The sequence below is a fragment of the Benincasa hispida genome, chromosome 4, assembly GCF_027475165.1.
Source record: "Benincasa hispida cultivar pf3 chromosome 4, pf3_genome.v1.1, whole genome shotgun sequence".
Taxonomy (NCBI): Eukaryota; Viridiplantae; Streptophyta; class Magnoliopsida; order Cucurbitales; family Cucurbitaceae; genus Benincasa; species Benincasa hispida.
The window spans coordinates 10,496,855-10,568,943 of NC_143481.1; the positions used below are offsets into that span (position 1 = coordinate 10,496,855).

The 72,089-nt window shown below is 31.5% G+C and overlaps 5 protein-coding genes and 1 pseudogene across 8 annotated transcripts in view; 3 read left to right on the forward strand and 3 right to left on the reverse strand.

The window, feature by feature from the left end:
• LOC120075616 (subtilisin-like protease SBT1.7 pseudogene) overlaps positions 1-1,658 on the reverse strand; it is a 2,884-nt pseudogene extending 1,226 nt beyond the window's left edge. The window contains exon 1 of the transcript XR_016529053.1: positions 1-1,658. This exon is cut by the window's left edge and continues 1,226 nt beyond it. The product of XR_016529053.1 is annotated as a subtilisin-like protease SBT1.7 pseudogene (transcript).
• A 12,897-nt stretch (positions 1,659-14,555) lies between these two features.
• Positions 14,556-19,563, reverse strand: LOC120075613 (casein kinase II subunit alpha-2-like). Its single transcript, XM_039029167.2, has 10 exons — positions 19,190-19,563; positions 18,115-18,244; positions 17,659-17,853; positions 16,940-17,097; positions 16,694-16,784; positions 16,469-16,534; positions 16,284-16,366; positions 15,705-15,768; positions 15,537-15,605; positions 14,556-14,865 (listed from the first exon to the last, which is right to left on the reverse strand). The coding sequence occupies exons 1-10, from the start codon at positions 19,273-19,275 to the stop codon at positions 14,806-14,808; spliced, it is 1,002 nt and encodes a 333-aa protein (XP_038885095.1). The 5' UTR covers positions 19,276-19,563; the 3' UTR covers positions 14,556-14,805.
• Positions 19,564-20,203: 640 nt separating this feature from the next.
• Positions 20,204-23,642, forward strand: LOC120075614 (protein SYM1-like). 3 transcript variants are annotated; one of them, XR_016529113.1, is made up of 5 exons: positions 20,204-20,685; positions 21,452-21,680; positions 22,751-22,875; positions 23,031-23,228; positions 23,362-23,642. XR_016529113.1 is itself a non-coding variant. In XM_039029168.2 (4 exons), exons 1-4 carry the CDS (start codon positions 20,368-20,370, stop codon positions 23,112-23,114), a joined length of 756 nt encoding a protein of 251 aa, XP_038885096.2. In that variant the 5' UTR covers positions 20,231-20,367; the 3' UTR covers positions 23,115-23,642. The 3 variants fall into 3 exon arrangements, 1 of the variants encoding a protein (XP_038885096.2); XR_016529114.1 differs by having other exon boundaries at positions 20,231-20,685; positions 23,463-23,642; XM_039029168.2 differs by having other exon boundaries at positions 20,231-20,685; positions 23,031-23,642.
• A 1,709-nt stretch (positions 23,643-25,351) lies between these two features.
• LOC120076396 (QWRF motif-containing protein 2-like) lies at positions 25,352-28,996 on the forward strand. The gene is made up of 6 exons (XM_039030213.2): positions 25,352-27,022; positions 27,380-27,499; positions 27,713-27,829; positions 27,917-28,006; positions 28,271-28,378; positions 28,467-28,996. Exons 1-6 carry the CDS (start codon positions 25,619-25,621, stop codon positions 28,521-28,523), a joined length of 1,896 nt encoding a protein of 631 aa, XP_038886141.1. The 5' UTR covers positions 25,352-25,618; the 3' UTR covers positions 28,524-28,996.
• A 354-nt stretch (positions 28,997-29,350) lies between these two features.
• Positions 29,351-30,545, reverse strand: LOC120076397 (zinc finger protein ZAT10-like). The gene has a single exon (XM_039030214.2). It carries the CDS (start codon positions 30,224-30,226, stop codon positions 29,522-29,524), a length of 705 nt encoding a protein of 234 aa, XP_038886142.1. The 5' UTR covers positions 30,227-30,545; the 3' UTR covers positions 29,351-29,521.
• A 26,558-nt stretch (positions 30,546-57,103) lies between these two features.
• Positions 57,104-60,632, forward strand: LOC120076675 (adenine phosphoribosyltransferase 3-like). The gene is made up of 7 exons (XM_039030569.2): positions 57,104-57,423; positions 57,722-57,829; positions 57,980-58,090; positions 58,192-58,284; positions 58,875-59,024; positions 59,971-60,029; positions 60,206-60,632. Exons 1-7 carry the CDS (start codon positions 57,225-57,227, stop codon positions 60,260-60,262), a joined length of 777 nt encoding a protein of 258 aa, XP_038886497.1. The 5' UTR covers positions 57,104-57,224; the 3' UTR covers positions 60,263-60,632.
• The last annotated feature ends 11,457 nt before the right edge of the window (positions 60,633-72,089 follow it).

A 72,089-nucleotide genomic window follows, 5' to 3' on the forward strand; every position in this document is an offset into this window, starting at 1 on the left:
CCATATGCTTCAGTGTTGGCTAGAATCATCCCTACACCACCGGCCTCTTTTACCACCAAACCTTTCTGAACTCGAGAGTTCCCTCCTCTGTCACAAACGACTATTTTTCCGGCCACCTTCGCCGGATTCAGAGTACTGCTTAAGCAAAGGCTGCCACTGGTTGAATTACTCGCATTGCCTGCATATACAATCGGTAGTAAAGAGTCCGGCAATGGCTTTCCACTGTAGAGCGATTCCCCTGTGATCTTCTTCCCATTTCCAAGAGTAACATATGCTGGGAAGTCTCTGTCGAGCGTCCCAGCGCCGACGGTGGTGATCCATGGCGCTACATTGGACAAGGTACCCGAGGATGGGCCACCATTTCCAGCAGAACATGACACAAAAACTCCCTGAGTTGCAGCAGAGAAGGCTCCAATGGCAACATTGTCTCTGTAGTAATCAGGGGAGGATCCACCAAGCGACAATGATAGAACATTGACACCATCTTCAACAGCCTTATCAATTGCAGCTAAAATGTCAGAGCTAAAACACCCTCCAAGCCAACATACCTTATATGTTGCAACCCGAGCTTCAGCTGCCATTCCTCTTGCAGTCCCTGCAGCAAAGCCAAAGAGGCTGGCACCCGTCACGGCAGATCCCGCAGCTGTTGTTGACGTGTGAGAACCGTGGCCATCATCGTCCCTCGGTGATTTCGACTCCTGGGAGTCATCAATTGCACCAAATGCTGCTTCATAGCCCTTGGAAAAGTACCTGGCTCCTATCAATTTCCTGTTACAACTAGATGAAGTGAAGTTTTTACCTACTTCACACTCCCCTTTCCAGCTTGCAGGTACTGGTCCAAGCCCTGCATCATTGAAGCTCTCCAGTTCAGGCCATACACCAGTGTCGAGAACTCCAATGATCACCTCGCTGACCTTCTCCGACGCCGGGAAGAAAGAAACACTCTTCCCAAGTCCAAGAAACTCAGGCGTTCGAGTGGTATGAAGCTCATACTTCACTTCAGGTATGACAGCAAGAATTCCTTCTTGCTTTTCTATTAACTTAGCCTCCTCCACAGTCAATCTTGTTGAGAACCCATGAACCACTGTGTTGTAGGAATAAAGCATTTGGGCTGAATTAGAAACTGATTTCAAAGAAGAATCATACCACTTGAAATGATCATCAAAGGCTTGTGGCATATTGGTTCTGTCCATATGAATTACGTATGTCTTCTTCTTCAACTGCCGATTGCTCTTTTGTGCTTCTGTAAATGAACATGAACAGAATGAAATCAAAAACAGAAGAAACCATTGTGAAAGTCTGCAAGTTTGCATCTTCATCTTCTTCTGAAACTCTTGTCTTCTGGAGGAGGAAATCCCTTGAGCTAAATAGTTTGTAGCTCAGCTCTGAATTCTGATTAGTGGGTCCATTCCAATCATGTCCACCTCCGTGTGGGAAAGAACATATCAATAATTCTAAGGTTTGTTGAATTGAACTTGCGTATATTTCCTTCCTTTCTACTTTTTTTTGTTTCATTTCAATGCCTTTTTCAAGAACAGTAACTTTTACAAATCATTCCTTCCACAATTTTCAAAGACAATATTAAAAATTAAAACTTTCCCATTTCCCATACACCCCCTTATATTCTCTATTCTAATTTGGCCTCAAGTCTTTGGTTTGTGTACAAATTTTCTTCAAACTAAATATGAAATTGAATGCCATTTAAAAGTATCAAGTATTGTTATAATTGAGTTCTTATTTAGCTTATAATGTGAATTATTCTCTTTTTTTTTTCTTATGTAATGCAATTATTCAACCAAAAGGGAAAGGTTTTGGACACACTAACCTATGTAGGAGGTTTTTTTTTTTTCTTTGATGAAAATAATTAAGGAGGATATTGATGCATGGATTGAATGAAATGCAACCTATTAGTCGGCTATTAAAAGAGAAAAGGTTAAATAGCAAATTTCATCTTTCCATATGTTAAAATTTAATCTCCATGATTTTAAAAGTTGGAATTTAGTGTTTGATAAAATCTTTATAAATAGTCTCCATCGTAATGTTATTTATGAATGCTTATCACACAATGGGGATCAAATTCTAATTATAAACCATATGAACTAAATTCTAATTTTATTTAAAATATGGAGATCAATTTTGTAATTTAATTAAAAGAAAAATTCAGAGATGCATCTTAAATTACACCTATCTTTATATATCTTAATAAATTATAAATCATAATATGAGGGCAAATTCTATTTAGGTTTTTTTTTCAAATATAGTAAAATAAACTAAAATATTTATATATTAAAATGTCAATATTTATCACTGATAGACATTGATAGGTTATTATCATCTATATTGTATATATTTTGTTATATTTGAAAATATTTTAAATAGTTTTATTGTTCAAAACAATTTTCCTTGTTTTTACTTTTTTGTGTGTGTGTGTGTGTGTGTTTGTGTTGAGAGTTAGATGCATGAAGATGAGTGATGCACACACCTATTGCTCATTAAAAAAAATAATTGAATGTAATATTTATGAGGTATAAGAATAGGTGAAATAATATTAGGGAAAAATACATTTAGGGTCTAATTCCTTTTTGGTCCATAGATTTCAAAATATGCATTTAGTCTTTATGTTCTGTCTCTAAGTTTCAAAATATTTTAATTTCACTCTTTGTTTCAGTTTAGTTCATATGTTTTAAGATTTACATTTTTAACTTCAATTATTCAGTAAATACTTATTTCTCGTCTTTGATATTAAATTATGTTAACAAATTAAAAGGAATTATAATTAATTAAGTTTTACTATTTTTATCACTTTTAAAATAAAATTTAAAATTTCATTCACAATTATTTTTAATTAATTAACAGAAATTGATAATAATGACCGAAAGTAAGTATTTAAAGAAAAATAGGATTTAAAAACATAAAATCTTGAGATTCAAGAATCAAATTCAAATCAAATTCAAATATTAAGAATAAAATAATAATATTTTGTTAGAGATTAAATTAAAATAAAATTTAAAATATAAAGACTAAAGGTGTAACATGGTGTGAAATGTTATTTGTGAGAGACCCCTCTACTTTTAGGGCAACAGAAGTCCACTTTGGGCAGAGTGATTGATGGCCATTGAAATATTTGGCCAAAATCTGTAATCAATTGTGGTGGGTGGGACACTCAATTTTGCCATTAGCTAATAAAGGTGTCTTCTTCCCCATTTTTAACCTTCTTTTTTCTTTTTTTCTTTTTCCTTTTCTTATTTGTGTAAAAATTCTGTTTTGTTTTTTTTTTTTTTTTTCTCTTGTTAAATACTATATTATCTAGGGTGAGTTGGAAAGTGTTGTTTAGATTGTAATTTATGGTGGCTTACCCTTACTTTTAGAATGTAATTTCAAAATTTTGGGTGCTTTTAACTGTATCAAAAATACTTTTTTTCTTTTTTAGTAAATAGCATTTTTTTTTCTCAATTTTAGGACGTCTAAAACAAGTGTTTTCTTTATCTTAATTGACGTTGAACTCACTTTCGAAAAACAAGCATAATTTTATGAAATTTTCATGAAATATGATAAAAAAAAATGGTTGTAATAAAATATCTAGATTAATGAAGAATAAGATAAGATACGAGAAAGGATGAAGAAGATGTGGTTAGAAATTAAATTAATTTGATTAATGATGAAACAATATGAAGCATTTGAAATTCATAAACTATATATTATTTGATTTATATGATATAATGGGGATAGGGGTTTGAGTGGTAGGCCAGCATTAATCACTATCTTGGCATAGACAACATATTGGCAATTTGATAGTCATGTTCTCCTCTCAATTCACGGCAATTTGGACTGAGCACCCATTTTCTTAAAAGCCCGAAAAAAAAACTTTTTTTTTTCTTTTTTTCTTTTTTTTTCTCTTAACGATGGTGATGCCTACAAGTGTGCGAACCTAGTCATTTAAAATCTTCACTCTTCATTTATTCATTAACTACCATTTTATTTTTTCAAATCATACCTATAAGATCGGTTGTGATAGTTTTATCAATAAAGCCTTATTGGTTAATCATTTGTTTTTTTTTTTTTTAAATTAATTCTATAAACTTGCTTCAACATCCAAATTTCTTCTTTTATTATCTATTTTTTATTAATGATTTAAAAAACAAAGTAAATTTTTAAAAAAATTAAAAACTTGTTTTTGTTTTTAGAATTTGGTTAAAAATTCAATTATTATACTTAAGAAAGATGTCAATCATTATAATAGAGAGGAAATAGACTTAATTTTTAAAAATTAAAAACAAAAAATGAAATGGTTACTAAACGGAACTTAATCTTTTTAAATTCGTTTTTTTCTTTGAATAATAGATATTATAGATATTAAGGATGGGTTTGATTTAACTTTTCAATAGGTTAATTTTGAGGGGATAATCATTTTGAAAAAAGTTGAAATGTTTGTCAACCACTCAAAATAGTTTTTTGTTTCAAAATGAGTTTATGAAATAAAAATACACAAGCACACGCGCACGCACACCCACCCACACGCACGCACATGAAAAATAACATATAAAAATAATATAAATTATATTAGTTTTAAAAAAAATTCAAATTGATAAAACCAAATATGTTATATAAGTTCAAATTATATCAAATTAATTATAAATTAATATATAGTCCTAAGGGCATTTTTGGAACATTATGTAAATTTATGATATTCCCGAGTATAAATCCTACAAAACAAACACAGTTCTCAAAATATTTCTAGGTATCTGTAAAAATATTCCTACGAAACAAACATGGTAATTTAAAGATGTCGAACATTTATAATTTCTAATATCTATAATTTCAGACATCTAAACTTCTAGTTATCTACATTAAAAAACAAACAGCCCCTAATAGTCATCTATTTCACATCCGCAATGTTGTTGCGGCTACCACCATCCTCCACTTGCCACCATTGTCAACGGCCAACTTTAGCCACCACCACCTGCAACATCTGACGACCATTATTTTAAATTATTAGTTCATAGTATTCTACAATCGTCTTTATAGTAATTTAATATTAATAAAAAAAATATTTTTGGTATATAACAAATCAAACAAATTTGTATATAAAAAACACTTTTGAGATAGAGTTTTCAAATACAATAATATTTTTATTTTAAATAATTTTTATCATAAGTATTTATATGAAAATGGTTATTTTGAAAAAATATATTTTTTTTTTCAAGTCAATTCAAATAGTACCAAATATTCAATGAATATATGTGTTTGAATATGTATACGAAATTAAGGATTAATATCTTAGAGCTAAACGTCATTTGTGTTTGTTTATAAGCTTTGCTCGAGGAAAAAAGTTAAATTAGTAGATTCAATTTAAAAAAATGTATATATTCGATAATTAATACAATTGATAATAAAGTAAGACATTTAAATTAGTTTATGTATTAATTTGACTTAGTTTATGCATTATGAATGTAACTAATGATGATTTTTTCTCTCTCTCTCTCCCATTCATTTCCTATGAAAGAAAAATTGTCTCATACTCAAGAATAATAATATCTCATAGTTCATGGAATATTTTTATCTTGAGCAAATATCAATTTTAACCCTAAATTTTAGGTTTTGTATCGATTTAAACCCTGAATTTTGAAAATTGTCTCAACTTAAATCCCAAACTAATAATCATATCAATTTAAATTCTGAACTTTTAAAAGTATATCAATTTAAATCTTGAATTTTCATAATTGTACCAATTTAAACCCTCCATTATGTTTTATTTGGATACACTTATGAAATTTCAAGATTTAAATTAATATATTTATGAAAGTTTAGGGTTTAATTAATATACTTATGAAATTTCAAAGTTTAAATTGATTTACTTATAAAAATCCAGGGTTTAAATTGATACAGTTATTAGTTTGAGATTTAAATTGATGTAAATCTGAAAGTTTAGAATTTAAATTGATAAGACTCACAAAATTTAAAGTTTAAATCGATAAAATTCTTAATTTATGATTTAAATTGATACAATCGAATATAAATTGATATTTACTATTTTATTTTTAAACAATAATTATCTAGGTTCAAACACGCAAATCATCAATTAAATAAATATGATTTTTTTTTTTGTATAATTCCAAAACTCTATCTTCAAATATGTGAAAATAAAAATAAATAAAAAATAAATAAATAAAGCGTTTGGATTGGAAAATTTTAATGTCAAAAGTTTACCTCGGTTCGATAATAATCTTTTTAAGTTTTATGTTTTTGAAGTTTATACTTGTTTTTTTTTATTATTATGTACTATACTATTTTATTTTTAAAAGAAAAAATACTTAAACTTTTGTTTTTTTTTTTTTCTTTTTCCTTTTCCTTCTAATATTGTATTTCAAAGATAAAGAATAGAGATTTCAACATACCATTTTAAAGAAGGTTACTAAGTTATGTTTTTTCTTTCCCTTTCTGCTGAAATAAATTAAAATAATGTACAATAATTTTTTTTTTTTTTAAAAAAAAGGCTATGATGTGGCCTTTCTGTCCAAAATAATAATAATAATAATGCTAAGATTGTCGTTATTCAACCTACTATTACATTACGTAATCAAAGTAAGAGTTTGTGATAAAGTTTATATAAAATCTGCAAGTGGCTTTTCATTTTTTATATATTATATATAAACCAAGTGGACATGTTAGAAGCAAGATTAAAAAGTCGATGTCCACATCCATCTCTAATTTCAATTTTAAAGATATATCAATAAAATATTGATATTTTTGTAAGTTACCAAATTTATAAAATTTATTTAGATTAATACTTAAGTTGTTTTTACTATAGAACTAAGTTACGGATATTTTTATTATTAGTCATATTTATATTAGACTAAATTGATTTTTTTGTATTTTATAGGCATCTATAAAAGATATTTGAGATATCTATAAATATTTAATATCGAAATTGGACCCTTCATGTTATAGATATATATCACAGAGGAGAAATAATCTCACTATATTATATAAAATATTTTGTGAACAGTTTTTTAGCAAACATTTTTGTTGGCAACGATTCCTCCGGCGGAGAGAAGACTATAACTAATGGGCGGCTAGAACGGTAGTTGTTAGAAACAAAACTTGCAAAACGAACAAACGATGAAAGTAGGCTAAGTTGCGGATCTCGCATTCTTTAAAATGTTTCGCGGCTCTATCCTTTGTGCAAGTAGTTCAAAATAAGGTCACACGTGTCCCATGATAAAACAACCTAGAAAACTTCTATCTTGATCGGAACTACACCGGAACGGATCAAAATTATGACACTCCTCTCAAAAATTGATTATGCTCGGAAACGATAAGGGTAGGCAATAGAAGAAAGAAGAGAACTAATAATTGTTGTGTCTCCTTTCTGAAATACTGAAGGGCATTTAGAGGTCTTGAGAGTGTGCAAGAGAAGGGAAACATGCACGCGTCTGCACAGAGTGGGAATTGAGGAACGTGATGGACGATTGCGGCAAAAATGGGATGACGAGGACGGCGATAAGTTCGAAAAAGAATCATTTTTTCAATTTTTTAAAAATATGAATAAATAAAATAAAAGAACAAATTTATTATTGTTAATAAAAAATAATCTCACACTCACTTCATCCGCACGTGTGAGATGTCTATTATATTTACATTTGTCTATTTTCTCATTCCTTCTAAAACATGTTATTCCTTGGGTCGAAAGCTACAACACAAATATGGATATATGATGAGGTTTTCCAATTAATAAAAAAATAATTAAGATGAGATTTCTTTTTTTTTTCATTTTAATTAAAATTTCACTAACAATTTTCTTTTATAAATTCAATGATTTTAAAAATTACGTTACATAGGGGAAAATGATAATGAAAAAAAGAAGAAAAATCATTACTATTGAGGTTATAATTGAGAAAAATAATTGTGGTAAATTGGTAACGTGAGAATGGAGAAACGATGCGGCATAAATAAATAATAATAAATGTATAGATATATAATAAAAATTATAAAGAAAGAATGGGAAAATTACAGCGGGAAATTAGCTGGAAGTGGGTCCCACGTAGCTTTTGGTGATTCCGAGTTTGTTGCTTTATTGGACAGAATATCCCCAGCTTTCAATTCCACACCTTGAAATCACAGCTTCAACCCTCACAATTAAACCATTTTGGATTTTCATGCTTTTATATATTTCCTCGTATTATATTTTATGTTTTCAAATTTACTTACATTAATTTCGATATATTTGTCGTTTTGAGTTCTATTTTAAAAAATTACTTTTAAATTATGTGATCGAAACTGTACATTCTAATTTTTTTTTAATATTTTCAATATATATAGATTTTAAATTCAAATTTTCAAAATGTATAATTATTTTAAACATGATTAAAAAATAATAAAAATTAAACTATTTCAGGTTTTAAATTCAATAATATGTAATATATTATATGATATTACAAAATAATTATTATACAAAAATTTTACATAAAAAAGTTCAAAAAATAATTAGTAATTGTTTATATTCAACCTAATTTTTAGTATTTAATGAGTAACTAAATATATTTTTAATCACATTTTGAATTTTTGTTTAAATTGAAATTTAATTTTTTGATGTGTTACTAAACGCATATCTCATATGTTTTTATTGAATACCTTGTTTTTTTAATTTCTATTTTCAGATTGCTCTTATATTTTTCATTCATATGTTTTGGTTTTGGTTTTTGTAGATACATTTTTAGTTTTAAATTTTTCAATTAATATTTTAAATTTTAAAATATTACAATTTTATCTTTGAGATCTGGATTTTGTTCCAAATTGATATCTAAATTTTAAGATTTACACTTTTAATTTTATTTTTACTAATGGCACATTTTCAATATTTTACGTTAATGTCTATTGACTGATTTAAAATAATTATATAATGAAAATTTTAAATTTTAATTAAGTTGATAAACACAATTTTTCTTGGTATTCTTATTCTAATTTTTAAGAATGTTTTCATGAATTATGCTAAAATTTCAAAACTAATAAAAATATATTTGAAAGAATTTAGTAACAATCCAAATGTTTAATTATAATCATAAAAGATGAAAACATAGAAAAGTTCTAAAAAAATAATAATAATACAATTTTAAAAAATTAATTCATATTTGTAATACTTTGGTTTTTTATTTTAAAAATTAAGTTTATTTCATCAACATTTCTTACAATGATTTGCATCTTTCTTAAGTACAATGATTGAATTTTTAGTCAAATTCCAAAAATAATAACAATTTTTTAAAAACTATTTTTTTTTCAAAAATTGGTTTGGTTTTTTAAATCATTAGTGAAAAATAGATAATAAATGAAGAAATTTAGAAATAAAAGTAGTGTTTATAGATTTAATTTTAAAAAATAAAAATAAAAAATAAAATGATTAACTAATAATGTTTAAATATAAAAAATTCTATGATTATCAAATGGAGTGTATGTAATAGTACGTAATAGGTTTTTGGAACATTGATCAATGTATCTAGAAGTACTTTTTTTATTGAAAAGGAAAAAAGAAAAGAAAATAAAAGAAATCTGACGTTGATTATTTAATTTTTATAAAAGAAAAAAATTGGCACGTATATGTAAGATTTCTATTAAATATCAAGTTTGAGAACTATCAGATATATTAAATATCACGTCAATTATTACATCATAATTGTTAGTACTAAAAAATTCAAATTCTTTTAATTAATAATTTAAAACTTGAAACTTCACCTCGTGACAGAAATTATTATTAAATTTTATACTTAGGTTCTTTGCCGATGATGATGGTTCATCAAAATCAACAACAATTATTAATATTTTTAATGTGAAAGCAAATGCAAAAGTGACTTTTAAATTTCAAAGTTAATAATTAAATACCACCTCATTTTTTTTAAAAAAAATTGGTATTTCTCTCTACATATTCAAAATTCTCAATTCTCATCCCATTTGCATTGAGTGGATTTTCAAAATGAGAAAAATAAGATTTTTTTTTTCACATTAATAGCAAAATTTAATTATAGTTGTGATGGATATAATTATCAATATCTATCACAAATAAACGATGATAGAAGTCTATTAACGTTTGTCAGTTATAGAAATTGATAGAAATCTATCATTGATATTATCAATGTACATGTCTATCATTTATAGAAGTCTATCGGTGTTTTTTTTTTCTATTTCTATAAATAATTAGACATTTTTTCTATTTGCAAAAATTTTCTTTTTTACATTTTTAGTCATTTATTTGTTATCAGTCTCTTCTCTTTTCTGGCCCATTTTGAAATATAAAAAAATGAATAAAAATATTTTCAAATATAGTAAATTTTACTGTCCATTCTCAATAAATCTTGATGGACTATTATCTATATCATGATAGATATAGATCTATCGCATATAAACTGTGATATTTTTACTGTTATTTATAAATATTTTTAGCAATTTTATCATTTAAAATAATTTATCTCTTTTTGACTTATAATATGTTTTTAAGCTCACAATTTCCTCTTCTTTTATTTAAATTCATTTTAGTTTCTGAAACGAAATTATATTTCCTTTTAATGGTAGATTTACAAGGTTTTTTTCACGCAATCCTTCTACTGTTTCTCCTGTTTTAATTATAAATTGAATCAAACCATAACCCTTGAAATTGGAATAAATATTTTATACATTTAAACAACTATATTACGATATTTACCACAATAATTATAATTTTAGAATTTTATTAATTTAGGAGTGCAGCCATGGAAAAAAAATTGTAGTTATATGGAAAATATAAAATAGGTGAAGGGAGTTTTTATTTAGAAATAGATACTTAATTAAGTATAAATAGTGATGAAAAATGACAAAATGTAAATAAAAAGGGTGGGAAAGAAAGAAAAATGGTGTGTGTCTCATAAATTTCTGTAATCCAATTAAATGGAAGGACGAGACAGATGAAAAAAAAAAAGGTTTCGTTTCAAAATTAATTTAGATTCTTCATAAACTGATAAAACAATATGCGCCTGGTCCACCACTTTTCATCATTTTTCAAAATATTGTTCTCATAATTTTTTAAAGAAAATATTGATTATATATATATATATTGTTTTTGTATTATTGTATTATTTAGTCAATGCAGTAGTGTAAAACGAATTTTAGGGCTGGAAAGTAGATTCTTTGCCTTTTCCTGTTTATAATTATTTAATTTTGCTAACCATTTAGGCCATCCTTTATAACGTTTTGGATTCTATTTTGTAACTATTTCGATCCTGTTTGATAACAATTTATTATTATTTTTTTTTGAAAACTAAGTCTATATCATCTCAATTTCTTGTAATAATTTGCATATTTCTTTAACTACAATGGTTGTGTTCTTAACCAAATTCCAAAAACAAAAACAAGTTTTTGAAAGTTACTTTTTTTAGTTTTCAAAAGTTGGCTAAATTAGGGGTATAAGTAATGTCTATAAGCTTAATTTTAAAAAACAAAATGATTACCAAATAGAATCTTCATTTTTTGTTTATAACTTTTGAAAATTAAGCTTATTACATTCATATTTCTTACATTGATTTGCATAAGTACAACGATTGAATTCTTAGTCAAATTCAAAAAACAAAAACATTTTTTTGGAAGATACTTTTTTAAGCTTGGTTTGGTAACCATTTTTTTTTTTGTTTTTTAAATTAAACTTGTATCATCTACATTTCTTATCATGATTTGCATCTTTCCTAAGTACAATGATTAAATTCTTAATCAAATTCCAAAAATAAAAACAACTTTTTGAAAGCTACGTTTTTTAGTTCTAAAAATCTGGCTTGGATTTTTAAACCATGGGTGAAAGGTAGATAACAAATGAAAAATTTTGGAGGTGGAAGTAGTATCTATAGGCTTAATTTTAAAAAATAAAAACAAAAAACTAAATGGTTACCCAACAGAACCTTAGTTTTTAAATTTTTATTTTTTATTTTTAAAAATAAGCATATAGACACTACTTTTATCTCTAAAATTTTTTCTTTTGTTATCCACTAATGGTTTGAATAACCTAACCAAAATTTTAAAACTAAAAAAAAGTAGTTTTTGAATTTGGCTAAGAATTTAACCATTGTACTTAAGAAATATGCAAATCATGGTAAAGAATAGGAAGAAATAGATTTAAATTTCAAAAACCAAAAACCAAAAATAAAATAGTTATCAAATGAGATCTTGATTTTTAGTTTTTAATTTTTTAAAATTAGATCATTAAAAGAACTTTTACATCATGTATTTTTAATTATTAGTTACCCTCTCAAATATTTTTGTCACTATTTTTTAATTTCAACTAAGAATTCAAATATTAAATATTAAATAGAATGAAGATTTGTACTTATATGTTTTACTAGTAACTAGTTAATTAAATTATGTCTAAGTTGTCGACACCCATATGTTATTTTATTTGTGAAATTGAATTACAAATTATAGTCTATCTCAATTAGTTTTGCGGTAATTAGTATACATGAGTCAAACTGAACATAGCTCAATTGATATTTGAGTATATTAGAAATCATGAGATTCGTAATTCGAATCCTCTACCTCCAATCATATTAGAAAAAAAATTAATACGCATGACACACATTTAGTAAAGGATAATGCAATCAATTCATTTCTTAAAAAATAATAATAAATGTTTTATTTAGTCCTACTTGAGTAGATAAGACATGATTTTTTTTAGAATAATGATTAGATACTGTTAATATTGTACTATATCATGCATTTTTTTTTTATAAGAGAGTAAAAAATAATCATAATCACTTCTTATGAAAAAAAAAATGTCATACGACAAATTTTCATTTAGATAACTTATCGGCAATATCTAAGTTCTTTTATTTTCTTTTAACTTAAAATAAAATTAAGATTCTAGTCAAGAGGCAAGTGATTGGGTTACAAAAGAATGAGGGTAACAAATGTCAAATTCTAGTTATAAATTTGAAATTAAATAATTTGAAGATGTAATTTAAAACTAAGATAAAAGTATTATAATCTCCACAATACTTTAATGATATAAAAGAGATATAAAGAAATGTTGGATCAATAAATAATGGGCATGGATGAGACTCCTGGTCTTGTTTTTGTGTAATAATGAAAATGACAAGAGAGTTTAGAGGGCTTAAAGAGTTTGCTCAAATGTCACAGTCCCAAATGAAATAATTCAATAACAGTTGTATAAAGTTGGATCAATTAATTGTTTTTCTTGGCTTAATCACATTCATTTCCCTTTTCAATTGACAAATGACAACCAATCTTATGTTTAATGCCCTTAACTTAGAGCCAACTCCCTCAATTATTGACTCATTTGCTTCTTTATAATTTGGTATCAAAGGAAAGAACTTATCGAGTTGTTAATTAATCAATAAATTAACTCATTTTCAAATACTGACACTAAAATTAACTTTCTTCATTTGTTATTTACTTTTTACTAATTGTTTAAAAAATCAAGCCAATTTTTGAATACTAAAAAAAGTATCTTTTAAAAATTTGTTTTTGTTTTTTGAATTTAGCTAAAAATTCAACCACATAAAAAGGAAATAGGTTTAGTTTTTTAGGTTTAATTTTTAAGAACTAAAATAAAAAAATGGAATGGTTACCGAACCATATTGGAAGATAAAGGGTCTCCTTTATTCCTGACTGGACTTTCCACTCTTTATGGACATTTTTTTCCCCATACAAAAGACAAATTCTTAGTTTAAAGAAATCAAATTTCATTTATGTTGTCGCAAGACTGTCTCTCAGGCTCTCTCTCTTAAAAAAAGAAAAAAAGTTTATAGGACAATTTAAAGAAAGCAATATTTTTGGAAATATTTGAGACTAGGTTTCGAAGTTTAAAGGTGGATTTGAAATGTATTTTCAAATGTTTAATTTAAAAATAAGTTATTTTAAAAAAATTGAAATATTTAACGATCACTCAAAATAATTTTTGAAATATATTTTCAATAAATTTTGTTAAAATTATTTAAATAAAAATGAAATTTATGAAAAACATTTTTCTCAAATCAATCCAAACAAACCCTAAATTTATAACTTGTATTTGAAGTGAGGAAAATAAATGAACTTTGAAGGCATTGTTTGACAACCCAAAAATTATTGAATGATTTGTAAAAATCCCCACAGCACATAAACTGACTCAATTTTGTTGTCTAAAAGTGGTTGAATACTGGTAGTTTCATGTATCATTACAATGTGATTTTAAATGAAAATTCATTCACTTTTATCAACACTCATTTTTCAAAGTTAATGGAATTTCAGATATTGATCATAAAAAAAAAAAAAAAAAAAAAAAAAAAAAAAGGAAAAAGAGAGAGAGAGAGAGAGAGAGAGAAGATACAAGATAGAAATAAGAGTGAAGCCTCATATGACTAACCTTCGGACAAACAAAAAATAAAGCAAAAGATTATTAGGACCAATATGAAGCAATATGAACAATATGACCAATATGAAGCAAGATAGGAATAAGAGTGAAGCCTCATAGAGTTGAGTAAAAAAAGATGATTAGGTCAAATGACAAGAACAAAACAAAAACAAACACAGAAGAAAGAACATTGAGGGGGTAGCAACCAAAGTAGTAATTTTCATAGTAAAACCTCATAAAGAAGAAGGAAAAATGAAAATGTACAGTGGAGTTGGAAGAGAGTAGTAGTATAAGAATGACAATATTACAGAACATTGAAGTGGCAAACATCTGTATGAGCCCTAACCACCTAGGTGAGTAGGAAAATATAACCTAGGCTTAAAAACTAACGCCACAAATGAGCAAAAGTGCTATTCAAATTTAACTTCCTACAAATATGGCATATGGGGTTATTGCGTTCGTAGCCGGCTGTTCTCCGCAGTTCTTACCTGGAAGAAGTATGGATGAGCCTGCAATGAATAATTCATAAATTATGAAATCATCCTTTTGAATGTCACAGAAAGGGGATTTTTTTCTCCCTCTCATAATACTAACATTTCATTGATAAATGAGAATGCCATAGAAAAGAGAGAACCCATTCCAGAATTTTGAGAAATGACTGATGAGTTCTGAATTATAACTTGCTTAGCCAAACATAAATTACACAAGTTTAAACTTAAGTAACCCATATTTTTCCAAACCCAAATATGAATTTCAAATTTGTGTCACTCATCTTTTTTTCTAAATCCAAATATAAATTATACAAATCTAGACTTTCTAATCCCAAATTTCATAAATCTAAGAAATACTTCTTCCCTGTCCTAAACAATTCTCTACATCAAAACCATGTGCCAAACATCTTTAGTTGTACTACAAGGTATTGAGGAAAAGAAAAAAAATAAATGAAATATAGAGATGGTAGCATGCTGTTTTCTTTCTTTCTTTCTTTCTTTTTTTTTTTTTGAAATGTCACCAACATGCTGTATTTCTTTAATGTCATTATATCAGACAATCAACCAGGACAAAGATGCACCATAAACCAAACAACAAAAAGAATGATGAAGGAAACCATAATGGAAACAAGTGATACTGATACATGAGAACACAGCTACACTTAGAATGAGCGAAAGTTGATAAATACCATTGCTTCTCTTGCAGTGAGTCTATCTTGATGGTCATATCGAAGAAGCTTATCCAAAAAATCAATGGCCTATGTGTAGTGAAAACAACCATAGATGAAATTTCACCAACATAAAAATATAAATAAGAAACTTATTGTAGTATTCATTGACTCAGAAACATAACTGACCTCGGGGGATACAAGATGCTGACTATCAGCATTGATAAATCTTGACCATGGCTTACGGCTGTGCCTGCAATCATGGGAACAGGATGACAAGTTTAATACAACGAAGGATGGCAGATGAATGAACGAAAAACATATTCACGAAGAGTTTAGGAAAAGATTTGGTTTATTGTGAAGAAAACATGCATTTTTTTTATCACTTTCCCAATTACTGCAAAGGGCTTTATTTTTTTATCTTTCATCCTTATTATGCAATTTAGGAGTTATGGAATCATATGAAGATGTTGAACAGCAACATAAAATTGAAGTTGAATTGGCCAGTTTAAAAATGACAGAATGTAACACGTTGATTCCATATTACTATTATAAATTTATAATTAAAGAAACAGAAAAAAGACAATCATTTCCAACTATTGATGAATCACATTCAATAACACAATTAAGACATTTCAAATTCCTCATGCTGCATTAATTAATTACAGAACTAGACTTCGCTATTTGTCATGACCATCTGGTTTTGAGAATAAGTTATATGTAGAGTTGCTTTGAAGCTTGAAACAACTCCATAGGAAAGAGAGAAACCTTCCAACAAGTGCTTCAAGTTGTGGATCAAGAACCAGTTGATATTTATTCAGATATGCATTCAACTCATCTGTCCCCAACACCTGAGAGTAAGGTTCATTATTCATTATAAATAAAATTAATGAGGCAAAGTAGGCAACAGAAGTTAAAATAACCAATCAATAATGAAAAAGATGGACAAGTACCTTAGCAATTTTGACAAGCTGGTCGTGATTGTCATGACCATAGAAGAAGGGTTCCTTCCGGAAAATCTGCAAGAAAAGAAACTAGCCTTCAGCATGCTTGTTGTGGTATAAGTCATTTGTTACACCATATGCATGACCATAAAAAAAAAAAGGAAAAAAAAAAAAAGAAAAAGAAAAGAGTAAAAAAGAAAACTTTAGCAAGGCCTCTGTAGGCCCAATCCTCACCATTCCAGCAAACATGCAACCCAGGCTCCACATATCCAAGGAATAGTCATAGTCTTGTAAATCTACAAGAAGTTCTGGACCTTTGAAATACCTGACAATATCATTAGTTAAATAAATTAACTTTCAAATGAAATACACTGATATAGAAATTTCTCCTTCCCATTTCAAAATCTCCAACCATTGGCAGCGACTACAGATGCAGGAAGTAAACAGTTAAGTAAATAAATTAAAGAAGAATTCACTTACCTAGATGCCACTCGGACATTGTATTCCTTTCCAGGATGGTAGAACTCAGCAAGACCCCAATCAATCAACCGAAGTTTTCGCAGTTCATGGTCAATCATAACATTGTGAGGCTTTACATCTCTATGCATTATGCCCTGTGAATGGCAGAAATCCAATGCCTGCAGGTATAGAATTCCCAGATCAGAAGCAAGATAAAGACATAAACACCACAAAATTAACAACCTTCACAGCCGTGACATGCATGAATTTGAAAGCATATGGAAAATTCACTTCAAAAGGCAGAACTGATGCTCATCTGTTTTAGTAATAATCCCATCACGAGCACTTTCTAGGCAAAACATTTAAATATTTTTTTTTTTTTTTAAAAAATATTGTTATAAACAAGTCTTCATGCACTGATATCCATTTTGTTGGTCGTGTCAGAGAGAGAAAATGAATAAGTATTCTACTCTAAGCTTCAGACAGTGTCATAGGAAGAAATAGAAATCTAAACTACAATGCATCATGATATGACTTTGCAAGCAGAATAATTTTCTGAATGATAGCTTAAATAAATTTCATTTATCAATGTATGTTTTTTAGTAAAGGACTCGGGCTATTCTCATTTTTCTATTAACATATACAGCTCACAATATCTATGGAAGAAAGAAAAAGAAAAAGGAAAAAAAGAGAAGAATTTTGACATGCACATCAAGAAGTGATAAGACAAAAGAAAATACCTTCAAAAGCTCGTATATATAGTAGCGTATGTCATAATCAGTCAGTGTAGGGTACAAAATTTTGAAATCTGTACTGTTCACATATTCAAAGATTAAACTAGGAGTTTTTGAGTGCTGATCTCTGACTATATCTAGCAGCTTCACAATATTTGGGCCACCACAGAGATTCTGTAGTATCTTTATCTCCCGCTTTATCTGTATGAACACATGATAACTGAATTAGATCAAGTGACATCAAATTAAAGGAAAATAGGTTTACAGCAGTGCTGCAGTAAAAATAAGTTACTTTAAAATAAATGCCATTCATGTATGGCACATATGAAGAATGCAGAATTGACTGTGATCTAAGCAGACTGATGAATATTCATAAAGAATAAATCCTCTTAAAAAAAATCCCCAACAAACATAGTGTCTATCCAAAGACATTATATATTATGGACAAATGATCGTGCTCACCTTCTTCTTCTTGACTGGTTTAAGAATCTTGATAATGCATTTTTCATTGTTGGTGATATTTATACCTTCAAATACCTCACTATACTTTCCTCTTCCAACTTTCCGGACAACCTCATAATCATCTTGACCACTGTTTTAAAAGAATTAAACAAAAAAAAAAAAGAAGAATATGACTGTAAAATTGTTAATAGCAACGTCTTATAAAGAAAAACAGATAACTCAATAAATCAAAAGATACGTCATAAAAGGAAAATGATTGAGCAACTTGAGAGCATCTCTTTCCATGTTCATTATCAGTATAATCATCATCGTCGAGAAAAAAAAAAAAAAAAAAAAAAAAAAAAAAAAAAAAAAAACCTCTAACCTAGACGTAGGGTTCTCTCCCCCTGTCCGCGAGTTAGCAGACACTATCCGAAGCAGTTGGACTTCAGCTATTCCATAAAAAAAACTACAGATGACTGCATCCACAACACAACATAACGATGAAACTCATCCCAGATTTCCATAGATTCCCATCAGGTCAGACTTCCACATTTTACAAAGACCCCAAAAAAGCTTGAAGAAATAAAAAATTGAAACGTCATATGAAAAATGCCAAAGGGGAAGGAATACCCAGTGTCTGAACTGTAGAATATACGAAGAGGGCTCCTCCCCCGGCTACAATCCACCCCAAGAAATAAGGTAATAATAGATCAAACTAAACTGGTTTCTCATAATCTCTTCGACCCAAAGGTCGGGATTGGTCCTTAACCTTCCTGCCTTGCATATATTTACTTCTTTCTTAATAATGTATAAATAACAAATCCAGCTACATCCTTCAATCCAACGCCCAATACACTCACAGCAAACCTCCCTCACGGTCCAAGACAACATCAAAGACGCAAAGGTCGAACGCCAGACAACGATCCGTAAGACATTGGCCGAAAATAAAGAAAAATAGAAAAGAAGCAAAAATGAAGCGATCCCAACAGGCAAATCGAACACTAGATCGAATGCGGATAGGTAAAGTAAAACGCAAGAACACTACAAATATTGAATCAAGAGAAGTAAGAGAAGAGTAATTGGCGTGACTCACCTCCATTGGACAGCGAGAGATTCGTAATCCCAGTAATCTCTAGGGCGGTGAACATTGACGTCGGCGTAAACTCGGGACCTGGACATGACTGGAGAGGAAGAGAGGGAAGTTGATCGGGAAGCAACCGGAGAGAGGAACGGTGCGGTGGCGCGGATCAATAAATCTGAGGGAGAGTTGGTACAACCAGCCGCCCCCTCCCCAAAGTAATCAATAAGCAAGAATGAAACCACTGAACAAACCCAAGACTTTCATTCTTCCTTTTTGTCCCTTTTCTCCCCTAATTATTTAATTAATCTTCCTCTCAAACTAAACACACCCTTTTTATTATTGGGTTTTCTGTTTTGTTTTCTCTTTCTCCAACTTCTATTAAGCTTCTAAATTATAAATATATACTCTATTTCTACTTTTCCAATTCACAACTTTATTACAAAATAAATAAATAAAAATTAGGCCTCATTTTAATCGCCATTAAAATTAAATACTTGAAATTTAGAGATCATCATCTAAATTCAATCTATGAGAAGTATAAGGTTCTATTACAGTCACATAAGTAAACTATCCATAATTCTATTTTATAAACGACTAGCATTCTTTCAATAACCGCAATAGAATAAGTAAGATTAAATAGAATAAGTAAGATTATTATTTTTCTACTTCTGTCTTTTTTTTTTTTCCAATGTATAAAATTATATTCGTCACACGGCTTACATTTTGTATGGTATATGGTAGGTTTTTTTTTTTTTTTTTTTTTTTTGGGGTGGTATTTGTGAGAAATTTATCGGATTTTATAGTTATTTTTGTGAATAGAGGTGATGAAATTTTGTAGAAGATCCTACTATTATAGTCGGTAATGGGTTATTTCGATTGAATAACGAAATATTAATCCACTACAATTATTGAACTTTTTATTTCATATGGTCTTAAATTTGTTTACTTTTTCTTTAATCCCTAAAAAATTTATTGGGCCCATATTTAGCCCAATAAATTAATTCGGGCCAGGCCTTTTTATAGGTTATGGCTTGTGAGCTGAGCTTTATACCTGCATCCATTTCCGACGTAGGCGTGAATATCACGTTGATGCCCGACGTCGAGTTCGTTATCGCCCACTGAAGTTTGAACTGAAGCTTCCGAATTCACTGAGGGAGAAAACAGAATCGCGAAAAAACTTGTCTAATTCAATGAATAGCTTGCGTCGACGTTGCAGCTGGCTTCTGCTGCCGATCGTTGCCAATAGAAATATAAGCACCAAAGCTTCTGTATCTGCTAAGATTCAATGGAGGGCGTATTTCAGCTTCGGTTCATCTCCAATGAGATTCACAATCAGAGAAAGCAAAATTTCTTGCCCATCTACTCGGCATCGATTCTCTTCCTCGCCTTCATCGAAATCAGGGATTGGATTTGTTGGATGGTACATGAGGAAACTCGACACTCGCCCGTTTATCACTAAAAGTATCACTTCTTCGTTGATTTATGCGGCTGCTGACCTCACCTCTCAGGTAGAAGATGGAATTTGTGTTTCTTTGCGATTCAATTCTGCTCTCTTTCATAATTTGGAGTGGTTTGGGAATAAAATGCACAGAGTTGTGTTCTGCTCCATTTGAGGTTCCATATATCTAGTTGTATAGAAGTATCTTAAAGCATTTCAATGTAAAAGCCAAATGCGTTACTATCCTCGTGCTTTCAGAATCTTGAGTGATTGCATGTATTAATGTATATAAGATTTTGGAGAAGCTCCAGTTGCATTCAAACCTCAAATTTGGTACATTAACATAATTTAGTTAGACAAATAGACTTCAAATACTTTCTGCCTTGATTTATGTAATACATACTGTAGATTTTACAAGGATGGGCAGATGTCAATCATGTCCTCACCTGCGCAGCCGATTCATTTTTGCGATGATTTGTGTTGATTGTTGAAAATGTTGGATACGCTATATCTTATTTGTTGCTTTGTGGTTTTCCAGCACGTGTAAATCATGGGCAAATAAAAGTTTCTTTTAGAAAATGTTAGAATGTTAAGTTTCCTCTCTAAAAGTATGGCATAAGAACGTCTTCTTTTTTTGGGCTGTATTTATGCTTAGCCTCTTGTTCTTTGTATTTCATGGCCATTGATGAATTTGGTTCACTTGTTCAATTTTTCATCAGTTTTTCAATACACCCGTCATTGTGATAACAATACCCTTTGCAATTTACATTTCTTGTACCCTCTTCTTCTGGTTAATTTTGTATTCTAATTGTTTGATTTCCATAAAATTTTGTCAGATGATTACATTGCCATCTCCTGGCTCTTTTGACTTAATAAGGACAACACGGATGGCTGCTTATGGATTGTTGATATTGGGGCCATCCCAACATTTGTGGTTTAATTTTATGTCTAGGATCTCACCATCGCGAGATTTGTTGTCAACTTTCAAGAAGATTTTTCTGGGCCAGGCTGTGTTTGGACCTACTATTACCTCTATTTTCTTCTCCTATAATGCTTCTTTGCAAGGTAACTAGAAAGGGAAGTTGTAGAACTATGATAATTTTTCAATGTCTTGCCGTAGTTGGCAGGATTTGTCCATCACCACCCTGGCTTCTTCAACTTCATCCTTAGATGGTTTGAACTTTGATGGAGTGTTCTATTTGATATTTGGGTCCCCTTTCTCGCACATTTATGAAATGTGGCTTAAGATAGCCCTTTAAGTAAGTTTTAAATATAATTCAGGGCCTCGGTCTTTTCTGCTAAAATTAGAGTGCTTCTTATTGCTATCAGTTGGTAGTGCTTTAGCCCCCCTGGCTTGCTCAGCTTAGATATTTGTTACACTGCTAAAATTAGACTGCCACATGGCTTCATCAAGCTCATAATTTTTTTTTAGAATGAAATTCTATAATTTTATTGGGCACCCCCTGGAGAATTAGGCGTAAGTGGTTGTTTATATTTGGTTCCATTTTCCTAGAAGTCAGTTACGGTGCCAATTTTCAGTTTTTCTTGGATCAATCGGTCTCTTTGACATTAGATTGAACCAATAGGTCCAAAGCCAAGCAGACATATTGGTTGAAGAAAATTTGAAAACTGGTACAACAACCAACTCATGGAAACTGGAACCGATCAAAACCAATCGAAATGAACTGACCGACTAACTTCTAGTCTGGAATATTGTGAAATCAAGCTGACCAACATGTCTTGCATGGACGTCTGAAACTGAATATGTTTGATCTCCTTTTTAGTTTATCCTTTCCAACTTCAGCTTTGTCCACTCATGGAAACAATAACAAAATGTGGACCATGTAGATTCTTTAATTATCTGCTAATTTTGGGTCGTTTGTGCTGAAATCCGTAATCTCCCTATTGCAATCATCATTTAGTCCTACTGGCTTTTACAGACTTAGAGAACCTTCCTTAACCACTATTCTCTCAAAGTATGTTCAGTAGTTGATTTATGAATTTTTGTCTAATAATCCATGTGGTTCTCATAATCTGTGGATGATATTATTTATAGTTATAACATTATATTATAATACCACTTGTATTACATTGGCTGTGATATAGAACTCTGAATGCGTTATGTCCAAATTCAGGTGAAAGTGGCAGTGAGATTGCTGCTAGATTAAATCGCGATTTACTTCCAACATTGTTAAATGGACTCTTGTTTTGGCCAGTGTGCGATTTTCTCACGTACAAATTTGTCCCCGTTCATCTACAGGTATGTACTTAGTACTCACCACTCACTGCATGCAGAAATAATAAAGGAATCATATATGTGAGATGAGATGCTGCACTCTAATCTCTGTTTTGATCGCTTAACGTAGTTATCTGCTCCTTTTGCAATTATTCAGTTTTGGAACATTGACTTTGCAGCCATTGACAAACAGTTCGTTTGCATATATATGGACCATTTATCTGACATACATGGCAAGCTTGAAAGGAGTTGATATCAATTGAAGCAGTAGTAGATATGCAGACGCTGATCTTTTGTTTTCAGGAATCGATTCTTTTATTCCACTGTCTTGTTTGGCAAAAACCTATCTGAAGCAGTAGGCTTCTCTATAGTGCTTGGTAAGCCCAATCCATTACTTGGCTGGATTTTCCTTAAACATGAATATGATTCAGATGTTTCGTTTACAAATATCTGTAATAGCAAAAGATGTTTAAATGATTCAATCTGATTTTGTTGCTGAAAATGTGACAGATCTTTTCGCACCAGCAATTACTCATTGCCTTTGATGTGCATGGTTACTTTAAATGTAACAGCTCCTTTTATGTTACTTGTGAATGGCTCTTATAATTCAGATTTCAACACTTTAATTGTGGTATGCTGCTGCCATACAAAAGAGAGGCCCTTCAATTCAAGGACTTTTCCCAACTCGCGTGACGGCCTGCAGTGCATTTGCTGTTTGTTTGGTTATGTAATTTTAATGGCGATGTGTCAGACTCATACAGTACTAGCAATGAATTTATATGTTCTTGGTACGTGATATTTATTCCTCATACTTTTTGAGCACTCTCTCTTTTAACTTAAAAAAGTTTCAAGAATTTGAGGGATCGTTGTAAAATCTTTTAAGTCATATTTCTTGCAAATGAGTATGGAATCCAAATTTCAGTAGAATATAAATGTCTTCTTTTATTTTTTAATTTCATTTAAAGAGGTCGTGGATTTAAATTTCTGGTTAAAAGACTTGAAAATACCACCTAGTGCAAGTATGAGCCATGTTCGATCAAATTGTGTTTAAAGATTCGATTCTTTCACCATGAATATTATCTAACATCAAGAGTTAAAGGTAGATAAAAATATGAATGTATAATCATATAAGTTAATGTACTCGCATTTTCTAAATAGATTTATATTATCATTTCAATTTGTTGTCCAAATACTAAGTAGTTGACAATATAATTGCTAAAGTGGGTATAGATTAGTAGTAATTGATATACATTGTTTTTTTTGGTAAATTGTAAAAACCATCTAGTAGTTGTAGTAACACTATCAAATTTTCAATTGAAAAAATTATACCTAATTTTTTATAAGTTTTAAAATTGAACTTTTAAATTTAGGGTAATTGTAGAAAGTGGACCCATAGTTGATAAAATTTGAACACTTGGGCTTACACAAATATTACAATTTATGAATTAGTGTTCCGTTTGGGATTGCTACCTACCTTATTTAGTAAAATAAAACTAATAGATACTCACTTTTAGATTTAGCTTTCCTAAAAATTTACTAACTTCTTAACTATTTAATTAAATATATTATAATATTATCCTTTTATATTAATGTATTTTGTTATATATTTTTTAAAATTTAATTAATTTATTTTTTATAAGAATTATTTTTTCATCTTGCCCAAAAAGAAATTTTTTAAAACTTTTATCAAATTATTTAGATGAAATAAAATTGGTTGGAATTTAAATCATAAACATTTTAAAATAAATTATAAATTATCATCAAAATGGAAATAATTGAAATAATAACTCTAGTTTGATTCATATAACTAAATCCTTGCTGATTTTTTCTAATTTAAATTGAAATTTACCACACTATTTTACTTACTTTCTTCTAAAAGTCCCACTAGCAATTATTTTTAAATCTATAACAATCCCAAAGGAATAACTATTTTAATACAGCAAGTATAAATAAGTTTGAAGGTCCAATTTGACCTAATTTTAATTTATATAATTTTGAGAATTCAATTTTTAAAATTGATAGTTTAATGATATAATTGCAACTACTATTATAATTTTGAGGCAAGTATTTTTTTTAAAAAAAAAAAATTATAATGATGTATTCTGACTTTTATACATTTATTATGTTTTACTCAAAAAATAATAATATTTAATACATGGGTGAATAATCCATAAAAATAAGTACACTACATTTTGCCCTAAAAATGAAGGAAAATTTCTTGGATGCCATTTTTCCACAACGTCTCTTGATCGATGAATGGGGGATCCACGTCAGCCCACAGTTTGCAACGTTCACTAGACTTGTCTCTTTTGCATAACCCATTTCCACGCGCATTTGAAAACTCATATCTGGGACCCAAAAATTCGGACACGTTGCATCCAACCCACGCGAGTAGCAATTTTGTTATACAGTCGCGAGTAGTCATTAAACCAACCTTCCCCATCCTGTTTCAAAATTTTATGTTTTTTATAACAATAATATAAAAGAAAACAGTGACGTCAATGACCGTTGTGAATTTCTTCCACAACCTCACTTCTCTTCTTTGTATTTCTCCGGCCAAACTCTAACGGTCATTTTTCAGAATACTCATTTTGGCTGTTCTAGGGCAAACATCCCACTCCTCCGTTCAGATTCATCTGGAATTGGTTGAGATTACTTTCTACTTGCTGGGAAAAGTTGTTGGTTTTTGGTTCGGATTCATGTTGAGACGATCTGTAGTGAAAAACTAAGGTTTCAAGACCGGAGTTCGTTGTTTTGAACGGAAATAATGGTTGCTGCTGTTTCGACGACGTTGAATCCTAAAACCGTGGCTCAGTCTCAGAGAGTGCCTCACTCTCAAAACCCTATGAGGCCGCCTCTTTTACCTTCTGATCCCGACAATGGTGCCGCCGCTCGACGGCCCAAATCCAGGGAAGTCACTTCTCGGTACTTGTCATCTTCCACTTCCACTTCTTCTGCATCGGTTTTGAGACGATGTCCCTCCCCTTCGGTTTCCGGAACGTCTACTTCGGCGACTGTTCTGACTCCGATGCCGTCGTTCAGGCGGTCGGAATCCGTGGAGAGGACGCACAGAGGGACTCCACAGCCTAATTCGTTGGATTTCGGATTTGGTCATGGTAATGGTAGGGGTGAGATGTCAGCGGCTCAGAAGCTGTTGTTCAATTCGACACGGAGCCTATCGGTTTCTTTCCAAGGCGAATCGTTTCCTTTGCAGGTTAGTAAGGCAAAGCCCGCGCCGACTCCTGGTATTCGGAAGGGTATCTCAGAGCAGAGAAAAACAAACACACCGACAAGAGGTACTGGCGGCGGTGATCAGACGGAGAACATGAAGCCTGTAGATCAGCAGCGGTGGCAGGGTAATCAATGGCAGGCGAATTGTATGAGCAGGAGTTTGGATTGTACGGATGAACGGAAGAAAGTCGCTGGTGGGTCTGGGAGTGTAGTCAGAGCGCTGCAGAATTCGTTTGCCGAAGACAGATCTTCATTTGATGGAAGACTTAGTACTGATTCTGGAAATGTACAATTGGAGAAGGCGGTAGAGCCTCTTCCTGAAGGAACTTCAGCTAGTAGTTTAGACATTTCCTCCGATTCTGAGAGCGTGTCTTGTAGTAGTAATTCAGGAACACAGGAGGGTGGTACCGGAAAAGGACAGCGTGGCCCTCGAGTCGTTGTGGTACCGGCAAGAGTCTGGCAGGAGACTAACAACCGGTTGCGACGGCAACCAGAACCGGGCTTTCCATCATCTAAGAACATTGGAGCAAAAACTTCAGTACCTTCAAAAGTAAATATTCCCAAGAAGCATTCAATTGATAGTCCAGCATCATCTCCTCGCCAGGTTGCAAATAACAACATGGAGCAGTCGTCTCCTATTCGAGTTCCAGTTGGTCTTGCATCCCCAAGTAAGCTTTTAGCATCATCCATATCCATATCATCACCTTCAAAAGGAAGTCCATCTCGTGTAAGATGCTCAGTGACAAATGGGTTTGGTAATAAATGGAGTAGCACACCATCTTCTTTGAGTTTTGCTAATGATGTTCGAAAGGGAAAAATGGGGGATAGCCGGATGGTTGATGCACATTCATTGAAGATGTTGAACAACAGGCTTTTACAGTGGCGTTTTGTTAATGCTAGAGTAGATATCATTTCTTCTGTCCAGAGCCTGAATGCAGAGGTATGATTCTCCGCTTTATCTACTGAAAGTAGTTGTTGATCCTTGTCCTGATTTGCATCATAATCTGTTCCAATTTATGTTTGAATATAGCAAAAAGGGAAGTTGATCTGATTCTAAACTGAAGTTTAGCATTTTTCTGATAAATTAATATGTTGTGATAACTTAGGCTTCTTGGTTATTGTTAGTTGGTCTTTTATTTTCCCCCATTCTTGTTTATCTGATCACCAAATTTCCAGCTCCCACCATGGCATTGGCATTATCTTTTTCCACTCTATCGATCTTTCTAATCTGTTCTCCTAATTGACTCTAGGAGTTCAAACCACTTTACTTATATTGTTTAATTGTTCATTATGTCAGAGAAACCTCTTCAGTGCTTGGAATGGTATTTCAGAACTGCGTGAATCTGTTATAGCCAAAAGACACGAGTTGCAATTACTTCAGCATAAACTGAAGCTGGCTTCTATCCTCGAGTCTCAAGTAAGATATGCGGCTGCTTCTTCTGCTTCTTCTTTATTCTTTTTTTCTCCTCTCTTGTTGTGTATCCTGTTATCTAAACCACTTAGGTTCGTAAGGCTCCCTCTTGTTATCAGTTATCACAGATCAAATTCTGCATGAATATTCATTAGATTGTTTTGTTGACACTAGTGTCTTTACCTAGACTTTGGTAATTATTGTGATTTGCAAATGTAGATGACATGTTTGGACGAGTTGGATCTTCTGGATCAAGACTTTTCCAGCTCTCTGTCTGGTATTACAGATGCTCTGGAAGCTAGAACCCTCCGCTTGCCAGTTGATGAAGGGGCTAAGGTGCGTGTCATCTGTGTGTATGGATGTTTATCATCACGTTTGTTTTTTCATTCTTTGTTTATTTATGCATTTATCTCTTCGTCACAGGCTGAAGTCCAGGATGTCAAGGATGCTATTTGTTCAGCAGTTGATGTGATGCAAGCAATGGCACCTTCCTTAAACTTATGGCTACCAAAGGTTACAATCCCACTCTCTGTTGTTTGAACTTTCTGTATTCAACTTTGTCACTTTTGTGCGTCTAGTAGTTGGATTTTCTTTTTGCTATCGTCCTCTATAATTTGTTTGAAAGGTACAAACACTACAATTTTGGTCATTTGTCAACAGCAGCAAGTAGAGGACTGGTGTATTTTAAGTTTTCTTCTGTTTAAAGACACCTGTGAATTACACAGCTTAAACAGCTTAAACACATGATTAAAAAGTGTATCTTATTAATGATGATAGGTTGGAGATGTGAATTCTGTGGTATCAAAACTTGCTGATGTTAATGCACATGAGCGTGCATTGCTTGATCAGTGCAACGATCTATTGTCTACAGTAGCATCCATGCAGGTATCACTTTGTTTCCTCTCTCTCTCATTCACTCATCCCTCTTTCTTCCTGTTTTTTCTCTCACACATGAAAAAATATATTTAACCAGGTAAAAGAATTCAGCCTGAGAACACACATGTTGCAACTAGAACGCATACCAGCTTAACAGGGCAGCAGGACAGAGACAGGTATCTGCTGACTGCACTTATTAGACCTAAAGTTCATGCCAGATAATTAAAAACCCATTCTTTTTACTTGAATTCATGAAACAAGAAGAAATAAAAGATCCATTGACAGGGTCAGTCAATAGAAGTTGCGAGTGTTTCATATATGGTAGGAAATTTGTGGTGCTCTAGAGTGGATCAAAATTTACAACATTCATGTACTTTCTTTCTTCTAGAGAAAGGCCAGGGCAATATTTTTTGTAAATGTCTAATGATGTAGTTCTCATTAATTGCTTTATTTTGTCTCCCTGCCTTTTTTGGCCTCCAACTTTTGGTTTTTGTGGAAAAATAGGCAAATAGTGCTTTTTGGCTGATGATAGATGAGTATGAAAACTCCTTTCGACTGGTTACGTGTGAACTGTGAAAACATAGTCCAATTCATAGGTCAATGACCACATGCAATAAATTTTTGCTACCTCTATCTCATTCATAAAAGATTTATTCATTGCACTTGAAAGTTGAAAATGATTACAAACCCACTCTAATCCAACATTTGAAGATTGCTGTTGAAATCTTATGGGCCGATTAGAAGTTGGGTAATTTACCACCTACTCTAATCTAACGTTGAAGATTGCAGTTGAAATCTTATGGGTCGAAGTTTGGTAGTTTACCAAATTTTAAGAATTGCCCAATTGAGTTTGTTATTTTTCTCCTACAATGAATTAGGCCACCCCCCATCCCACATGGAGGCTTTGGTGCTTGTCATGATGGCAATTCTCTTTCCACTTGCATAATTCAAGAACTGTGAGTGCATATAGAATCTTCCAGGTTGAAAAACAAAAAAAGAATTAATTGAATTTTTCAGTGATACAAAGTTCTAAACTGAACCATGTCTTTGTCTACCCCTCTTTCTACATCCCAAAAATCAGCTAAACTAATTTTATAAAAATAAAAATTCAACTAAATTATGAATTTTGATTCAACTCCGGGAAGGATCGTCCTAATTCAGCGAGATCTCCGGTTCCGGCATCCAGAGGAACCGAGGCTTCTTCGTCGGAAGAGGACTTTCCACCTCCTCGTCACCGGGGAAGAAGAGCTTCGGTGACAAAGCCGGCGAGGCCGGGATGTTCAGGTCGAAGTTTCGGTGGCTATGGCTAACTGTATGGGTCGAACCTACTCCCTCCGACGACGTCAACGTCATCCCGCTGTAGCTCTGGTGATTCGCGGCGGCGCTAGCACCGCCATCGTAGTGGCGGCGCTTGTGGCCACCCAAGGCCTGGCCAGTGGGGAACGACTTGTGACAAACATTACATACATGAGCTCTTCCACTGGAGTTAGTCGTGGTGTTGGACGTGGTGCCGGAGAGCGACGTGGACTGGTCGTCGGCGGTTGTGAGTTTCCGGTGACTAGTCTTGTGACCACCCAGAGCCTGGTAAGAGGAAAAAACCTTATCGCAAAGGGGGCACTTGTAGACGGACTTGGGGGCGGTGACAGGCTCCGGCAAGGAACGAGGTCCGCCGCCGCGGGCGAGCATGATGAGACAGAGAGCAAGATACTCTTCTTCAGAGGGAGAATCATCGAGAGAAGGGCGGCGGGAACGCTTGCGCTTGGCCCAGGGCTTGAGTGGCTGAAGGAAGGAGACGTCATCGAAGTGAAAGGGAGGAGGGGCGGCCATGGTAGGGGAATTGAGAGCTTGGAGTGCCATAGATGAAGGAGAAGGTTGAGAATTCAGAGGAATTGAAATCAAATAGAAGAAAACTGAGAATTGGGAATTGGGTATTTGGAATTTGGAGGAGAAAGAAAGGAAAGTGGGGAGCTTTATAGAGAGAAGAAAAAAAAAGGAAGGAAGTTGCGTGAGGAGTGATAGGAAGATGGAGGGCAAGAAGACAGAGTGAGCACGTTTTGGTTTAGGGGATTGTCGGCGGCGATCAAAATTCGGTCAAACTATTAGGACGTGGCTGCGCTGACTTTTTCAACCGCCTTACCATATGCAACCTCTATACACATAAATATAGTTTTACATTGACTAGAAATAGAGAACATCATGATTGCACAAGTTTATTGGCAAGAGACATTAGGAATTCATTCGGACTTATTTTCAAAGTTGACAATATCATATATTTCATCGAATCATGCAATTGGTCTAGTACTCTTAGGAGAATCTTCGAATATAGAATAAAAAAGTTGTGAGCCTAAAAGATACCATCATCATAATGGAAATCTAGGGTTTAACCCTACCGATTTGTTAGTGTGCTCTAGAAAAGAGTAGTTGGTCTTGATAAGAGCTAAATGGATAGAATGGTTACTTGAGGAGAGGTTCAGTGATACTTTATTTAAGGATTGGATTGTTGGAGTGTCACTAAGGGGTATTTGGGATAAGAAATGAAATAGTGAGGAGTAAGAAGTTATAACGTTTAGGGAGACTCCTACTTTCCAACTCTTTGGGTTAAACACACTCTTGTATTGTATTGGTTTAATAAGAGAAGATCATAGATAGATTAGTGAAGATATATCTCTATGAGTATCGTATACTTAAATAGTTTACAAAAATTTAAATTCGAAGCACCTTATAAATCATTTGTCCACTTTTTATTTCATATATTTTTTAGTTAAAAGGTTTGATCTTTAAAACATTTAAAATTATATTTAATATGATCATATTTTTTTTTAAAAAAAATATTTTTCTTTATATTGAAGAGGTTATTTTTTCCCCAAAATGATTCCCTTCCTATTTAGGGAGAAAAGGGGTAAAAAAAAAAAAATCCTTTCCCGACTGATTAAGCAAGGTCAATTTCTCATTCTTTAGCTTAACGCTGTGTTTTTAGCGGTACAACATGGGTTTGATTAAGGCCAAAATATTTCTTTTGGTATTGTGCATTACAACTTCCAAGATTTTAGTCTCTTACACTTCTAAATTCCTAAATTGGGTTATACTTTCAATAGATCTTAAAAGATGTCTCTACCATCAATTTATGAGAGTTTTGTCCAAATGACAAAATTCTGATTTTGGTAATGTCAAATGACCTAAACTATATAAAATAATGAAAACTAACTTTGTGATAGCACCTTGTAATCGCATTTGGAGTCTCATTAATTCGCGATGGGTGCAAACCAACGATTGTGAATGGGCTACAAGGAAGAATTCAACGTTGGTTGGTTAATTTTTACTTATGCAAAATGTTAGTTTTCATTGTTTTTAGGTCATTTAACATTAGCATAACTATATTTTGGTTATCCATGAAAAAATTTCTTAGTTTATGGTATAGCATCTATTGTTGAGGTGCAGATCTTACACGTGTTCATCGTTGTTGTAAGCCCCTCATTGACTTGACCTCCAACTCACTTCTCTTAGTCTGATCTCGCTTTCTGAGCTTACTTGCACGAAAGATCCTCATATCAATGTGGTGTCAAGCCTACCAAACCAATGTCTAAATTAGTACGTGGAGTGTATTGCCTGGCTATGCACACAAGGGTAAAGTCACGATCGTTCTTTGGAGATTACTTACTCTTCTCCTTTTTGAGTCGTCAAATGAGGCTATTTATAATATCCTTTCTTTGATATTTGCATCAACTCTGGCAATGTCAGGCTAGTTTGTGACAGGAAGCTACATGGTGTCAGACCAAGCATAACTTGATAATTTTTTTATCATTGTATATTTACCAACTCGACTAATCGATTTGAAACTAGAGACTCTGACTTTTACCTTTTAGATTGCATGATTTTGATGCCTCATCTTAATTTTTCTCGCACTTTGGACATTGCTCGAGGGCACGTTTTCCATGAATTGGAGTTTGAAGGCAACCCTCAACACCTACTATGGTATTAAATTATAAATATAAAAAAGAAGACATTAAACACCTTCATCTCATTGTATGAATCATAAGTTGAAAAATGGATGAATCTAATGGGAAGAAGTAAAATGAGATGTAAGTTATATGGTGAGGTTGGGGTAATGGAATGGTTGAGTTAGAAGTCAAAGTTCTTTGATTGAATTTTAGTCATAAATGACAAAAACGCGGTATTTTGAATGCTTCAATCTCAACTTGCTTTATTTTGAAAATTAAAACCATAAATAAAATGAGAGGCGGCTTCCGCAATTTGGGAGTTTATTACATTATTTTGTCCTCGCCCCAAAATTAACTACCAAGTACCATGAACCGTGCCCCTCACACTCAACTATATATTATCATTTCAACCTACCCTTAATTGTTAATGTGTACAATTTTTCTACTAATGACCTATTTTCTTAAAAAAAAAAAAAAAAAAATTGGGTAAATATCAATTTATATTTCTAAACTTTAGGTTTTGTATCAATTTAAATTCTAAACTAATAGTTGTATCAATTTAAACCATGAATTTTGGAGATTGTATCAACTTAAACTCCAAACTAATAACTGTATTAATTTAAACCCTTAACTTTTATAAATATATCATTTTAAACCCTGAACTCTCATAAACCCTGAACTTTCATAAATATATCAATTTAAATCCTGAATTTTCATAAGTGTATCAAAATAAAATATAAAGTTCAGGGTTTAAATTGCTACAATTATTAGTTTGGGATTTAAATTGATGGAAATCCGAAATTTTAGGGTTTAAATTGATACAACCCACAAACTTTAAAATTTAAATTAATACAATTCTTAGTTTAGGGTTTAAATTGATACAAATTAATATTTGCCCGAAAGTTCTCTAACCTTTTGCTGGTATGATCAAACTTCTTTTGTATCATTTTTTTTTCTCGTTCTTGTTCTAGTTTAGCTCACTTTCTCACTCTTTTCGTCTACACTTAATTTGTTTAGCATTTGAAAAAAATTTGTTCATTGTCACTGACCACTGTGCGTTGCCAAAGGAAGAAAAACAACTTCATTTGTCATCATCATTTCTACCATCAAATGTGAAATATAGGGAAGAGAGTGTTATCGTTATCGAAGAGATGAAATATAGAGAAGGGATCTATAGGAAGAAGATGAGGGGTGACTCGAGATCATATGAGGCCTTAGGCAAAATTTTGATAAAGAGGCCTTCATATAGAAAATATTATCTAAAATTTATTTTTCTTGCTTTTTGAGATGCAAAATTATATATTAAATTTTGATAATCGAAGTTCATTAATATATCATTTTCAATGGATAATATGACCAATTTATTTAATATTTCTTACGGCATAGTCGACCTTAAATAAGATTTAATTAATTTTAATTTTTAAAAGTTTCTTTCAGCAGAAGCAGACATTACTAGTATTGTTAATAATATTGTATATGCAATACATGCATTTGGAAAAACATTTACTTTTTTTTTTATATAATTTAATATTTTAATAGGACAATTAATTTCATTTTTCAAGACTTCTCTTACTATTTTTAATTCAAAAAATAAATCTAAGCGGTTAATGTCAGAAAATGTATCATGTTTTAATGTATTCTTAAGATTAATACAATATCTTTTCAATTTATCATGACTAACGAATTTAAAATTTTCATATCAAATAAGAAGTTAAAAAATATTTTTGTATACTTGAAATTGTTCAAATCTATTTTTAGGTGAAGAAATTGCTCGATCTATAATATAATAAAAGTAATTAATTCTAAAAAAATCTTCAGGTGATCATGTTTCTTCAATATCAACATTCTCATCGAATTATTTTTTTTAATCATTATTTTTTCACGAAATATTGGTTATATTTTTATATCATTTACAATTTCTTTAGCTGAAATCATAGCATCTATGAATTCATTTTCTCTATATTTACTTAAAAATAAAACTAAACCTTTTAAGTGATCTAAAGTAACATCAATATGCATATATTTATGTAGTAAGACTTTACTCACATAATCTACAACAAATAAGATATCGCAACCTATAGTCATGCCTAACAAGAATTCAAAATTTTCAAATCCATAAGTAGCTAAACAATTACCTTCACTTTTCACTTCAAGATCTTTATTAGTTTCTCTTATTTTTAATAAAACGTCCCTTATTTGAGGCACTTGAACTCTTATTGCTTTAACACTTTCAATTCGACTTTCCCATCATGTTTGTGACAATAGTTTGATAGTCAAGTTGGTTATGTGATCTAGCAAAAGTTTCCACCGTTTTGTAGACGAAGAAAATATAGATAAATACGTTGCACAACTTCGGAAAATGTCATAGCTCTATGACATGAGTTAACCAACTCATGTTAGAAAGTAGTAGATTGAAATTATGACAACCACAAGGTGTATAAAATGCTCTAGGATCTCCAGTAATCTTTTTGGTACACCTTGTTGTTTTCCTTTCATATTAGATCTATTGTCATCTTTGTTGTCTTATATTTGATATATAAAGTTAAGTTCCTTAATTGTGCTTATAACATATCAAATAAACATATTCTAGTAGTATCTTCAACTTTTAAAATTTCTAAAAAATTTACTTTTACTTCCAATAACAGATTTATCGAGAACACCTTTTTTTTAGATTCAATCAATTTAACTACTCTTTTTTTCTTATTTGAGCTTTTCATATTTAGATTCATATTTTCTAGTAAACATATTGGAGTTTGTGATTATCTTGGATTTTGATATTTAACATTTGAGTTTTATGAAATTTTAGTTATTAATATGTGTTGTACACAAATTTAAGCATTTTAAATTAATAAAAAAATAAAAGAAAAAATAAAAATCCGACAACCCAACCCGAATTTCAAGGGTAGGGTCGGGTTGGGTAGGGTTGGAGACCCTATTCGAATATATAGCCAACCTAGGTCCACAAAATCCTCTCGACCCAACCCAACCTGACCCATATACACCCTTATTAATAGTTGAAATTTTTAAGGAAATGTGAAAGGAATTATGAACAAAAAGATAAAAGATTAATAAATTTGAAATGCCAGCCAATCAAAATTGAGAGAGTTTATGAGTCCATTTATTATGAAATTTTTTAATAGTTTATATTTTCAACACTATAACTAAAATTTTACGAAAAGTACTAATAAGTATATTATATATATAATATGAAACTTTTCTAAAATAAGGGTCTTAGACGATCAACTCATTTACTTATACCTTAAGTCGGCCCTCAAAGAGATTTAGATAAAGAAATAGAACGGGAGTTGAGAGAGAAAGAGGAAATGAAATATTAAAAAAAAATTGAAAAGAGTTATAAACCTTATTTTGAGAAATTAGGATGTAAGTATGAAATAATCGGGAAAATTAAAAGGATATTATCCTTTTAGAAACTATTTAGGAAAATATTGTTGTTTTCAAACTATTTGTAAAAATATTTTTTTTTTCTTTTAAATAAGTCGAGGGTCGAAAATTTGACCTAGATAGGTCGAATTTTGAACCCTCGACCTTCCTTTGTATGTCGAACTTTGAACCCTCGACCTTGATCTTCCTAACATTATTATTGAATCTGTTTAATTATCATTCTGGATTTGATAGTATTTCTAAATTTTCATAAGGTCCCCCTGGAATTCCTTCCAAAGCTTGTTGAATAATTTTTACGGATTCTTTCATCTCAGCAAGTATGACTAAATAACGAGCTAATGAATCTCTTTCTTTTTGCCACTGAACTTCCCAATCAAATTCGAGAGCGAGATTTTGAGCGAGAGCGTGAGCGTGAGCAAGAGCGAGAGGGAAATAGCGAGATTTTGAAAGAGAATGAGAATACCATACAATTTTTTTTTTTTTCCTTTTTAATTATTACACATTCCACCTTCTTTTTTTTTTTTTTTTTTAATTTTCCATTTTATAAAAACAATTTCTAAAAATATTTTATTATTTTATTTAAACTCTAAAAATAATAAATTAAAAAAAAATAATAACTCATAAAAATAAAAAATATAAATTAAATATCTCATTTATATAAAAATAATTACAAAAATCAATGTGTCCCACAAGGCGGACGTCGTCGATTTCGAGTAGGTAGTCGTCGTTGACTTCAAACTTGAGGTTGCTCGGGTTCTTCTTGATGTTGCTCTGGTACCTTTGCAGGCGCTTCATAATATAAATATTCATTATGCTCTCCACGACTCCGACCATGTCCATGCACGTATGAAGACGAAGGACCAGCCTCTGAGTCATAATGTCCTGAACCAAATGCTGGCGTCATCGTCATCGGACTAACATAATTAGTTTGACTCTGCAACTGTATCATAGGGGGCAACTCTTCCACATTATGTGCAACCTCATCAAACTCATCCTCTTCCCAAACAGGTCCTCTAAGTTTAGGAGCTGGTGGAGGAACAATAGGTATATCATACATATAATGAATTTCCTCCATATAGCTTTGGTTGTCACCACATATAACAAGAACCTGGTTCGGATCATTCGCAACCTCACGGAGTCTACTGTTGTTCAATCTCTGTGAATTATAAAATAATTAGACAATATTTAAAATAAATTTAAATTAAAAATAATTAGATGATATTCATTCATTTTCCAGATGACCCACAGCTGCTCCCGGACGAGTGACGTAGTGCCTTGTGATATTATTATACCAATGAATATATTCTGGAGTGACATATGTGTCAAATTGTTCAAGAGAAACCCCTACTACAATAAACTTTGCACGATAATGCCATCGCACTATCAAATGTGCAACTTTTTTGGACCAATCTCCAGTTCTTAGGTCAATATCATGCAGTACGGGTTCAGTATTATAAGGCGATGGGACATCCTGCTGAAAACCGAATTGTCTTGTCACCCTGTCAGGAAGATGTCACTCACCAATGTAAAAACATATGAGAGGACTCATCGTCCGCCATATGTTTTGACCATTCATACAAAAATTAGGCAAAGTATGCATAATAATTTTGTACGGCTCCCAAATAACCTGAAACACAAAATATTATATCAGAGAATATTAAAGACAAATACAATAAAAATGTGAATAAAATAATCAATTAGGTTTAGTGTAATGTACCTGTTCAGGTTGAAGCAGATCAAACATGTATCTATACTGGTTAACTACATGTGTGGCTGTCCTAGTCACACAAAATTTGTCTCTCCACCTAAATTTTTAAATTGATAATTTAGAATTTAAATTAACTAGATCAGTGATATAAAAATTAAATTGAATTAAAACAACATACCGAGAACCGTAGGCTCGTCCAACTAACTGAGCGTCATTAACATGATGTAGCTGTGGAGCCATTGTTGGAAATCGCTCCCAAGCCCATAGTTGCAAAAGTATGAGAGGCCCAACTATCTCTCGAACCTCAGGTCTTGTTGCTTTGCATAGTTGTCTATACAACCATGCCAAGCATGCTCCACCCCACGAATACTGCCCCGCATCATGGAGGTTAGCTAACAGTGGCAGGAACATCAAGTGAACAAAATGACTTGATTTATCTGAAAACAGACTTCCACCCATCATTTGTAGTATATATGCTCGCGCATATCTTATGACGGTTTCCTCGTCTGCATCATCTGTGAGCTCACGAAATTGTATTCCTAACCATATTAAACTTAACCTCGATCCTTTAATCTTGTCGGCAGGTGGGGTCGCACCGAGGTACAGTTGACAAACTTCTAACCAGTCATCGTACATCACTTCGGTGACCGGCTCACCGTCAACAGGTAACCCCAACAACACTTCTATGTCTTGTAGAGTGATAGTGCACTCTCCAACAGACATATGGAATGTATGCGTCTCGGGCCTCCATCTCTCGACCAAGGCTGTGATCAGATGCCAGTCCAACTGAATAAATCCTAATCTGGCAACCCCATAGAATCCAGATGTGCGCAGTAGCGGTAGTATTCGAGGGTGGAGCGGGATAGTGCGCTGGAGAACTGCCTCTCGACGTCTGCAAGATATTTCTCCAGTAGTACGATCTCGCCATACAACATATGATCGATGAATGGACTGGTCGTACAAAACATCGGGATCAACAGGTCCTGGGTTTAAAGCCATGATCTGAAAAAAAAATATATATTAAAATTGACTATAATTGAATAGTAGAGAAAAGTGTGAGGTAAAGAATAATGTAAAAAACTCACGCATTTGAAGAATGTTATCTTCTTTTCTCGAAAAACTCACGCTCCAATGCATCCCTTATTTCTTCTCTTCTTTTCTCGAAATAGTTCAATTTGAAGAATGTTATCTGAGCAAGAGCATTTATAGGCAACATTCGAGCTCCTTTGAGGACTCCATTTATGCACTCTGATAGATTTGTCGTCATCCACCCATATCTGAATCCTCCATCATGTGCTTGAGTCCATTGCTCTAAACTAATGTTGTAAAAAAAACTCAGACAGCTCCGATTTATTCCTTTGATATCTTCAATTGCTTTGTTGAACTTTCGAATTTGAAATTGACACCCGGCACGATAAACATAATTTTTCAATGAATTAAATTTATACTTTTTATTGAAGTTGCTGACGATATGTCGTAAGCAGAAACGATGGTGACATTTCAGTCCCGTCCAACCATTTGCTGGGTTGTTCACTGCTGCAATTATACCAGCATGTCGATCTGAAATTAAACACACCTCTTCGTGTGTTACAATTTCTCTCAGGTGTTTCATACTTAGTGATCTCGAACAAGCCATCATACCGAGCGGTACTGTTCATGTAACAAGTGGCAAGCATTCGGCATTCCATGCTCGCATTTTATGGCCGTTTGCTCACATTTTAACATGAACTACGAAGATTTTATTGAGGACTACTACAAATTGTCAACGTATGCTGAATGTTACTCTCCTCAATTTCAACCTGTACCGCATGAAGATTACTGGATCACGCACCCTAATATGCCCGTCTTACATCCTGATCCATCGTTGTTGAGAAGACCTGGTAGACCGAAAAGTTCACGTTATCACAACGAGATGGATTGGACAGAACCAGCCACTCGACAACGATGTGGATTTTGTAACCAGTTAGGACATAATCGAAGGAAGTGTCCTTCGTTACTAAGACGGGCTCCAGATAGTTAGGGATTGAATAATAAATAATTTTTTTTATTATATATTCATTTTATTGTATATTCAATTTTTTTATTATAATTTATTGTATATTCAATTTTTTTATAATAATCTACTGTATATTCAATTTTTTTTTTGTAATCAATAAAGTTTTACATTATAATAATCTAATATATTCAATTTATAGTATAATAATCTAATATATTCAATTTATTCAATTTATTGTCTAATGATTATTCAATTATAGTATAATAATCTAATATATTCAATTTGTTGTCTAATGATTATTCAATTATAATATAATAATCTAATATATTTAATTTGTTGTCTAATGATTATTCAATTATAGTATAATAATCTAATATATTCAATTTATTGTCTAACGATTATTCAATCATAGTATGATTATTAGCTCTTTTTCTCTCTTTTTTTATATATATTTCTATGGAAAGTTCAAATAAAGTGAAGACTCTCTCTATCTCCTAAGATCTCGCTCTCTTAGTCTCGCTCTCTCCTAAGATCTCGCTCTCTCAGTATCGCTCTTTCCTAAGATCTCGCTCTCTCTATTATTGTTGTTATTTTTCCATTAATGATTACTATCTTTCATTTCTTCTGGAACAATCACAAACACTTTTTTTATTATGGATCAACTACCAGAAACTCAATATGTAATCTTAGCATTCAATGTGTATTCCTGAATAATCTCATTTTTCAATTATTCAACCATTTCATTTTACCAAGTTCAATGTTAGTCAGATTAGTCATCTCGCTCTCTCCAACATTCTCGATTTGAATCTCGCTCTCTCCTAAAATCTCGCTTTGAATCTCGCTCTCACTTAAAATCTCGTTCAACATCTCGCTCTTTCCTACTATCTCGCTTTGAATCTCGCTCTCTCCTTAATTTGCTTCAGCCCACTTATCTCTTTAATCGCTTTGAAGTTTCAACATGTGTGTGATCTTCGACAACCTACTATACAAAATTTTGTTCGTAGACAAAGCTAATTTGGAATTGTCTTTCATTCCAAGGCATAACTTGTATTCATGCGCTTCATATTTGCCTGGAGTTCGCTCCCAGAAATATAGCCATCCCCACCCCCTCACGTCAATCCCACAAGCCTCCGTCTAATTCGAAATGATAAAAAATGCATAGGTTGTTAGAAACAGCTCGAGTACACAGATACATATAGTATACCATCTCATTACTTTATTTCCTCTATGAGGGAAAAAGAAAAGTAATAAACCTGCAATCTCGAGGATGGATGTGTGTCGAAACTTCAACCTTCGACAACCTAAGCGAGATTCGCGAGATTTCCCTTGTCGAGGTTGAAGTTTCGGCCTATGTATTGTTTCCAAGTTTTTCTTTATTCGTCGAGTTCTCAACGTTCGACCTCTAGCCTCGAACTTCCAAAACAACAATATTTCTCTAATAAGTTTCAAAAAAACAATATTTCTCTAATAAGTTTTGAAAACAACAATATTAATATTAAAGGTCCGAAATAATCCAACTTCAATCCCATATTAATCTAACTTCTCTTTCCAAAACCAAGTTTATGTTAACAACTATCCTCAATACCAATTCAAAATAGCTAGCTGCATAATTAAATGCACAAATTATCATCTAAAATGTTAATGGTTTGATTTATATTATGCCATTATTGAAACTCAACGAATAAATAAACAAATAAACAACCCGATAATCTCTTAACTAATTCATACTTTAAACTTGTTCAACGTTCAAGTAGAATTGGAGAGTCACTACTGACTCTTCATTTCTTGTGGACTAAAAATATTCGTTCCAATGCTTTCTTTCTTATCCATATATTTTATACTGTATGACCCACAACCCAAATACATAAAATACAAATTTAGGTTTTTTTCTTTTGGTAGCATATTCTTTTATATAAATTCAAATGTCAAAAAATTCTTTCTTGTCATTAATAAATTCTTTCTTGTCATTAATAAATTTTGATTGGACAACTATATAAACTATATAAAGATGGGTACAACTCGAAACTCAAAATGCATAAAAAGAAAATTGGGGAAAAGTTCAAAAATATAGTATTTTTTCAAACTATTGACAAAAATGAGATATATGGGAAAGTATTTTTAAAAATAAGTGGGAGTGGAAAGTATTGACAAAAGTAGGGTAGTGAAATCGTGTATGGGGTACACGATTACCATGTGGTAAAATCGTGTACGGGGTACATGATTAGCGTTTAATTCAGTTAGAACCACATTGGCTGGCTTGGTTGATCGGACGCATGGAAACTCGTGGATCGGGTCCACGATTTATTTTTTTTTTTTTAAATAGATGGACTAATTATTATTTTTTTAATTTGAGATGTACAAGAATATTAAGACTTTAGGACCAGGTCAACAAATTCCTTCATTATTAAAATTAATTATATATTTAATCTACAATAAAAACATAATTATTCTGCACTCATATTTTAAAAAAATGTCATGATATTAAAGAAGATTTACAATTAGTTCTTTAATTTGAAAATAAAAGTTTACATGAAATTTAAAGACGACCCTTTGGCCCTTACCCTTCATGGTAATACCTTATATGTTGACCAATGTTTGCTGACACGTTGAACCCAACTTTGGTAAGTTGTGCTGGATTGAATATTGTTGTACATCTCCGATAAAATTATTCTGTACAATGAAAAAAATAAATATTAAACAATATTCATATCATATATATGGAAAATGTCTGATTTTAAATCTCTTACCATGCAGTAATAGTAAGTGCCGTCAGGTGTAATAAATCGCCTCGTGATTGAATCGTACCAGGAAAAGTAATCATCTGATACAACAAGCCCATTTGTTAATTCTCCCTTACAATGATCATGTCATCCATGCCAGTAGGATATATATTCTGCGTGGATTCGATGCCAGTCTTGGTCAGCCTTACCTTTCAAATCAATCTGGTGTAGTGCTAGGAGTGTATAGGACAACAAAGGTAACGTTTGTCGCAAACCGGACTGTCTCAACACACTAGATGATGCCACTCTACTAGATGGAAGCATATAAGAGGGCTAACGTTCAACCAGATGTCTTCACCATCACGACAGTAATCAGGTAGTGATGACCAAATTTGTTGTGTGTATAGTGTCCAATTAATCTGACAAAAAAAAAAAAAAAGATAAGTATACATCCAAAATATTTTAAATGTTCATTTATATATACATTTGTTACCTGATTGTGCATCAGTCTATCAAATATTTTTTCGATATACGAGCAACATATTTGTTGACTGTTCAGAGGCAGCTAATATACCACTCCATCTAAAATTATAAAAAATACAATTCATTTACATTCTTACATAAAATGATAATGAAATAAATATATAAATGAAATAATACCTAACACTAAGTGGACAATGATCTGGGACCTATAACTGGACTTATGGTGCTATAATTGGATATCTATCATAAGCCCATACCTGTAGTAGTATCAGTGGTCTCGCTATTTCCAACGTTTGTGCATTGGTAGCCCAATAAAATTCTCCATACAGCCATGCAAGACATGCACCACCCCACGAGTACGTATCAGCATGCTCTAAATTAGACAGTAGCAAGAGGAACATGAGTTGCACTAAAGTATTTGACTTGTCAGCAAACAAAAATTCTCCAATAAGCTGCATAATGTATGCTCGTGCATACCTACGTACGTTGATGTCGTTGGCATCAGGAGGTAATTCTGAAAACTGGAACGCCGACCAGGGGATACTCTATCTTGAGCCTTTCAGATCATCTAGTAGAACGCCTAAGAGCTCTTCACAAATATTCTTCCAATCATATTATAGTGAATCTGTCAATGATTGTTAGTCCACTCGTAACCCAAACTATATGGCAACATCCTGCAGCGTGATTGTACATTTCCCACAAGGTAGGTGAAATGTGTGGGTTTCTGGTCTCCACGCTCAACTAGAGCAGTAATGAGGTGTCAATCATAATCTGATTTGTGCAACCCCAAAAAAACTCGCTTGTTCAACGTAGGGAATAATGCGGTCAAATGGGATAGTATGTTGTGCAGATGCCTCCTTTCTTCGACAACTCAAAACTACTGTAGAAGAACTATCTCATACCGATTGTGAACGATGTGTATTTTGTTGACATAGTTGTACATGATTAAAAGGACCAGACTCTATTATCTAAGAAGTTCAAATACATTATATAATCAAATCCATCACATAAAAGATACATAAAAAGTACATGACAAGATACAATTATATGAAAAATAAATTCATTACATAAAAAGTACAATTACATACAATGAAACTATTACATAAAATATATAAGTACATAGAAGATACAATTACATTAAAAATACAAGTACATAAAATATACAATTACATAAAAAAATATAAGTACATAAAAGATACCATTACATGAAAAATACAAGTACATAAAATATATAATTACATAAAAAAATATAAGGACATAAAAGATACACCTAATGACCTAAAGACGAAGCACCTAATGTACGTTGTGGACAAGTACGTCTGTTATGTCCTTCTCTCTTGCAAATTGTACATCGAACTATTTGGCTTGCCTCTCTCCAATCCATTTCATTATGAATGCGCGTACTTTTTGGCCAACTTTGTTCTCTTAGTAAGTCCGCACTCGGACGAACTTCTTTAAATGATAATTCCAACCAATAATCTGGGTGTTCTATTGGATGGAAGCGACCTTCATAACATTGCTTGAAATTGGACAATTTGTAGCATTCATCAATAAGTGGTATGTATGTCAAACACATGTAATTACAAACTGCAATTACATGAGAGCATGGAATCTTGAATGACTGTCACTTATTACAAGAACATGTTCTTTCTGCCACTTATTACAAGAACATGTTCCTTCTTTCAAGCTCAAAACTGGTGTATGTTGTCATTTATAGGAAGAAATCATACTTATGCCAGTTTATACTTCAAAAGTTTGACTTTCCCTGTCAATAGATGTCACCGTATGCGCAGATGCTCGTTTTTCCCACCTCTTAAGTTTTCTCAGGGCATATTCTATATACATGTCCCCACGATCGAGTACTTCACTAATTTCTTGTCTTTGACATTCAAAATATAGTATTATGCGATAAAATGTTAGCCTAACCAAAGAAGTAATTGGTAACATTTTGGCACCTTTGAAAACACCATTCATGCATTCAGTTGCATTGCTTGTCATCCACCCATAGCAGTACCCACCGTCATGCGATTGCATTCAGCTGTATTGATTGTTTTTTAATTGCTTCTTGTAGTAGGGCCACAGGTACCCCAAGATCAGCTCTCACCAAAATTTAGATTTCGATAATCATAAAATTTGAATCAAGCTGTGAATGATCCTGTATCAATTCTGAAAACAAACATGAGTGTTCCCCTTGAAGTTTGATGATTTCGAACATCCCATGAGTTCTACGCCGACATGCTCGTAATCTCCAATCACAACCATCTCTCCATGATTTACATTTGACATACCAAAGATCTTGATTTGATTTCATTACAATAATCTCGTAGTATTCTGTCACACAATATTTTTTTACAGCAAGCCGTAAATCTTCTTTAGTATTAAACAACATTCCTTTCTGTATTAAACTACAATTATCTACACCTATACTCCTTTCTTCCAAAGTAAACCCTAGTTCACACATTGAATTTGTAATTTTCTAATCTATTTGGATGAACATTTCCGACTCAAGATCATGTTCCCCACTACTATCGTTTCCAAATAATTCATCAACTTCAACATCAATATCACTGTCTCCATCTAAATATTCAGGACGCAACGACATATTTATTATGATTTTTTCCACTGTTATAGTTGACAAAAAATATGTTGTCAACCCAACAAAATCCAATTTCTAAGTTCAACATATAAGATCTAAATATTATAGATTTAAATTAACCCAAATCTAAGATCCATAAACTATACATTTAAATAAGCCCAAATCTAAGATTCTTAAACTATACATTTAAATCAGCCCAAATAAAAACAAAATAGTATATCCATGAATCATACATTTAATTTAGCCCAAATACAAACAACATAATATATATATGAAGTAATATTCATTTTTATAAACATATTCAGATATTTCTTTGTTCAACCCAACAAATACATAATCATCCAACAAATTAATCATAAAAAAAATAGCCCAACAAATAAGCCAACGTAATCATTAGGGGTGTTTGTGGGTTGGGTTGGGTTTAGGGATATTTTAGGTACAACTCTATGGTTCGGTTTGTGTATTTTTCTAACCCAAACTAACCCTGGTTAAATTATGAACCCGAACCAAACCAACCCATAAAAAATAGGTTGGGTTAATTCGATTCCATCGGTTCCCTTAAAAAAAACTTGGAATCACCAACAAAAAACACATAAGATTCCATAATCTATATCCAAAATCTATTATAACAAAACAAGTATCTAAATTTCACAAGAAATACCATAAAGTCTACAAAATTCAAAATATAGGCAACAATGTTTTCAAATGTCTACAAAATTCATAAGTAAGACTATAATGTCTACTATGGGTGTTCATGGGTTGGGTTGAGTTGAAAGACTTTTTAGACCCAATCCAATTGTTCGAGTTATAAATTTTTTCAACCCAAATAACCTTTATTAAAAAATGAACCCAACCCAACCCAACCATTAAATATTTGGGTTGGGTTGGTTCAGGTTAATCGGATCATTTATTTAAAATTCTATTCTAAAAAGAAGCAAAACGTAAATATGTAAAAGTGTAATTTAATTATTTTCATATATTGAATTAAGATTAACAACTCAATTTCAATTTATATAGTGAAAATTTTCTTTCTAAAGTATAAAGAAACTATTTCTAAGAGCTGTTGAAGAATAAATTATTCAAAAAATATTAGAATTAAATAAAATTAAAATCAATATATGTATAAATAATTGTGTTATAAGTAAGGAAAAAATATATTTTAAAGTTAATAATAAATTCGGGTTGGTTCAAGTTGGTTTAGGCTATATTAGGTGAACTCATGAACCAACCCAACCCATAAAATTTTCATTTATTTGAACCCAACCCAACCCAAATGAGTTGATAACCTAACCCAAACCGCACGGGTTGGGTTGGGTTGATCGATTTTTTCAGGTCATCGGTTTTTTTGAACACCCTTAGTAATCATCCAAAAAAATAATCCAACAAAATCAACCCAACAAAATCTAATTTCTAAGTTTATATATCCAAAAATAAATTATGGATCCATAAACTATACATTTTCGAACTTGATCCTCATTTTTATAAACAAATACATATATTGGGAAAAAATAAAGAAAAACTTTACCTCAGTCAAAGAAAATGCTTCGGATGAGGAAAATCCTTCGGTAGATCGACTCACGGTGGCAACAACAAGAGAAAATAAGGAAAAGCGGAGGTTTTCATACGATGTTTGGACGGAGGAAGATGGAGGATGATTGAAGTTTTTGGAGGAAGAAGGTTTCAGATGGAGGAAGAAGAAGGGTCGCAGCGGTTTAACGGAGAAGGAAGTCGTGTACCGGGTACATGATTACCTCAGTCAACACTGCATGACAGCCACAATGGCAGTCTGCGCGTGCTAGATCAACAGGCACTCGTGTACCGAGTACACGATTCAAGAGTAATCGTGTACCAGATACACGATTAAAAAACCTATTTTTGTCAATCTTTTCAACCCTACCCTATTTTTGTTAATATATATTACAATAACATTATTTTAAAAAAATCAGAAAGTTCTACTTGAAAGAATAAAAACAAATTGTGAAAAAGATGCTAGGCCACATTTACAAGGAAATTTCACTTTTTTAGTGGATGAATGGTCAACTTAATTAAAAAAACCCATGAAAATAGAATCATACCCCGAAGATGCTAGCGCCTTTGATTCTAAAGCAAGCGACAATATTCTTCTAGATTGATAGAAACATTTGCTCAATGTATTTCTAAAATACAATTTCCTTTCATAGAAAAAAGTATGAGAAATTTACATGGATAGGGGCTCACAATTTAAAAAAAATAATAAAATTTAGGCCACATTTACATGGGAGAATGGGTATAAATCAATCACATTTTATTTTGTGAGTCCCATCAAATTATTTAGATTTTGTTTACACGTTGATCCGTAATCGTAATTAAAAATGTGGTTTATTGTAACAGTCGTAATGAACGTAATCTGATTGAGTTTGGGAAGGTTCTCAATCTAATTACATTTGAATATGTAGTGGAACCACATATTTGGTAAGAATATTTTTATGTCAATTTTTGTCATTTTCCCTTTGAAATTAGGCGATACCACTTTACAAATGGAAATATCAATAGTGATTTCAGCCGCTTTAACAGTTTTATAACCTCCTTTTCTTGGTCTTACTGATCTACAGTTATTCAAAGTATCAGTAGTGATTTCGACTACTTGAACAATTTTATAACCCCATTTTTCATCTTACCGATTTATTTGTTATTATAGTGAAGTCAATAGCGGTTAAGATCCTGATGATTTTATCAATTTTATTTTGTTTCATCGATCCGAGCGTTGGACTTTTAAATTTTTGTCATAACCACGTTCATGCTACCATTATCAATCTACTGCTATAATGTTCCATCACTAGGAAAACTTTAACATGGTTGTCCGATTAAGTCTCATGCATATGGATTGACCAGTTCCTTCATACTCATGCAATCCGACAAACCAGATATTGATGAACAAAAGAAAGAAAAAATAGCAGACAGTCAAAAGAAAAATATTCATTCCATTTATAGAAAAAAAAGTTACCACAAAACTAGTGGATGATCATACAAAAGAGAGTTAATGAGTCGGGATTCGCTACTCATAAAAAAAAAAACTTGTGATGAGGGTAGTTTTGTCATTTTCGTTCCACCTTTGAATTAATAGTTTGAAATAAACCGTCTCAATCACAATCATATTGCTTTTAAAAAATTAGATGAGTAAATACCAACAATCACAATTGTTGGGATTGATGTCCTAAATCTAGTGTATCTCGTAGTTTGTAATTTCGTTAATACAAATTATTTATCTAATAAAATCAGAGATGTTTTATTTGACATTTAGACAACATTAATTCAATCCAATAAACTAAGAACCAAAGTATATCATGTCACTTGAACAGTATGTGGTTGACATACAAGTGGTTCATGTTCAAGTAATAACCTAAAAGATCTGAAGTAAATAGATAAAGGTTGGTGCCTTATTTTGGTAACATGACAGATACGACCCATTTTGTAATTGTTACATGAGATGTAAGTGTTACAAACAATATGAACCATATTGTTCATGTAAAGACATGTGAGTGGGAGTATCCTATATAAAGGAGTTTATACATAGACCGAACCACGAGATAATTAGTTTCTCTTTATAACACAGTTACTTGAAGAAATTAATATTTCACTAGCATGACCATGAGAGACTTAATCTTAATCCTGTGTGAGTTGTGAATTCTTGTTTATGACGACAATCCTTTATCTGTATAGCTGAGAGTGGTCATGACTCATAAGCCTACCATTTTGGAAATTTGCTTGATTAGGGACCTAGGAACGCAACTACACAAGATGAAATTCACTCATTCTCATTCCTTGAAAAAATAGATAAATTGGTCCCTTAATAATTAGTTCCGAGTCTTGAACAATGAGACCTCAATCTCTCACTGGCCCAGTAGATGTTAGTTTATAGTTGGAATATAAACTATTTGTTCATTAGAGGAATCAATGGTACTTAAGGAGTTAGATGTAACTACAGAGGTAAAACGATATTTTGACCTAGTTGTAGTTATGAGCATTTGTGAATGGTCATCGCTCTGTTGATTGGTTATATCCATTGATACAGACATATATCTACAGTTCGAATAATGCACCTATTGATCTTTAATGGAGTGGTAAGTAGTTAATGAATATTGATTAATTGGACTAAAATATTTTAATTAATTAATCTCATATCATTAGAGCTTTTGGTCCATAAAGTCCCCTTGTTTGCTCACTAACTGATCGAGGAATGATTTAAATTGTTCAAATGAAATGAGAAAATTTTATATTAATAAGATTAATATATAATGGTTAATTATAGATATGATATATAATCCAAATTATGTAAGACAGATGTATCTAAATAAGATTCAAATATTAGATTTATATGAATTTGATTCATAAAGAGATCTACTCATAAATATGTGATATTAATTAACTTTATATTAAATATGATTTAACATAGTTATTTAATTGATTAATTGATGGTTAATTAATTGATTAAGAAATAATGGAGATTGGAGGTTAGTATAAATATATGATATTTATGATAATTAATTAAATATATATTAAAAAGAATTTAATATATGGTTATTTAATTAATGTGCCAATTAATTAAATAAATGTTATTTAATTAATTAGCATTAAGGATATAAAGAAAAATTCTTGTAGAAGGGGTTAACCCTTCTCCATATAAATATATTCTTATAGCCCACCCATTTAGGGTAAGAGGTTTTTTACACTAAAAAAACCTAGCCTTCAAACCTTTACCTTCTCTAACTTCTCTCTAAAAGTTCTCTACCATTTTCTTCATCAAAAGTTCTTGGAGACCACTGTTCCAAGTTCTTTGAAATCATAGAGAATAATGGGGTAACCTTGTTGGTAGTGTCCTTCTTCATTGGAAAAGTTTGGGATCGTTGATAATGGTGGAAGAGGAAAGCTAGAAAAATCAACAAAGGCGAGTTTTGATTTATCCTCTTCTTCCTCTTTTCTAACATACTTATAGTTTTGTTTGAATGTTTATCCTACAAATGCATGTTTTATTTTACTATTTTTGTTTCCATAGAAACGAATTTCTAAATGCAAGACGTTCACACGCTTCTACATGAATTCGATTCCTTCAACAGTCACACTGATTTACAATTGAGGTCCAGTTTGATTGATGGTCCAATTCAAATCAACCTAAATTACACGATATTTCATTCCCCCATGTAAACGTGGCTTTCACTTTCTGCTAATGTCATCACGGTTTAATTTACCACTTTAACATTTCTTTCTTCTTCCTCATTCCTCCTCTCTTTTGCAACATTTTTTTTCTTTTTTCTTCTCATTACTTTTTTTTTTTCCTTTTTTCGTTTCTATGGTTTCTTTCATTTTATGCTGCCCTCTGGCCGATTTCCCTTTTTTCTTCTTCGACGATTTTTGTTTATGTCACCTTTTTTTTTTCTCTTTTTCTTCTTCTTTCTACAATTTTTTCCTGAAGAAAAAAAGTTTTAGGTGTGTCTAATGAAAAACAAGATGAAGGAGAGAGGAGCGAAGAGCGAGGAGCGGGAGCGAGAAAATGAGGGGAAGAATATGAACAAGTGAAAAGAAAAATTGAAGAAAAAATTGCAGTTGTATCTTACTAGGATTAAGATGAAGGAGTGAGAAGCGAGAGCAAGGAGCAGAAGCCAAAGTGAGGAGCTAGAAACAGGCCCTCGCATGTGTTTTGAGGTCAAATGGGCACTTTCACATGTGGATGATGTCAACAAAAACTAAATTTCGAGCGTTTTTTAAAGTGAGGCAAAATTTCGAGTGGAACCTTAACTAAGGGCCATCCTTACAAATTCCCCAAAAAATATATGGTTAATTTTAGTTTAAAAATATATTTTTTAATAGGTCTAAAAATTTGAACCACAAAACCTCTAAAAAATGGAAACATATTTGTTAGCCTAGAGTGTCCAAAAACAAGAAAATCTAAAATAGATAATATCAATACTAATGTAAAATATGTTGTGAACTTATGGAGCATAACATGAACATGGATACCAGTAAAATATAATATAATATAATAATAAGATAAATAAATATTAAAATAAGTTAAACATAATATATAAATGCATGAAATAAATAAATAACAAAAGTAAATAAAATAAAAAGTATCAATTTCTCCAATAATAATGTGTAATGTCGAGACACATGGACAACACTTTGGGAAATAAGGGCATGACACATGGTCAATGGACACTAAGCATGAGCATCTATTATCATAATATTTGTAATACTCCCCCTTAGATGTCTATTATATATGTGAAATATGTCTCTTTAAAACTTTACTAGAAAAAACCCATTAGAAAAAAAATCCTATTGAAGGAAAAAAAAGTACATATTTCATATATTTACTCCCCCTTATGAAAACATCACTTGAGATCTATGAATCGCTGCATTGCAATATTGTGCACTAATTTCTCAAAGGTTGCGGTTGGTAATGTAAATAAGTCTGCTAGGTTATCATTCGAACAAATTTGTTATATAGTGATGTCACTATTTTCTTCAAGATCATGAATGTTGAATAGTTTTTGGTGAAATATGTTTTGTTCTATCTTATTGAACATATCCTCCTTCGATTTAGGATTTATATGCTATGTTGTCCTCGTATAATATCGTTAGAAGATTTTTAGTAAAAGACAAACTATATGTTCCATAAATGTGCTGAGTCATTGAACTTAGCCATACACATTCTCGACTAGTCTTGTGAATTGCAATAATTTTATCATGATTTGAGGAAGTGGTTGTTATAGTATGTTTCAACGATTGTCATGATATAGCAGTTCATTCATAGGTGAACATATAACCTATTTGAGATCTAGCTTTGTGTGGATTAGATAAATATCCAGAATCTGCATAACCAACTAGATCAAAATTTGATTTATTTGAATAAAACAAACCCATGTCGATCGTTCCTCGGAGATAGCGGAGTATATGTTTAATTCTATTCCAATGTCTTTTTATTGGAGAAGAACTATATCTTACTAATAAATTTATTGAAAATGCAATATCTGGTCTTATATTATTAGCAAGATACACAAGTGCACCAATTGCACTAAGATATGGTACTTCAGGACCAAGAAGTTCTTCATTATTATCTCGAGGTTGACATATATCTTTCTTCACATCTAGTGAACGAACTTCCACTAGAATATTCAATGGATGTGCTTCGTCCATATAAAATCTTTTGAAAAATTTTCCTGTTATTTTTTCGAGATTTTTCATCTCAAATCCTTTCTTAAGATATTCTATTGCCTTTAAGCTCTTTAGGAGTTCCAATTATATTTAAGTCATCAACATATACAGTTGATCGTGATTTCTTTATAAAAATACACGAATATATTGGATTATTTCTTTCCACATAAGTCAATCCTTTCTATGTCAATATTTTTCATACTCACTTTCGTAAATAATATCGTGAGTAACATTGTATGAAAAAGATGTTGTCAACTTATATGGTTTCATAATTTATTGAGATCCCATTATTATCCTCATTTACTTCAATATCCTTATAAGTAGTCATATCTAGGATTTCTTCTACAACATCCATGTTCTTAACTGAGTCATTTATAGAATATTTCTTTTCGAGGATTTTTATCTTTAAAACCGAATGGTCTATCGTGCTTCTGGCGTGTCCTAAACTGATTAATGACAACTTATTGCATTTACTGGAGCATTTGCAGGTGGTATATGTGATTTAGTCATTTTCTTAGCATTTTTAAATGCATCTAGTAATTGATTTGCTATATTTTGCAAATGAATTATCTTATGAACTTCAAGTTCATATTGATCTGTACGGAGATCTAATGAGACAATAGCAATGCATTCCATGTAATCTTTTTCCAACTTTTTAATTCCTCCTCCTAATGTTGAAAAATTTGTTTCATTAAAATGACAATCAGCAAATGGTGCAGTAAATACATCACTCGTTAGAGGTTCAAGAAATTTAATAATTGATGGGGAATCATATCCAATATATATTCCCAACCTTCTTTGAGGACCCATCTTAGTATGTTGTGTTGGAGCAACTGTAACGTATACTACACTAAAGATGTCCACAGGGTGGGACGGGGTTGGGGATGCCATTCTCCATCCCCGTCCCCCCTTCCCATTTCATTTCCTATCCCCGTGAAATTCCCCACTAGGATCGAGGCGGGGATTCCCCGCTGGGAATTTTTCTCTTTTACCTTTTTTTGTTTTGGTAAAAAACCAATTAATTTAAATCACTAATGTGAGCAAATTTTAATTAAATATTAACTTTATCACTAAATTGTTTAGTATGGTTAGTTTTATATGACAATTTGAATTTAAAGATAAATTACTCAAATTTTGGCCTAAAAAAGCTAATTAATGTTTTTAGTAGAAATAAATAAATATAAATCAAATTATTCACATATAGAATCTAAATTTAAACATTCAATTTAAACATATTCATTATCTTTCCCAATAAATAATCAAGTTTGAAATTTAAATGTAATATTTATATAATAATAATAATAACATAACATTAGATAACTATACTAAATAAATATGTAAAAGCTAATCGGGGTGAGGAAGGGGAACGGGGCAGGGCCGGGGGAACTTGGACGTCTCTATACTGCATATAAAAAAATTCTCATACAGGAAATATTTGGCTCATGGTCATAAGCTATTTGTAATGACGTGTACTTATGATAAGTGGTCTAATGCGTACAAGTGACATTGTATGCAAAATAGCATGCTCCTATACAAATGCAGGAAGCTTAGCTCTCATAAGCAATGGTCTAGCAATTAACTGCAAATATTTTATGAATGATTATGCTAAACCATTTTGTGTATGAAGATGAGTTACAGGATGTTCAACACTTATCCCAATTGACATACAATAATTATCAAAAGCTTGGGATGTAAATTCACCAACATTATCAAGACAGATGGTCTTAATTGTTTAATTAGGAAATTGTACTATTAACTTAATTATTTGAGCAAGTAATCTTGCAAATGCAAGATTTCAACTTGATAATAAGCACATGTGTGACCATCTACTAAATGCGTCTATTAATACCATAAAATATCTAAATGGTCCAATTGGTGGGTTAATAGATCCATATATATCACCAAGAATTCATTCTAAAAATATAGGTGGTTCAGTCCCCACTTTGACTGTGATGGTTTCATTATCAATTTTCCTTAAGAGCAAGCATCGATAATTCATTAGATTGAATAATCTTTTGGCTCTTCAATGGGTGTCCATTTAAATTCTCAATAATTCTTCTCATTATTATAAATCCTAGATGACCTAATCTGTCATGCTAAATTGTAAATATGTATAGATTCATGAACTTTAAGTTCATTGTTGCATATGTTTCAATTACTCGTATATGAGTATAATATAATCCAGAAGATAAAGCAGACAACTCTTCCAATATACGTTTTTCATATGAGACAGTAGATATGTATAAAGATACATCATATTATTCTTTCTATTAGTCTCAATATGATAACCGTTACAACGTATATCTTTAAACTAAGTAGATTTCTCTTTGATTGGAGAACAATGCATTGTCAATCGTAAATTTTGTTCCTCTAGGCAAAATAATATTTTTCTTTTTCAAATATTTCAATCAGGTTTGCAAAACCTGCAAACCTGATATTGTATTGACTTTTCCTTTCAGAATTGTCAGTTTGAAAAAATATTTTCTATTTGTAAGTATTGTATGTGTAGTTGCACTGTTTGTAGACATAAATCTTCTTTACACATTTTTCAGTCACCCAACATATGAAAATGATCCATGTTTCTTCATTAAAAGAAAATAATTACAATAAGAAAAATAACATTTGGAATATACAAAATTTAATATTAACCAAAGAAAAAAAATGAAAATAAAAAAAGGACAATATTAATACTAAATATTCCCAAAATCAAAAGAATCGCGTGTTATGCCATCGATTGTGCCAATTTTCTCTTCAAGAGATTCGAAAAAATGTGTCACATCAAAAATTATCATATGGGATGGGTCAAGTAAGTTATTATCCTGGTATGCAAAATTTACTTCCACATTTTTCTCATTTTCCTTCAAGAATGCATGATAGATAGAGTTGACAATGGGGCGGGACGGAGTCAGGGATGTACTCCCCGTCCCTGTCCCTGTGGGATTTTTAGTCCTCGTCCTTGTCCCATTCCCCATTTTGAGGAGTCGGGGTCGGGGAATCCCTATTCGGAGATCGGGTCCCCGCAGGAAAAAATTCCCGCTCATTAGTTTTTCTTTTTATTTTTTTTTATTTAAAATCAATTTTTTTGTATTTCTATTGAAATGATACACTTTTTAGGTAACAAGTTAATTTTATTATTAATTTTATTTATTTAATTTAAAAATAAAAAATAATTTAACATTTCTTTATTTTAAAATTTAATAAAAGGTTAAAATTAATTATATTATGAAAAAAAAAGTAAAAAAAATGAAGCTACTGTTATATATATATAACACTATTATAAAATAAAATAAAAAAAAATAATAAAAATAGTGGCTTAAACTTAAAGTTACTGTTATATATGTATTCGGGGCGGGGTCAAGGTCAAGGACAGAGCAGGGATATGCTCCCCATCCCTGTTGGGTCCCCGGTTTGACACTGTCCTTGGTCAAATCGGGGTTTCCTCGCCCTGATCGGAGCGGGTACCTTCGGGGACTCGATTTCGCGAAGATTTTTGTCAACCCTATTAATAGAGATCAACTAAGTGTTTTGATGTACGATAGGTACTTACCAATACCCAATCATTCCACATTAAAAGCATTTATTTTCAATACTTTTTGAACTCTTATCTTGTGGAACTTTTCCTTTATGATCATTATGTTGTGTGGTTCTTTTGAAATTTGAATGATTTAAACAAACATCACAAAAATAATAATTATTTCTTCCTCTGCCACGATCACGACCTCCACTGCAACCACGACCTCGACCACAATTATTAACATTCACAACATTCACTTCAAGGAACGGTTGTTTTAGTTAGTCGAGATTTATGACTTTTTATCAATAACTTGTTTAAATGAGTGCATAATGCTTTTAAAATATTCTCTTGATATTTCTACTGCAGGAGCATATCCGAAATATAGAAAAATGTCATATCTAATATATTGATTTAAAATTTTTGAGCCTTAATTACATTCATTTATGATGAGCTTTAAGAAGAATTTTTTTTTTCTATGATCACATTTTTATGGCATCCAGGTGTATTTTGACATCAAACACTAATGACAAATAATTATTACCATTAGTATAAAATGTTACCAATTCTAATTTTATAATATTTTCATAGTAACACTATAACAAAATATTATATTTGGGTTTTCTCAATACAATTTTGGTCCAAATGAACACTAAGACCAAGTTTTCTCGATGAAGTTTTGTCCGGAATGAACATCTACATCCTCATTATTTTTTAAATATTATGCAATCTTTCCAAATTTATACCAACTCTTACATCTTTTCAAAATTTTCCTATGTTCTTTTCAAATAAATCTTATGTCCGTTTATGTTTTCATTTTCAAATTGGTTTACTAATTAGAAAGATTTGAAAAAAAGTATGTAATTGGTTTATAAATTAGAAAGATTTGAAAAAATGATGTGAATCTCGATTATTATCCTTGTCAAGATTCTACCAAAAATTTCAGAAGAACCGATAGTTTCAATATAAATTAAAAAAACTAACTTTTTATACAAATCTTGATAGTGAATCTAAGTTGGAAAGAAAAAAAAAAAAAAAAAAAAAAAAAAGGAAAAAACTATTTTAACGGGTTCTAAAGGAACGTGCTAGTTGACAACTTACCGAAAGAAAAACCCTCCACTTTTATATTTTTTTAACTTTCTCACTCTCCACGTGGCTTACACTCGAAAGACCCTCCAATATTTCTTCGTGGCTTACACTCGAAAGACCCCCAAATTTCTTCGAACCAAATTGCCCTCCAGAATTTATCAACAATTATTACAAATTTTTTCTCCTTATTTCGTTTTGGTTTCTAATTGAGATCAGAGCCGGCGATGAAAGCAGTCTTCAATCTCAGTTCTTCACTCTCTCTTTCGCCGTCACAGTCGCACTACAGGACCACCGCCGTCTTCACTCCTCGTCGACGGATCGCTTCTTCGTCAACAGCCGTCGGCGGCGCTTGCTCGTCGTGTCGTACACATTTGACTCTCTTTCCACAGCATCGATCTTCGTTTTCGCCTCTGCGATGCAATGGTAATTCGAATTTCCGATCTCTTGTGTTAGTCAATATTCGTCGACACAGGTCAAAATTGAACTACTGTGTGCGGGAATTCTGGTAACGGGGGTAAGAATTTTTATAATGGCGGGGCATTTTGGTCATTTGGATTCTCTGTTGTGATTGTGAAACGATCTCTCCCCCCAACTTTTTGTACAATAAATAATAAATTAAACCTATGCTTTTGCTTTCCGTATTGGCCGCTGCCCCTCGCTCTCTCTCTGGTTTTACCTCCGTGAAACTGTGTTGATCGACTGTCCGGCGGCTGCTTGGCAGTGAGGGAGACGGTGCCGGATCAAGAAATGGCGTCAACCGATGAACAAGACCCACGCATAGCCAAAATCTCCAAGGCCATTCGAGTTATCCCAGATTTTCCTAAACCAGGTACTCATCTTTTCATTGGAACCTCGAGAACCTCGAATGGCCATTTCTAGGCTGAGATGGGGTATTGTTTGGTATTGAGTTTTGAGCCGAACAGATTCTTTTGTTGCAAATTTCTTTGAATAAACAACACCCTCTTCTTCTTTTGGGTAGGGATTTTGTTTCAGGACATTACAACTTTGCTTCTTGATACAAAGGCCTTCAAGGACGCTATCGATTTGTTCGTGGAGAGGTACAGAGGGAAGAATATCTCTGTCGTTGCTGGTAAATTCTAGCTTCAAAAGGATCATTTACATCAGGACGGGTAGTTATTTTGTGGTTTAACATGAAGTTTGAACCATTGATTGATCTTTTTTGTTCTGCAGGAATTGAGGCGAGGGGTTTCATTTTTGGCCCTCCGATAGCTCTGGCTATTGGTGCAAAATTTGTTCCCATGAGAAAACCCAAGAAGTTGCCTGGTACAATTTTGTGCTGGACTCACCTTTGTTTTTACCCTTCTGTATCTATGTATAGTTTCAGCTACCGAGCATAATGTTTCTGCATCTGACAAAAATTCTTCAAGCACATGCTATTACATTTGAAGTTTGCTATCTATAATCCGATGGTAAAGAAGTGAGCAATCTGCATGTCTTCGATGGTTAATCTCATTTCCGATGAAGAAACTTCAAGTTTTAATCGATGTTCAAATTTATTCCTGTATCTTGATCACTTAGGCATAGTTTGATAACCCTTTGGTTTGTATTTTGGTTTTGAAATCCAAGCCACGTTTATAAAACCAATAAGAGTAGTTTTTGTTTTTGAATTTTGACTATGAATTCAAAAATTTCCTACGAAAGATGAAAACTATTGTAAAGAAATTGGGAGAAAACAAGCACATTTTTTCAAAACCCAAAAACTAAAAATGAATTGGTTATGTAATCGGGTCTTAGGAAACTTGATATTAGTAGAGTCTGGGCTATTGTGTTGGATTAACATGTTTCTTTCATCTTCAAATAATGTAAAATCATGATTCTGTATCTGAAATGCATTCATTTGATGATTTTCACAGGTGAAGTCATTTCAGAAGAGTACTCTTTAGAGTATGGAACCGATAAAATTGAGATGCATGTAGGAGCTGTTGAAGCTGGAGAACGTGCTCTTGTGATAGATGATCTCATTGCAACTGGGGGAACCTTGTGTGCAGCAATAAGGCTACTTGGTAGGGTACTTTTAAAGCCGATGTTTTTTGTTTCAGTGATATATTACTTATTAGTTGAACATGCACTGACCAGCTAAATAAAACAATGAAGCATCTTTGTTTTCTCTCGGTTTTTTGCACAATGACACTGCCTATCTTGGCTGTGGTATCCAAAACTTGCTAAGTTATAGGCCTCAGATTATTCTTTGAATCTGGCCAATTCAATTATGAGTGCTGTGATAGACTCTGGATTACAAGGGTATATACCCAGAGAAATAGGAAAGAGAAAGGGAGTAAGCAAAATGATGTAATGAGTAAGGAATAAAAGTTGTTATGTGGGCGTGAGCATTTTGTTAGTGTTTTCCTGATTGTGTAGGGCCCTTTATGATTCTGTTAGTTAGGGAACAATCCTTTTATAGGCAGTGAGCGGAGGGTATCGTTTTCATCTTTTGGCATATTTGTTTTGTAGTTCTTTTGGGCATTGTGGAGAAGGGGGAGATCTCGATCTCCATTGGCTTTTGCCAAAATAGTGAATATAAGATTTCGGGAACTATCATTCTGCAGTTTCTAAACAAAATTTGAACAGTTTCATAACTTAAAGTTACTAAGAATCTGCCGAGAAATGATAATTCTTTGTTAGACTCAACCCTTTGTGGCTGCTCTGTAGATGGATCCTTCTCTTTTGGGCATTGTGGAGAAGGGGGAGATCTCGATCTCCATTGGCTTTTGCCAAAATAGTGAATATAAGATTTCGGGAACTATCATTCTGCAGTTTCTGAACAAAATTTGAACAGTTTCATAACTTAAAGTTACTAAGAATCTGCTGAGAAATGATAATTCTTTGTTAGACTCAACCCTTTGTGGCTGCTCTGTAGATGGATCCTTCTCTTTTTTTTTCTTAATGAGCATGATCTTTTCATAATCTTGTGTTTGTTTATATTAATTGGTTGTGAACTGCAAACGACAGAGCGAGTTGGCGTTGAGGTGGTCGAGTGTGCATGTGTGATCGAGCTGGATGGACTAAAGGTATGCATTTGCAAAAATCTGAGAACAAATCAGAACCTTTTACTATGCATGCTAGTTACAGATCTTCCCATGGCTTTTGTCTAGTTTTATGTTTATGAAGTGATTTTGATTCTCATTTCTGTAGTCTTGGAAATTTGAAATGAACTTCTGCCATTTTTCCTTTGGTATTTTATCAGGGCCGTGAACGATTGGGAGGCAAACCTCTATTCGTTCTAGTTAATGCAGTGGGATGATCGTAGCCTTTTTATGCATATGCCATGTTTGGAAATGATGATACTGAGATTGTATCACTGCTAAAAGTCGAAGTTTCAAAGTGTTACATAATTTTGAAGCGGAGAGTCTGGCTAGAAATAAAAGGGTTGGTATTAGTTTGAGAGTTGAAGAGATTAAACAATAGAAGAAAAAAAGGTCTGTAGGGACTGTATTAGCTTTTGATTATTCTGTGGTGGTAATGTATTTGTTCTGCTTTCTCATTTCTGCCTAGCTGTTGAAGATGGGAAGGAAAAAGAGAGATGGTTGAAGTTAATTTTGAATATTTGCAGAAACTTCTTTATTTTCCAGTTTATTAGTTTTTATATCCAATAAAAATGCCTACTACCCCCACATCCCAATGCAACATTAGTTTTTGTATGCCTTTTTCTGAATGTGCCTTATTATGTTGGACTTTGTCCAATTCATCTAGTTTTTATCGAAGTTTGTTAAAAGTTATAATTTAATCCATTTACTTTTAATTTTGTAACAATTTGGTACTTGAATTATAATATATAACAATTTAATCTTTGTATTTTAAAAATTGTAACAATTTAATTACTCATGTAATTTTTTTTAATATCAAAATCATGTCAATTTTTAATGTTTTATGATGTAGATTTTATATTTTGCAAAGATATTGTATCCCTAATTAGTGTAACGATTCATTTATGTAACTTTATCATTAATTTTTATATTAGGAATTAAATTGTTACAAATTTTAAAGTACATGGACTAAATTTTTTTTACATAGTAAAGTTCAGGAATTAAATTGTTATAAAATTTAAAGTATATGGATTAAATTGTTATAAACTAAACTTTAGGGACCAATTTGTTACTTTTATAAAAGTTGAGGGACTAAAAGTGATTTTTAACCTTTGGTCAAAATTGGTCAAAATTGTCATACAATAAAATACAATATGAGAGCATATTTTCCAAATTTATATTAAAAATGTAAATAAGCAATAAAAAGTTCTTGAAAAAAAATCAAAAGGGGATTTAGAAAATACTAGACTAAAAATGGATATTTGAAAGTATGTGTATTAAAATTGAACAAGTTTAAAATTAAAAGTGACGAAAATAGTATTTTAAACCTTTTTAATGTCTCTTATATATAATATACGTGAGTCTCCCAGTTTATTCAATTAAACTATGCAAAATGCTCATAATGGATAAGGTAATTTCTATTTTATCTTCTAAAGTACTTCTATTGCATTCATAGTTAACTTTGAAATTATTCTACTTCGACTAAAAACTCAACATTCGATTACTTTTATCCTACATGTAAAATGTTATAAATGTTATAAATGACATGGACGTGTTTCATAACTTTCTCTTCTGTCGTTTTCAAGTGATCCAAAATCAAATAAAAACACTAAGGAGATATTTGGGGTAGTTATTATAGTTTTAGGTTATTATAGTTGGATTATGATACTTTACGTTGGGGTGTAGATTATTTTAGTTTGGGTTATAATAGTATGTGTTTGAGGTGTAAACTATTTTAGTTTGAGAAGAAAATAGTAAACACTTTAACAAATAATAAAAAAGTGATAAATGTAAAATAGTAAAAACTGTAGTAAAGAGTAAATAATAAATACTTTAGCAAATGAGAGTTTTGAAATAATGTTAACGGTAGCTAATTGGTTTTGAAATATTTTTTACTGTAGTAAGAGGTGATTATTATATTTTGATGATAACCCTTCCCCAGACGCTCTCTAAAAAGTTAACAAATCTGAGCCTTTCTCTAAAACAAAAACAAATAAGAGCCATGATATTATCTTCATATAGTTTTTTTCCATGCCCATATCATTAAAAAAACCATTAATTAACATAGAGGAATAATTTAGGTATGCAATTAACAATTAATACATTTTTAAAAAAATTATAATAATATTTATTCAACTTTCTTCCATGCCCATATCATTTTTTAATAATCAGGGACAACTTATTAATAAAATTAAATTATCCTAAAATAAAGTGTTATACGTTATTTTAAACGATTTACAAACATAAGATAATTCAAATGTCAATTAATGCACACCTGGCGTATTATTATTATTATTATTATTTTGAAATACCGTAGCTTTAATTAATGATTATTTTTTTAAATAAGAAAATTACAACATTGCAATTTAAAAAAACAGAGAAATATATGTATGTGTTGGAAGTCCAAAGCATGCATGAGGAATGCTATTTATAAATTAATTGAGATTCTTTAATTTTATACACGGGTGATTGTCTGTCACTTAGGTTTGACAAATTTTTTTTACCCACTGCTCAATGGAAATTTTTTCAACAACGAGTAATTTCTAACTTTTTATAAGAGATATATTCTTAACTTTATATATCATCCTTAATTTGATTTAATAAAAAATATTTTCAATTTTTTTCGTGTAGGATAGGAGAATCAAAACTCTAACCTAAAAATTTATATCTCATTTGAATATTAGATTCAAAATTTTATTCGTTTGTATGTATGATATAAGAATATGTGATTTGAATAATAAAAATATATTGCTCAAATACTAAAAAAAATTGTTGTGGAGTATATGTAAAAAAAAGGATTGATTATAATAGTTCAAGCATCGGTAAAATTGTAATTTACAAAACTTACCTGTTTATTTCATATTTTATGTAGGCTAAAGTCTAAATTATACTCTATTTTTAAACATTAAGTTATGCTTAATATTATTTTTAAACTTTAAAAAGTTTCATTTTAATAAAAAAAACTCTGAAAATTGTTTGGAAAGAACATTTACAGATTTTCTATTAAAATGAATAAAAATTGGTGTGATAACCACGGTGTAAAAATTAAAATGAATACATGACATCATTTATATGAATATTTATGTAAATTGATATGGTAGCTGAAGGTATATAAATGAATTTTATTGAGATGTTCTAAATAATATCAATTAAATCATTTGAGATGAAGTGAATGATAATAATGATTTTAATATTTAATATAGTTGAAATTTAGTTATAAATGTCGTTATATATGCTAATAATTATTTAAAAGTTTAAAAAATGAAAAATTTTCAAAGTAGAAAACACATTGAAATATATTCCAATTTTTTTTTAGTATTCTAGCAATATATTCAATTTACTTTTAATATGTCGTTATATATGCTAATAATTATGTTTTGTATAATTAAGTATAAAATCATCTTATTATTATTATTTGAAATCTAATATAAAAGGTAACTTTGTACATAAAATCAATGAAATATTAGTAGGTTAAACAACATATTCAATTTACTTTTTAGAAATTTAAGGACGAAAGTTTAAGAATTAAATTTATAATTTGCCAATAATATATTTGGTGCCAAATCCTTCGCACACTTTTGAATTCTTTTATAATTTTCTTAAGAAAAAGAAAAAGGAAAATTTTTGATTTTTTTTTCTTGAGTAAAGATAATATATTGAACAGTTGAAGACAAACTTAGTTGAATATTTCATCACATGTGTGGATTTAAAAAAGATAATGATTAGGTAACTTAAGTCACATCTATATCATGTTTCCTTTTGTAAGATAGTAAAAATTAGGGCAAATATTAATCTATACCCCTAAACTTTGGGAATTGTATCGATTTAAACTAAGAATTGTATCAATTTAAACCCCTATACTTTAGGAGTTATATCAATTTTAATCCTAAGTTTTGGGAGTTGTATCAATTTAAACTCCAAATTAGTAATTGTATTAATTTAAACTCACAACTTTCATAATTGTATCAATTTAGACATTTTAAACTTTCATGAATATATCAATTTAAACCTTAAATATTCATAAGTGTATCCAAATAAAACATAATGGAGGGTTTAAGTTGATCCAATCACATGTTCAGGGTTTAAATTGATAAACTTGTAAAAGTTTAGGGTATAAATTGATACAATTATTAGTTTAACGTTTAAATTGATACAACTCCCAAAGTTCAGAATTAAAATTGATACAACCCAAAAATCAATTAAAATTGATACAAACACCCAAAGTTCAGGGATATAAATTGATATTTACCTTAAAAATCAATATTAATCTAATGTTTTTTTTTAAAAAAAATTGTCACATGACAATTTTTCATTGATAATAGCTACACCTAGGTTTTTTTCCTTTAAAAATGAAAATAATATAGTTATTATTATTGTTTTTAAAAAAATAAGTGGTTAGGATAAGAAAATGGTTTAAAAATTATATTTTGACAAATTATGAAATAGTTGATTTAAAAATAATCTAAAATATTTTATTAAATAATGATAAATTGTTGGCTCTTAAAAAATATTATTTAAAAAACTTCTTTTGAAAATGATTTTCTATGAAATAATTAGCAACGACAATAATAAAATCGATTCTCAAGAAACATTTATAATTGAGAGATTTCACAGCACATATTCTATAAATATCATTGACTTTTCTTGTTTAACTATGGCATGAGTGTGACTTTTCTTAGGTGGGTTCAATTTGAGTTTGATTTATATTATCCTATTTTTGTTATATTTAAAGAAAAAAAAATCAATTTATACTCTCAAACTTTTGTAACTATTAGTTAAATATCAAATTCATAATGACATCAATTTAAATTCTAAATTTTTTTAATTGAATCAACACACCATTTGTTCACTTTATACCATTAAAGATTGACTCAAAATCACCCAATAAAAGTAGTATTATTCCAAGATCTTGTAAAGTATAAAAAATTTATGACATCATTATTCTTAAATAAGTCAAAAGATAGAGAAAAAAGAGAAAATGAAAAATAATTCATATCAAAGAAAAAATCGCTATTATATCTAAAAAATCGCTACTATATCTCTTTAAAAATACATAATCTATGTATTTAAAGAAGATTTATTAACAAATTATAAAATGAAATCTTTCTAAAGTGTCTAAATCAATTCAAATTTAAGTTTTTAATCGATACTATTTTTAGTTTGTAGTTTAAATTATATAATGACTCTCAATATTCAAAGTATCATAGAATTTCACCCTATTTACTTTAAACTATTTATGTAAAGGTACCGTTTAATTCATGGACATATTGGTTTATTGTTTTCTTTAATACAAATATAATTTCAAATGCTTCCATTTGAGGAAAAAAAAAAAAAATTCCCAAAGCCCACACTTGAATTACAAAGGTGGTTATAATCACACACCATCAAACTTTCAAATTATCTACTACCTTTCCAAACTTATAAAATTATTGTTATAATAAACTCTTAAATATTGAAAAATAAATGAACCATTTGATAACCATAACCGTTTATGATATGAAAACTAAAAATTATTAGCTAAAACTCCATTTGATAATCATAATATTACAACGGTATAATTAATCAAAATCTCTCATTTAATGCATATTTTTTAGATTGCAACATTATCTCTCCATGGCGCTTGACATTTCGTTAGACTATGCTTTTAATTTGTCTTGGTACTTATTTGAATGAAAGAATATGTCTTATGCTTGGCTCAAAATGAATTAAATCTATTTTCCCGTGAGATGTTTTTTTAACTCAAGGACTTTCCTTTATTTGTTGTTCTTGTAAGTTTTAATTTCATGATTGTATAATAAAATCTTAATATTGTATAAGATAATAAATGTTAAGAGCTTAGAACAAGATGATTTTCACAAATAATATAAATTAAAATAACATACCTTGATCTATGATAATGGTTTTCTAAAGGATTGTGTTTCTATCTCTTGTCCTTCCTTTAGAACTTAATTAGGTTTCTTGATGAGAAGAAAAGAACCACTTAAAAAAACAGAGAGATGACAAATCTCAGGGTTTCATCTTTATATAGACATCGCCCATCAAGTTATTTAATTAGGGAATTATCTTTATTAAATTGGAATTATCTTTTACTTAATTGGTCCAATAAAATACTAGTCCTAAAAGATAAAATAGCAAATAATACATATGAGTCACATTAACGACAATATTAAATTTAAATAAAATCTAACATTCTCCCACTTGGCCCATTTGACATTATTTGCCACATAAGCTCATAAACGTAATGCATAGAGAAGATAACAAAAAATTATCTTCATATCATGATATTAATGTCAAGTCAAAGAAACTACTAAAATATCATGGCGGTCATACATCATTGCATTAATGTACTCCCTTCCATGAATCACAAAATTAGTTCTTCATCTAACATGGTCTATAATAAAGATAATCAATAATGGTTAAACAATAAGTGTCTTTATTAAAGATAGTGTCCTATTTAATTTACGTAATTCATTTATGTATATACAAATCATAAGAAACATGATTGTAAGATAAAATCAGAAACAATAAATAAATAAGCTCGAAGAGTCAAATCACATAATCATAATATCAATAATGGTCTCCACTAATGTTCATACATTTGACAAGTTCATTAAATGTCTTTGGTGGCAATCCTTTAGTAAGTGAATCCACAATCATAAATTGAGTGCTAATGTGCTCGATTGATACCCTTTGTTTCTGAACATCTTCTTTAACAACAAAGTATTTAATTTCATTTATTTAGAATCTTTAGAATACTTGTCGATTTTAGAGAAGAAGACTACTTTGGAATTATCACAATAAATTTTCAACATCTTCGCAATACTATCGACAATTCCAAGTCCTGAAATAAAGTACCACAACCATAAATCATACATGAACTGTAATCTCAAAGCATGCTACAAATTTAACTTTCATAGTGGATGCAACAATGATAAACTATTTCGCACTCTTCCATGAGATTGCTCCTCCACATAATAGGAACAAATACCCAAATGTGGATTTTTCATGTATCTGCATACCTGGCAAAGTTTGAATCTGAATATCCAATCACCTCGAGAAGATCAGATGTTCGGTAAGTTAGCATCCTCCATTCCTTGTTGATACCTTAACACATTCTTTGTAACTTTCCAAATATTCATTCTTGGATTACTTTGATACTTGTCCGACATATTGACAACAAAAATAATGTCTAGTCTGGTACAAGTTTGTGCATACATTAAGCTTCCGATAATAGAAGCATAAGGAATGATTTCCATTTGATTTTGTTCCAATTCATCATTTAGACTTTGCATGAGACTAAACTTATCTCCCTTCTAAATTGGAACTATCCTAGAAGAGCATTTATTCATCTTAAATCTCTCTAAAACTTTATTAATATATGCTTTTGAGACAACCTTAACCATCCATATGCTCAATCATGAGATATTTCAATTCCAATCACATAGGATGCATCTCATATATTTCATTTCAGAGTTCTTAGAGAGAAATTCTTTGGTTTGACATGATAAACTAAAGTCATTACTAACAAGCAAAATGTTCAACATACAAAACAAGAATTATAAATTTACTCCTACTGATCTTTAAATATATATACCAATCAACGACGATTTCTTTAAATTTATAAAACGTGGTAGTATAACTTAAACCCTAAACCCTAAACTTAAGATACCTGAAAAAGTGTTAGCGACTCGTTACTCAAATTACGGATGTTAAATGAAAAGCATAGACAACAACTGTAACAAAAGATACCAATAACAAGTAAATAGATAAAGACACACAGAAGTTGGTAAACCAGTTTGGTAAAATTCACCTACACCTGGAAGGCAGTGTGCCTGGAAAGATAATCCACAAATATTAATAAGTTAATCAGTTTACAGTGTATTACTGATCTGTAATACACGACCACTACAATGACTCACGCAGAGCTCAACTCAATAATCACCTAGGCTTTCCCTAGATGCGAGACTACCTCTCAAACACTTAGGTTCTCCTTAAGTTTGATAATATTAGTATTGAGCACTTCAGCTTTCGATAGTGTGTGAGACTCCTCTCAACATTGTTATCTTTCCTTCAAGTCAGCGAACTCCCTTCACTGACGAATCTTAGGATCCCTCTAAGATGAAGAACTCCTTCTCCGTAACCATGGATTAGGCTCCTTTTAAGATCGTGTGAATCCCTTCTCGACAGTGATGGCTTAAGCTCCCCTTAAGACCGTTATTATCTTCAACGCGTTGCACTCAATGGATGAGGAACTTGCATAACAGAACATAGTAAGCAAAGAGTATATTGGACAATCTGACTACAGACTAGAAAACGTCTTGCTCAAATAACAAAATCGGCAACCCTAAATTAGGGTTATACTTCTTCTTTTAAAAGCAAGCCAAATAAAGAAAGAATTTTCAGAAAAATATTTTCCTTTCTTTTGTCAAAATAAAATCTATCATAGAAAAGGAAAATATCGATAAATATACATCTGCTGAGATTTAACAGATTTGGAAATAAAAATATATGTATATAAATTTTAGATTAGGAAAGAAAAATATTATGCAGGAAATATGACTTGTTTGAGGAAGATGTTAAGACTTCATTTAAGACAACTATGAAAACCCCCAAAAACCGCCTTAGGAAAAATATAAAGACAATCAACAAATCTTCAACAAGCTCTCCCTTTGGCTGATATTATTTTTAAAGAAGAATATTTAACAACCAACCAACAAAAAAATGAATGTCAGAAATAAAGATGTTACATCGTCAGTAACAACTGGAAAAGCAGAAGATTTTACAACATAAAATAAACAAACAAAGTCAATTTGTCAGTCAATCACAAAACCAAACAACAACAAACAATTAATCAACCAAAACAATCACCAAAACCAGCAAAACCAAAAGCAAGCTTAACAACCTCCTTTTAGATCAGATCAATACACTGCTAACACAACACTGATTCTCCCCTTTTTGGGTGAAAAAAAAAATCAAGCACGCCTTTGGGAAGAAGAAACCCCTCAAGGCCTAGACAATATAGCCCACATGACCTGCAACACCCATCAACTTCAGACTTTTGTGCCTGTAGACTCTACATCAAAGTCTCAATGTCTCGAGACTCATTAGATAATACTTGTAGAACATGACTACCAAAAGAAGAATCAATGAAAGATTGATTTGGACCGTTAATATGAGAGGTCGTGGTGAAAATATATATATCAGAAATATGATGTCCTTGTAGGAGTTTGGGATGTATGATAAAATGACTAGGTGGTGAGCCAGAGGGTTCAGTAAGTATAATAGGATCAGGTTTTTGAGAAGAAGAATCCCACAAATTAACCTTGGGTAGGAAATGGGTAAATGAAAGGCTTTAGACCCAATATGCCACTTAATTTCATTCAACAAAAATGCACCATAGTTGAATTGAGACCCAGTTTCAATATGATAGATCAAAGTAGCAAGAGAGACTGAGAAGCCAGACTTGTGGGAAGAAGGACATTAATTTGAGATGCCTATTGTGTGAAGGAGGGCATATTTGACACTGAGCATTGCTGCGGGAAGCCGTCCCTTCCTTGGGCATGAAGACCGAGCACCCCCTCATAATTTAGACACAAGGTCCTTTAAAGATGGGTGTTGTCCAATCACATTCTCTAGAACATTTCTGTGAATGATGTCTGATATGGACTTTCTAAAAATGATGATTGCGGGAGATATAACAAAAGAATGATGTCTGATATGGACTTTCTGAAAATCAAGGCTAGTTGAATCAACAAAATCAAAGGTCAAGTTCACAACAAATTCTCAAACAATTTGAGGATAATAGAACCCTAATTTCAACACAGTCCTTTCAAGCCCGACACCAAGTAACAATTTCATAAGAGCTAGACACACTTGAAGATACTCAAACAACTTTTTTTCATCGACAATATTTCTTTTCACAACATAGTTCAACAAACTAACACTCTCCTCGATATGGAAGGATACTACATCCAAGGGAACATGAGGTACATTATACCTGGTAGCCTACTTTCCCTTGCCTTTAGCTATTGCACGAGTGACATAGATATTACCAGAGTCCTCATTATTAAAGCTATTTTGTAGACCATGTGAAGCATCAACGTCTGATCCAACAACAACTCCATTATCAGCAACAAAACCAGTAACCACACTAGCACCAACATCCTTAGTTTTCTTTGAATGTAGATCAATATGATGAGTATCAACATTGATGGCTTCATCACAAGCATGAGCAGATTCAGGGAAAATTTCAGCAGTTTGTTCACTCGGACCAAGGTCAACATCTGACAATACAACATCCTTTAAATTCTCATTATTCTTTGTAGCTAAGGGGTTATCAACAAATTCATCATTTACATTTCCTTGGTCAGTCATAGTGTTTGTTTCAAGAGAATTATTGGCATTGTCTTGACCATGTTGCAAGATTTTAGGAGAAACATCAAGATTAACATTCTTAGCAGTATTTTTAGAAGGACTAATTACAGACAGTGTTGATAAAGAAGCAATCATTCCAGAAACTACTATGTCAACAAAATCATGTACAACATTCTCACCAGTCTCAAACAAACTCCTATTTTCCAACTCAGAAGAACCAAGAACAACAACTTTCTCTTCATTTATCGTACTAGAGCCAGGTAAATCAGACTCAACATTGCCGAAAATAGATGCAAGATTATCATCAGCCACTGTGCTACCCTCAAGAATCCTAACTTCTTTTTGTGCAGAATTGGATGAAACAACATTATATCTAGGGTTTCTAGGTAAAGCAATAAACTCATGCAAGTGACTCGAAGGATCACCAGAGGTGAATTTTTCTTTTTCTGGAAAAATTTCGACTCCTAAACCAACAAGATCAGTCAAAGTGAGAGATGAAGTACTCACCTTTTATTTTCCATTCGTTTCAACAAACTGACTAGTTCCAAATTGTCTTATTTTTGCCAAATGAGGAGGAATTCCAATTTCTTTCTTTGTGGTAGGAAGACCACACTCACGAGCTCCATATTTGTTTCTTGTAGTCGGAGGAAAATCTTCTTCAACATGCATCTTCCTTTTAGCCTTTTCTTTGTATCTCATCATTTTGCTATTGGAAGTGTGTGTTTCTTGTCTAGTGCTAACCATTTGAAGGGAAATCATAGAGATCGTAAGCAAGGGACTATTTCAGAATAGTTAAGAGCAAGAAACAACCATGATTTCAAGCAAAAACCTGTCACTCTTCAACTGAAAGAAATTTAAGTTCAAAAGAAAATTTGAAATTAAGCACCAATTAAACTTCCTCACGCCTTTACCAGCTGTAATTAATATGATTTAAACATTAATAAACTGTTTGGCTTCCAAGCTTGATGAGCCAAGTGACATCCCAGTTCGGGTCATTTAAATAATTCCTATGCCTTTAGAACACAAAGGCCCAAAGCTACTCTCAGGACCTCAAAACGAACTGCAGCTAAAGCCTTGGTAAAAATGTCAACTATTTGATTTTTTTGTACTAATATGCTCCAACGTAATTTGTTTGCTCTCCACCAAATCTTAAATAAAGTGATGTTTGATGTAGATGTGCTTAGTACAGTTGTACTGAACAAGATTCTTGGATATATTAATCGCACTCATGTTGTCACAGTAAAGAGTCATGACGTCTTGTGTGACATCATACTCTTGTAACATTTGATTCATCCATATTAACTGGGTACAACTACTTCCTGCTGCAATGTATTCAGTTCCAACTGTTGACAAAGAAACACAGTTTTGTTTCTTGCTAAACCACGAAATCAAGTTATTCCTAAGAAAGAAACAACCTTCAAATGTACTTTTCTCGTCTTCAAAACTTCCAGCCCAATCAGCATCACAATAGTCCACAAGAGAGCTACTTGTATCATACATGTATAATAAACCATAATCACTCGTGTATTGATATATTTGATTATTTTTTTAGCACTATCAAGTGACTGATCTTGGAAGGACTGATATTTGGCACAAACACCAATAGAAAATGCAATGTCAGGTCTGTTGACTGTTAAATAGTGCAAGCTTCCAATGATACTTCTATATAGA

What these genes read in the sequence shown, in the direction of transcription:
- LOC120075613 (XM_039029167.2), bottom strand. Translation starts at nt 19,275, where the DNA reads ATGTCCAGGTCCCGAGTTTACGCCGACGTCAATGTTCACCGCCCTAGA. An exon ending in TCTCTCGCTGTCCAATGGAG is followed by an intron (nt 18,245 to 19,189) that starts GTGAGTCACGCC and finishes CTTTTAAAACAG; the next exon opens with TGGTCAAGATGATTATGAGG. An exon ending in AGCATCTTGTATCCCCCGAG is followed by an intron (nt 15,606 to 15,704) that starts GTCAGTTATGTT and finishes CACTACACATAG; the next exon opens with GCCATTGATTTTTTGGATAA.
- LOC120075614 (XM_039029168.2), top strand. Translation starts at nt 20,368, where the DNA reads ATGAATAGCTTGCGTCGACGTTGCAGCTGGCTTCTGCTGCCGATCGTT. An exon ending in CTATAATGCTTCTTTGCAAG is followed by an intron (nt 21,681 to 22,750) that starts GTAACTAGAAAG and finishes GTCCAAATTCAG; the next exon opens with GTGAAAGTGGCAGTGAGATT. An exon ending in TTGTCCCCGTTCATCTACAG is followed by an intron (nt 22,876 to 23,030) that starts GTATGTACTTAG and finishes TTGACTTTGCAG; the next exon opens with CCATTGACAAACAGTTCGTT.
- LOC120076396 (XM_039030213.2), top strand. Translation starts at nt 25,619, where the DNA reads ATGGTTGCTGCTGTTTCGACGACGTTGAATCCTAAAACCGTGGCTCAG. An exon ending in TCCAGAGCCTGAATGCAGAG is followed by an intron (nt 27,023 to 27,379) that starts GTATGATTCTCC and finishes TCATTATGTCAG; the next exon opens with AGAAACCTCTTCAGTGCTTG. An exon ending in CTACAGTAGCATCCATGCAG is followed by an intron (nt 28,379 to 28,466) that starts GTATCACTTTGT and finishes ATATTTAACCAG; the next exon opens with GTAAAAGAATTCAGCCTGAG.
- LOC120076397 (XM_039030214.2), bottom strand. Translation starts at nt 30,226, where the DNA reads ATGGCACTCCAAGCTCTCAATTCCCCTACCATGGCCGCCCCTCCTCCC.
- LOC120076675 (XM_039030569.2), top strand. Translation starts at nt 57,225, where the DNA reads ATGAAAGCAGTCTTCAATCTCAGTTCTTCACTCTCTCTTTCGCCGTCA. An exon ending in GAATATCTCTGTCGTTGCTG is followed by an intron (nt 58,091 to 58,191) that starts GTAAATTCTAGC and finishes TTTGTTCTGCAG; the next exon opens with GAATTGAGGCGAGGGGTTTC. An exon ending in TCGAGCTGGATGGACTAAAG is followed by an intron (nt 60,030 to 60,205) that starts GTATGCATTTGC and finishes GTATTTTATCAG; the next exon opens with GGCCGTGAACGATTGGGAGG.